We start from the raw sequence: 62,838 nt of genomic DNA, 5'->3' as shown, positions 1-62,838 counted from the left end.
CCAAGTAGCAGCAATACAAGAGGTATTATTTAATGTTTAGGTAAGAACTTCATTGAGTTGTTATATTTGTGAGGAATAATGCACTAAAACGTAATATATTTGTTTTAGCTTACTATGTATAGGGATGCTATAGGATCCTTCGGAACTAGACTTGCCAGAAATTCTCGAACTATGATGGATCCAGGTTATCCCCTCGCTAATATTTTGTTTATTCATATATTTAATCTTATGAATTGTTCTTGCCCTTACAATGCTTTTTACATTTTAATCCAGCTGAATGGTAGGAGATATATGGTACTGATGCACCTCACCTAAAGAGGATAGCAATCAAGGTGCTCTCCCAGACATGTTCTGCTACTGGCTGTGAGCGCAACTGGAGTACGTTCCAATGGTTGCACACTACTAGGAGGAATCGACTCGCTTCTGAGAAGCTTCATAAACTAGTCTATGTTCATTATAATTTAAACCTTAGAGAGCGACAAATAAGAAGGAAGCTTGAAGACTATAGGCCGATAGACTTAGACACAATATTTGTCACAGACACAGCAGACCGATGGGTAGTAGAAGAGGAGGAGCCAGTGTTGCACAAGAGAGCGTTCCTTGAGGCTATCGGTGATGAAGATATTGAAGAAAGTGATGAGCGGCATGAAAGAGGAAGCAGCCAGCCAATGTATCCACAATATGTCGGTGATATTGCACCTAATGAGGGAGAGTGGGAAGGGGGTCTAAGAGAAAATGAGAGAGATGATGATTCTGAGGCCACCCTATCCCAGCCATATTATTCACATATCGAGTCCCAACAGCAACATTGTAGGGATGAGCACGACAGTGCAGGTGAGCATGAAGGATGGAAAAGCTTCGAGGATTTTGGATTGGGAACACAACAAAACACTAACACTCAGGGATTTGAAAATAGTCAGACGCCCGCTAATATCGATGATTTGTTTTTAGATCGAATCAATGAATTGTCAAACGAATTCAATCAATGGCACCAGCGTGACCAAGAAGAACAACAACGTCGTCCATCATTTTATTTTTAGATCGTATGTTACTAATTTTATGCTTTATTGTAGTCCATGTATGTTGATATACTTATTCCATGATAATTCTATGTTTTTCTTTTTGTGTGATGTAAATTAAATGTTGAATGGCGGTTCATGCAGGGGAAGAACATATCAATATTCGCATATTCATTCAAAAACATGAAAATTCTTAATGGAGTACCCTCATTTTTTATTGAATTCCTAAAAAACAATATTTATAATGAATTTTAATAATTTTTTCGGATTTTTTTGAAGCTTTATTCTGACCGATTCACCCGATTCCGATCCGGATCGCCGATCCGGATCGCCGATTCGCCGATCCAGATCGGTTTTTGGAAAGCCCGATCCGGGTCACCGATCCGATTTTTAAACCATTGGTCTCAACGAATATATGACTCTTGATAGAGTATAATGGCAAATCGAGATTCATGTAGCTGACTCCAAATAATTGAAAAAAGACTTGGATAATGATAATGATTTAACCATTTTAGTAATATTTTCTTGATTTCTACGTTTGAAATGATAATAGAAAATGACAAATTTACAGCCACAGGCTCACATGATCTCTCCCATCGTGTACGAAAACTCTCCCTCTCTCTAGATTCCTACATCTCTCTCTCTCTTGGAGCACCAGCTCATTAAGTATGCACTTTACAAATGGGCTTTTACTTGAGGTTAAGAGAAACTAAGGTGACTAATGCCTTAACTGCATAGTATTGTTTAAATTATCTCAATGGTTCTAGTGAGAGAAAAAGGGGTGATGCATTCCTAAGACAATACAAGGTTAGGTGGAATGTTTTGTCACTTGCCTAAGAGTTGATACATAAATACAATGATGTTGTAAGATGATGAAGCCCAAAGATTTTCAATGTCAAAGAATAGGTTCTTTTGGCCCTCTTGTCTTCAAAGCCTCTCTATTTTTATATTTTATATCAGTCCTGGAAGGTCATGTTATTGTCAAATACATGAGTTGGAGGGGAATCTAAATAATTTAGGGCAAAGTTGAGGATGTACCAAATAATAAAATTAAATTCTTCCTGTTGGAACTGAACAACACATAAACCTCTCTTCCAAAATATTATTGTGCTATTACAACAATAGGAAAATTGTTTGGCTGCAGCCCTATCAAAATAAGTAAAGCTTCACCTCATAACTCATAAAAAATGGCAATTCAAGCATTGGAAAAACTTTGCATCGATTATCTTAGCTTAAAATATTATAATTGTGAAAAAAAAAAAAAATTCAAACTCTAAAAATAGTGTATATTGTAAAAAATTATCTAGACCGTCCATTTCGCCATAAAATAAGTGTTGAAAAATCTGCAAGATCTATAGTTTTATACCATTTTTTGAGTTTCGAATTTTGTTGTCAGTATTGGAAATTGATTTTAAAACCATCATAGAGGTCTCCGTTGTGCTTTCAAGACAAGGATTTGAAGTGAGGTTTTATTTTGTTTTCATAAAGCCTAGGCCTTATAGAAATTTCATCCATTACAATAATATCCTGAAATTGTTTATATTGGAAGAGATAAGAGCTAACATAAAAATGGCTTGCTTTAAAATTTAGAGGTACATTACGGAACCGTCATGTTTCAGATAAGGGGAACTTATTAAAAAGCAGTCGAGTGATGAACTATTTAATATATCATTCATTTATTTTAATTTAGTTTAAAAAATCCCATCAAAAGAGACACAATTACGAGTTCAAATAGTTGACATTTTAGCTATGGTTTGATAAGTATGTGAAATATTAAATAGTTGATAGTTCAGGTGGAGTATGATAAATTTCCCCAAAGATAATTGACACTCCAATTTGGATATCTCTGGAGACTAAAAAATAAAAGAAAATTTATCAAACTAACTTCAAGAGATGCACCAATTAACACTACATGCACCTTTCTTTCTTTCTTTTTTTTTCTTTAATCGTAGTGTCAGAAAGTCTTCAAAGGTCTAGAATGAGTTAGTGATTGGTGGAGCAGTTCTTAATTTTTCATCTCCATCAAAACCATAGCACATTTTAGAAACCTACCTATGCCCATATGAGATATTGATTTTTTTATATTTTACTATCTCACCGTAAGCACTTTATGTGATATTAATAGCAAATCTAATATTTAGACCATTCGATTGCTGTGATATAGGTAACTTGAACACTAATATCTCACTAAGACCCCTTATGAGATACTTGTAATTTTGAAGAACAATATCTTAAGATATTGCATTTTCAAAAGACATTCATATTTAGAAGATATTGATGTTTCCGACCGCTAATATCCTACTCTAAACACCCGGTGAAACGTTAGAAATTTTAGACACCAATATCTCACCAAATAAGTCACCTTCCCCACACTAGTAACACTTATACCATATGTGAATAGGAAATTGGTGGATGCAGGAAAGCAGTAGCAACCCCACACCTTAGTCATTACGTTGTGGCTTTCTTACACATTGACACCACCCCTCCCCCAAAAAAAAAAAATGGTGGGTGTATGAAAATTTGGGGATTGAAATCCGCCATTTTGGGTGAAAAAAAGAAGATTGAAATCCACCCAAAAATCTCCAAAAATAGGGCTTTGATTTTCAAGTACCTTTTTACCTTTTTTTTCTCAAAGCTCGTGGCTCACAGCACAGAACCGGAAGGTTTGATGCCCCAAGCCCCTCTCCTAAAACTAAAAGTGTCTCGAGCTATAGTTGATGCCAAATGATTTTATGCTCGCAAAGGAGCAAATTATCCATTACTCCCTTGTGCAAAAACCGAGCTAGGAGTGCGAGTACCTTTGGGATTCCAAATCTTAGGATGCACCCCCTACTGCTGCCTCGATGAGTAGAGACTAACTCAAATGAATAAATAAATAAGCAAAGAAAAGAAAGATCAAATACAAAATATGTGAGCTTGAAAAAAATTAATGCATCAAAATTGAACGAACACCATACGCAATGAAAACTAAAGATCTATGTTTTAAAGAGTTCAAAATTCTCTGTTCAAATGGATCCCAAATTTTCAAATCCAAAAAATCTTTCCAAGCACGGTTTTTTTACCTGAGGGAGCAAATAAACAGTTAGCTCCCAGAGGAACATTGTATATGTGCTAATAAATGATACCTGCGGAATACAAATAATATGCTAAATGTCATATCTATCATACATACTCAACAATGAACAGTTATGATGAGCTGTCAGAAAAACCAGGGAGGTGAATAATACACAAATAGTAACAGAGAACCCAAAGGAAACTCTCTTTGACAAAAAGGAAAAGAAAAAACAAAGAGAGTAAATAGCAGGTCTCTTCACCCACCAGTTTTCTCTATCTCTACTACCTGCCTTGATAAATTACAATAATCTTAGAACCAGGCATATTCCTCTATCAATAGAGAGCAATCAATAAGCTGGACCTTTGGCACACATACCCATAATATGGATGGACCATTCCCTCTCTTCCATCATTTCATAAGCCTATGGCATAAGCCAATCAAATATCAACATTTTTAAACTTACAATGATGTGCATACATGCATGTATGTATGCATGCATATAATAAGCATGTTATATGAATATGTGCATGCATGCTATGATAACATGGACGGACTATCCCCCCTCATCATTTCATAAGCCAAGCAAGATCAACATCTTAAAATTACAAGGGAAATTTATGTACAGAATGGGTTTTTTTTACCGTTATAACGGTATGACCCCACAAAAACCAGTTTTTACTTGGAAGGACGGATTCATAATATTTTTTTTCTTTTTTACCAAACTTGCCCCCGGTTATTTATCCCCTCAAAAACTTCTCTTCTTTCTGTCTCCTCTCTTATGTCTCTCGGTCATTTCTCTCTTTGGTTCAATCTTGCTCTGTTTCTCTTATCTCGGGCCTCTCTCTCAAAGCCTTACTCCCATTACCTGCAAATCTCTCTCTCTTGTAGATTTGAGATATTTTGGAGAAACAAATTTGAATTATTTTTGGGGAAAAGTTGTACGAAGCTATTGCTTCTGCTGAGTCTTTAGCATAAAGGAATTCCACATTTTTGCAGTCACAGGTCCTGCTTTAATGAAAACTTTTTGTGGATCCCATTTGGCATTACATTGAAGGTGCAAGGATTTGCACCATTTTTCTGCGAAGAAATAACTAAAAGTTTAGTGCTGATAAATAAAAGGATTTTCAAGGATTTGCGTCAGAGTACAAAGGATTTGCAAGGTGCAAGGATTTGCATCTCTCTCTCTCATCGAGGGTGCAGGGATTTGCATCACTCTCTCTCATCGAGGGTGCAAGGATTTGCATCAGAGTACAAAACACAGGCAAGTTTCGGAGAGAGAACAGACAAATAAAAGTTTGAGAGAGAGAGAGATAGGTTGCGGAAAGGTGTTGGTGGCTTTAGTGCTGATCAGCTTCCATTGTATCATCGAGCACATGTTCCAATTGTTGCGAAGATTTTTATTGTTTTTTCCCCAAAAAATTTCCAAATCCTTTTCCCCAAAAATTCCAAATCTATAAGAGAGAGAGCGAGGTCTGGAGGTAATGGGAGTAGAGCTTTGAGAGAGAGAGAGAGACAGGCCCAGGATAAGCGAAAGCGAAATTGAACCACGAAGAGAGAGAGGACCCAGAGCAGGAGAGACAGAAGAGAGAAGGGGTCCGATGTTTGAAACATCGGACCGAGCGCAAATTTGGCACAAAAAAGAAAAAAACTCGTAGATCCGTCCTTCCAGATAATAATGGGCTATTTTTGGGCCATAGCATTATAACAGTAAAAAAACCCGGTCCGTGTGTAAATTTCCCAAAAAACAATGACATGTAAGTATGCATGTATGTATATAATGAATGTGCATGTAGCATGCGTGCCTGCATGCATGCTAATAAGACAAAGCTATGAAGGGCTAAGGAATCGTACATGGCACACGTCCAAAAGAGATGGCTTGAATCAACCACCAATGAAACCCATCCAGTGAAGAATAATGGCTAAGATGAGTATGCAGAGCGCGAGGATCAATCCTGGTCTTCCTAAGAGCCAGTTCTTCGTTGTCTTCGCACAGTCAGTTGCTTTTTGTAGTTTCTCTGCCCAGCGCATCTGTAGCATCCCAGGTTTTGTACGGATCAAATACACCATTCTAATGCAAAGCAATGCCATGTTGAATGATGAGGATCTCTCAATGAATCCACACCACTCTCTAGAGAGAGAAAGTGAGAGACCCCATCTCAGTGAGAGACCCCATCTCTCCAGAGAAAGAGACGCAAACAGGAATGACTACATATTTCTCAATAGAAGAAATCAAATACATCCACCAAACTCAAGAACGATCAACAAATTTAAAATATGCCAAGGAAAAATACAAAAAAAGGAGACTGCATACCATTTTGTCCAAATCCTCAGGAGAAAGTGATGACATTGCTTGTTGAGCTTTCAATGCATCCTCTCTTGAGATCTTGAACCCAAACTGCTCACCCATACTTGTCATCATTTCTGGGCTCATGTTCTTAACCATAGAACCAAACATCTGCCACTCATGTTCATCAAGGGCATTACTAAAATAAGAGAGAGCACCATTGAAGCATAATGAAGGAAAAGACCGAGAAAAAGCTAACCAGACTAAAAGAAACAAGTCAATTCTCAGACCCACAAGAAAATCGGCCATTTGGTTACTTCTTTATTTATGAGTGGCACAAATTAACTCAGTTTCTTTCTTCTTAACGTCAGTTTCTTTTATCATAGAAATGGGGAACAAAGGCTACATTTTTCCATAGAAATGGGGAACAAAGGTTAAATTTTGTAATCCCATTGAATGAATCAGCAATCTATCCATGCAAACCTGACAAAATCTAAAACAAAAGAGAAAAGGGACAAGTGCCAGAAATGATGTGAAATATTTCAAACTCACTGTTTGGTACAAGAGCCACCCATAAAAACAGTTCCCCGATGATGTCATCTTAACATCAACATGTTATTCCATAAAAGGATGGAGGAAGAACTCAAAGCAGTTGAGATGAGATCATCATATTCACACATTTGTAGGGTCTTCCTTCTATTATAGGTAACACTTTATATAATCATAATTGACTTGTTAAAAACCAGTTAGTTACATGAGATGCATGAAAACCATTCAAAAAAAAGAAAAGTAAGGAAAAAAAGAAAAAAAGGCCCGAGGGGGGGGGAGGTGGGGGGTAGGGTGGGGAGAGGATCGTCTACTATGAAACCATTTTTTTTTTTTGTACAAGGAGGTCTTGATCACTTTTAGCTATTAGATGTGTAATCTAATAGATGAAAGTGTGTCACAACATTCAAGAAATTTTCGTTTTCGATTTTGTGCAGAGACAATTACATGTCGTCAACCAACGGATTTCAAACCTAATGGTCAATGATTGTGACCTATTTGTATCAAAAGTAAATGGTCTCATTGTATACATTTCTAAAAAGTTAATACAAGAACTTTAAAGTATAAAAAAGCAAACATGACAAACAATAAATGTAATAAAATTAATATCCATAAAATGCAAATTATTGAGGAAGAAAAGTTTGCTTCAGCGATAACATGAGGAAGGCATTCTTATTGAGAAAAGTATGTGAACCAACATACCTGCCTCATGGCTGGATCTTTCATCTGATTTCTTATTTGCTCTTGCATGTCCCCAGTTGTACTAGGAACACTCACTGAAGATGTACTTGCTCTTGAAGTTTGAGAGAAGTCACGAGTGGTACTTTCTCCCCCTTCATGCTTCTCAATCTCAGAAGGAACTGAACCTGTACTTGTTCTCTGCCCATTCATGTTCATTGTATTCTCAAACAGTGTGTTCTTTCCATTCAAAGAAGAAGCAACTTCAATCATCTTTTGAAGCTCCTCAGGTGACATTCTTTTAACCATATCACTCATTGTCTTGATCATTACAGGTGAAATCCCACTACCACTCAAAGTAGCAAGGGTTTCAGGATCAGCATTCGAAATCATGTGGTGGAAAGTCCTGAAAGAACACAATGGGTTAATACAGCAAAAGTAATTTTTTTCTGTAAGGCAAGAACATTTTTATTTGAATCTTCCTCCCATGAATTTTTGGTCATATGCACAAATAAAAGAGTTTAAGCCCAAGCGTCATATGCTTTGACTAATAATATACCAGAAAAATAAGATCGAACAACAAACTCTCTTTTCTCTTTCTCATCAAAATTAAAAAAGAATATTCTCTTAAAAATCACATTCTCTTAAAAATAGTAAAATCAGATTCAATACATGCAGTTTTATACCTGCAAAATTGTCTTAATCATGTTATAATATGCAAGTAAGAATGCATAACATAGTGTTCACTTTATATTGCCAATTTTTTATAGACCCATAGAAAAACATCTCTATGCAAAAAAGAAAAAGAAAAAAGAAAAAATCTGAGCACCATACTCATCGTGTTTAAAAAGTATCAAACCTGTGTTGCTAGAAAATCTTGAGATCAATGCACCAAGACAACCAGCATAGGCTCACTCGGGTAAATTTGTATTATGCATTTCACTCCTACAAATTTATATGGAAAAGTATACAATGAAACCATTTATCTTTGGTACAAGGTTGATGTAAAAAAATAAAACCAGAAAAAAATAAAAATAACAAGTTGAGAGAATATACCCTCTCTCAAGGTCTGCAAGGGAATTCACCCCAAGTTTGAGAGAATATACCCTCTCTCAAAGTCTGCACGGGAATCCACCCCAAAAATCTCTTCACGAGACCAAATTTTATTAAATCATCCACCTCTTTTACATTGAAGGGAAACCTCCCTTTAAATAGACTAAAAAATAAGATAAATATTAATAAGAAAAACTCTCTCTACACTTTTCCTATTTCATCTCTTCTTCCCTATTTTCTCTCTCTTCCCTTAACCTCACGTACCATCCCCTTTTATCCAAAGCTATGCTTCCCATGTTTTTATCTAAAACATTCCTCATAAAACTCCCTTTAGATTTAACTAACCCCCCTAATTTAACCTTATCTATTTACCTATACAAGATAAACACAATATAAGCTATTACCCACCCTAATTACCCCTAATTATCCCTGTGCACATCTGAAGAGATAAACAAAAGAATAATAAAAAATTAAAATAACCATAATATTATTTGCATCATTCTCCTCGGATTGGGAGAAGCTCGACCTCGAGCTCAAAAGTTGGTGATGAAGTCCCATCATGAGCCTCGATACTTTTTCTTCAAGACTGATGCCTACAACTGTGTTCCAAGAGTAATTGTTGAATATGAGTTTGGGCTGATTATTCCTAACCAAGAATGAGTCCAGCTCCAAAAAAACACCAAGTTGAACCAATGAACACGTTTGACCATGAAATTTTGGGAGATCAATTTTAATGTCAAAATCTCGTGGTCGTTCTATAAGACGTGGTGGATCTGGCTTCTCTATAGAAGCCGGCAGATCTAGCTTGCAAACTTCTTCTTCACAAGGAAGATTGTTCTCCAACCACTGCATCTCATATTTCTTCTCACGTATTTCAGTTCGAACATCTTCTAAGACTTTAGAAAACTTTTCTATAGCTCGTTCCCAACGATCCCAAGCTTGTTCCCAACGAGACCAAATTTCATTAACTCATCTACCTTCTTTACAATGAAGGGAAACCTCCCTTTAAATAGACTAAAATATAAGATAAACATTAACAAGAAAACTCTCTACACTTTTCCTATTTTATCTCTTCTTCGCTATTTTCTCTCTCTTAACCTAGTTTCTTGATCATCCATATCTTCTTTCTTTACCCATCACGTACCAAAAAAGATAAGATTTTCCACATTTTTTCCAAAATCATGCTTCCCATGTTTTTATCTAAACATTAACATTAACATTAACAAGAAAAACTCTCTCTACACTTTTCCTATTTTATCTCTACTTCCCTATTTTCTCTCTCTTCCCTTAACCTCACGTACGATCTCCTTTTATCCAAAGCTATGCTTCCCACGTTTTTATCTCCCCTTAGATTTAACTAACTCCCCTAATTTAACCTTATCTATTTACCTTCCTAAACTAACCTAACTGATACAAGATAAACACAATATAAACTCTTACCCACCCTAATTATCCCTGTGCACATCTGAAGAGGTAAACAAAAGAATAATAAAAAATTAAAATAACCCTAATATTATTTGCATCAAAGGTGGTCACAATTAATCTTAACCATTGGATGTAAAATTAGATGACTCCATTTATTTCATTGACCAAGCTCAAAGTTCAAAAGAAATTTTCTCAAACTTTGTGATACACCCAAGCTATCAGATTTCACATCGGATGGTTGTAAGTAATAGTGACATTTTTGTTTCAAAGGTAAATGGTCTCATTGTATACAATCTCAATTTATATTTGTACTTCTCTCAACCAAGAAAAGTGAAAATGTAACCACCGAAAGTACTTGAAGTCATACTTCAGCCTCATTTACTTTTATCATTAAAGAAAATGTTGTAAATGAGTTTAATTTGCTGTCTTCAAAAATTTATATTTGTAAATTTCTATATTTAGAAAATTTATGATTTTTCTTCTACAAAATTATATTTGTAATTCTCTCAACCAAGAAAATTATAATTTAAAAACAGAAAGTACTTTGACATAGATTTGAGTTCAAAAAAAGATGAAACCAATGTTAAGTATGAAGATGAGTTTCATATATGACAGGTTTAAATTAGAAAAATTGAAGGTCAGAAACATCTTTGCAAGGTAACACTCTACCCTCTGATTTAAGAATCTTTAACTCCCGGGTGTGAATGCATACATACATATAGAAAGAAAGTACATGTACTGATTTCATATTACAAAAAGTAAAATAAAAGATCATGAAAAAGACTAGGTATAGAATGACAATATTTTAAAATCAGACAAGGTTGAACACAAACCTCATGGCTTCTGGGTTGCCTTGCAAATTTTTCAAACACTCAGCCTCAGCATCTGTTCCTTGAATGCCAGAGCCTTTTCTGGAAGATCTGCATTGATCTTGACTTTCCCCAAGATCTTCACATTCTATCACAGGGTATCCCGCAAATGAAGAACCTTCTTTGTAATTTGATGGCAGTGGCTCACTCTCTTCCTCTGTTATTTCTTCAATGACCAACCCTGTATATAGCAGACACAGCTCAGATATATTCCAAAGGAGAGGAGCATGAGATATTAGAAGTTCTTTCTTAGTTAATGCCGTGAATCTCAAAATAAACTTCTATAGTGTTTACAAACCTTCTGACATTTGGAATTCTCCACATTCTTTTCCCAGTTGTTCTTTCACTGCTCTGCAGAATTTAATAATCACAATTTCAAGCACATTATAAGAACTTAACAAGTTTTGAGTTTTTTTTTTCTTTTTTGCTATGAAATAAATACCTCAGAACTTCTGCAATCGTTTCATCAGCAGGAGAAATAGTATTGGCCTTACTCAAGTCTTTAACAGCTGCCTGTCAGAAATATTAAGTTTTTTAAGCTACGGTAGATGAGAAGGCATCACACATGTAAAGGGTTTCATGGTATACAATTGTTTCAACCAATGGTTTAAAAAACGGATTGGTGCCATTAATCGGGCACCTGAAAAACCCATCTGGATCAGTAAATCGGCGATTCAGATCGGAAATTGGCCGAATCAGTCGGATTCAGTATTAAAAAAATCCAAAAAAATTATTAAAATTCATTATAGATATTGTTTTTTAGGAATCCAATAAAAAATGGGGGTACTCCATCAAGAACTTTCATTTTTTTTTTTGCATCAATATGCGAATATGGAGATTTTCTTTCCCTGTATAAATTACTGTTAACCATTAAATTTACATCACACAAAAGGTGAATCATAGAATTATCATGGATGAAGCATAAATCTCTAAAAATAGTGTTATTTTAGTTTCTAAACATAATTAGGAGTGATGCATTATGTATTTTCATTACTTTGTAAAAATAGGTGAATACTGATACATTTTTTTGTTTGGAAGTCTGTATAATTATTAATTATAATATTATAAAAAATAATAATTTTCCATATAAAATAAAATTAGAATCATATTAAAGTATTAAATATTTATTAATTCCCTTTGCTCATCCAAAGTTATCACAACCAAACCAACTATAATATTATATTATGAAATTGAAATTGTTGGTTTATATTTTATAATTATTTTACTATACAAATAAGAATCAATTTAAAATGTATAAGAAAAATAATACATTATATAATTTATAATGTAAATAAAGTAATAAATAAATACAAGATTTGGTTATCAATGTATAATTATTAATTATAATATTATAGTAAGGGTGTGGTTTGTATAGAGCCTAAGCTCTAAACAATTAAATTAGAGCCTACCTTCAAATAGTGTTGAGAAATGTGGTTTCAATATTGGAAATCTTTGTAATAGCCTCAAAATATATTTTTATATTTATTTATAAAATTTAAAGCTTCAAAAATAGTGTAAAATGACAGATCTGAAAATCTTAAAGATTGACGGCCCAAAAATGCATTACAAAATATGCTATTTTCAAAAATTGAAATCCATGTTTTTCTCATGTCCATGCATCTTGATGTCGAGATGATCGATTTGAAGATATTTGGGCATCAAAACAATCTCTTCTAATGAAATTTTGATGTAGGCTCAAATTTGATTGTTTAGAGCCTCGGCCCTATATAAACTTTTCCCTATAGTAAAAATGATTAAAAATTATTAGAAAATGCTTCCATATCATATGATTAAAAATAAAAATAAAACCCCCAATAAATTCTCATATTATGATATTAAAAAATTCAAAAAAAATTTATCCAAAAAAATAAAAATAAAGATATCAAATTCAAAAAATAAAAAAAATGCCTATCGCCACAATAGTCACAAAAAAATAAAAATAAAAATAGATATGGCAATTAAATGTACCGAATAAACCATTTTACTAATAAATAGCAAAAAACTTTTATATAGCAGTTTTTTAATTTGGAACTCTAATTAATTCATTTAATTAAAAAAAATATGTTGATGAGGCTCATTGAATACAATACGCTAATTTGGAAACATGATATGCTAAGATTTATAAATTAATTGACACGCTCATTAATATTATTAAATTAATTGACATGCTCATTAATTCATTTTTATAATATGATTAAAAAAAATCCCCTTATAAATTTTAATATTATGACACTAAAAAAAAATTCAAAAAATAATTTTACCCTGAAAATTGGAAAATAAAAATATTAAAATTCAAAAAATAAAAAAAATTAGCATGTTCATTCCCCTAAGTTGCCCCACTCCATTTATTGTTGTAAAAAAAGAAAACAAATTGAAAAAATGGCATAGGGTAGATAAACAAGCTAGAGAGAGAAAACTATTTTGTAGCATATGTGGTTATGGACACCATCAAAATGAGCCGTGTATTAAATGCACACTCCGTGTTTACACTTGAAATTCACTTGAAATTCTTGACAACTTTGGCAAACCTCCAATTTAATTCAAATCGAGGGGTAAATTTGATATTCTGAGGCCCAGTTTAAGCAGCATGATTCAATAATTCTCCCAGCCATTCAAATTGAAGTTGTCCCACATCTAGCAATGAGAAGATAAAATGGCCATATAGAAGCCAAGAGCTTTAGAGCATAACTAATTCGATGTTGACTTCGGGGGAGGCCCACTGTAATGTTGTGTGACGTGTGCAGAGGGGGTTACCAATGGTGTGTGATGTGTGCACAAAGGGTAAAATTGCGACAAGGGTGATGGGAACAAATGACAGTACAGTTTTTATTATAAATTAATGCTGAAAATGACAGTACAGTTTTTTTTATAAATTAATGCTGAAAAATCCGGTTCTTACAGATCCCGATATATTTCGAGATCCGGATCACTCAAGACGATTCCCAATCCGGATCAAATGATTCCGATCCGGATCGGCAACTTTTCAAACACTAGTTTCAACACTTAGGTTCTTAAACGTACTAAACATATATAGGGCATGAAATACAATTGCAATATATTGCAGGAGTAATTTTAGCCATTTGCCAAAGGCAATGGTTGAAATACCATATAAAACCAAGGTTGACATTCAACCATCGGAAGGCACATTTATCACATCCTTACATATAGCGTGTCATTCCTTACAACCCCTCCCTAAGAGTCACCCGCAACAGAGGACAAGGGAATCTCACATTATCAAATCCTAAAAAGCTGATCACTTAAAAAAATTCACCTCATGGTATGAGAATTCTAAAAATAGCATGCATGGAAAATTAATAACATAAGCTCTACCAAACTTGCAAAAGTTGCCAAACAAGAAACCTTAAAAAACATTACTCACTTGTAATTTTCCTAATTCTCTATATGCTTGACCACGGCGGTAAAGGGCCTTGACATTCCCAGCATCATATGCCAAAACCTGCAATGGCAAGGATTAGCAACTGTCTAGATGCAGTCAAGGAAAGTAATCACTATATAAATCCATTCATAACCACATGAGGATAAAAATAAAAAGTGTCACACCTCAGAACCTTCTTTGATGCAATCTTCATACTGACTGGATCTTAAGTAACACGACATTAAATTCAGTGAACATGCCATTCGGAGAGTTCTTGCTTTGGAGAAAGGTACATCTTTCAAGTTGGTCTTTGCCTAAAAAAAAGAAAGCCAGCCAAAATTAAAACACATTATTCTGAAGATGATGACTTCTTCAAGAATCACGAATTTCAAAACTAGAAGTTTCTGGACAGACAAGCAAATACTTCTGTGCAGCTTCTTTGTACAGCCCTTGGGCATGAAGATCATTTCCCTGCCAAGATGACGAAGATATGTAAATATACAATAGATATCAGACCTCAGACTAAGAGTAAATGGAAAGAAAAGGTATATAACTAAGCACAAACGACTACTGGCATGAGATATACAGGACATATGAGTACCAAGCATAAATAGATATCAAACCTCGGACAAATAGTAAAAGCAGATTGGAATGAAATGTATATAACTAAGCAAAAATGACTACTGGCATGACATATATAGGACATATGAGTACCAAGCATAACTTATACACACAACAGTAACCACTTTCAATGTTCGGAATTAACAAGAAAAAGTCTTTCATAAGTTACGGATATTTCAAAATCAAGGGTTGGCACTAACTTCTACGGAAGCCAGGGCCATTGGGGTTTGGTGGTTTAGTTACAGACAAACTTGGCATGCCACTCAAGATCATCGAGATCTGGTTGCCATTTGTGATTCCACAGATGAAAGCTGAGGCACTGTTAAGAAACAGGCATTTTGGCTTTCTTCCATATACTAATAGGTCCCCCCATCGTGGAAAATTATTGAAATGTCAATAGGCGAGCCAGAGATGATAAAGTTGCCACTCACAAAAATCATCCAATGTCCATAAACATTACTTGAAAACTACAGCCATCTCAGACAATTATCATAAGATAAAACTGCAAAAGCAATATGTGCAAAATTTAGTTACATGTGGAAAGACTTCCAGAGGAAACTTCAAAATGCAAAACAACATCATAATCCAATGTATCAACTAAACAATCACCGAACAACTCAAACTTGGGATTTGTCATGTACATTTTAGGATCCCAATACTTGGATAGTTTCTACAATTCAATCTATCCATGACAAAACACAGGAACAGTAAAAACAGCTCCAACCATGTAAACGATCGAACCATTTGGGACAAGAAACTTGAATAAAATGCATAGCACTGTCATTTCACGGATGAAAAAAATACATAAAATTTTGATAAACATATGACTTTCATCCACAAATACAAAATCAGATGCCGACCTGCTTCTTTAGCATCTCAGCTCCATTTAATTCATAAGAAATTTTTGCATCTGCATGAGCACGCATGGCTTCAATTTCTTCTGGTGTAGCCTTTGCAATTTTCTCTCCTATGTCCATCATATCTTCTGTCCTTGTGTCTTTTAGCTGCTCTGCAGCACTTCTTAGATCTTCAGGCCTCATATTCTTCATACTCTCTGAGGCTAAACGCATTAACTCCGGATTGGCCATCATCTATACATGATACAAGCATGTGCACGCAACCAAAAAAACCAAATCAAACCATATTCATCTGTTTAATTATAATAATGATGAAAAAAACTGTGAAGATAAAGGCCACACAATTGGGACAAAACCCAAAAAAATATGATTGTCACAAGTCATGCAAAAATCTCCACGACCAAATTGAAGAACTCTCAACCGACCTCTATAATAGATAGCTACCAAATCGTATTCATAACGATATAGGAAAGAAGAAGACAAAGCCACAGACACTTGTAATGAGTACTATAAAATATGATCTCAATTAAATAAAAGAATGTATTCCGAAATTGACAAATGCATTTGACATGTCACATAAAGAATTCCCTTTCATCATCATTATCATCGAATCATCGAATCCTTTTCCCAACTAACAAAGAATTCCCTTTATAAGCATCAAATCTATGAATTTAAAATAGTTCATGCTTTCTACCATTATGGGTAGTTGTGTACCCCTCGCACCAATTTTCCATGATGGGTATCCATAAGATAAAGGCTCATGCAAATATTCGGGATATTTGGAGGGAACATAATTGAAGTGTTTTCATGGGCTGTTATAAGAGGAAACCGTGCAGCTGGAGATGGCATTAAGGTGAACATCATTCATTATCTAAGAAAATTTGGTAGATGAGTTAAAATGCTTTTGAATAAAGGACCTGATAAGAGAACACTAAAGCTAACTATATAGTTTATAGCAATGTTTTTAAAAGACTTGGACTTGGGACTCCCCAAGTACGAGTCGTCCATACAGATTCAGCCGAGTCTGTACCGAGATAATATTAACAAAAATAAGAAACAGCAGAGTTTGCCTGGGTCCTTGTGGACTTGAAACCCTAGCAAGTTGCTCGGGCAAGTCCAAGTCAACTCGCCCGAGTTTTAAAACATTGGTTTATAGAGATTCAGTTTGTTATCCTGCTTCTCGAAGTAAAAAAAAGTTTACATGATAAGAGTAAATTTTTTTTTCTCAAGACATTTAAACTTGAAAATCAAAATTCAATTTTTATAAAAAACATAGCCTTTCCATGGGATGATGGGAGAAATAGAAGTTTTGATTGATCTTTGCAAGTAATGGATATTCAAGTTTAATATCTAAAATATTTAGAAACATGTGAAACTAGAGGATATATTGACTTGGTGAGAGAAATATATAAGGCAGTGCTAACTAGCGGAGAGATATTTTAGTGACAATAGGCCTACATCAAGGGTCAGCATTGAGTCCATATCTCTTAGTTTTGGTTACCAACTAGTTAGCTACGCATCTATAGGATGAGCTACTGTGGTCTATCATCTTTGCAGATGACGTAGTTTTGATCGATGAGACTAGAGACGACCTTGACTCAAAGTTAGAACTTTAGAGCGATACTCAAGAATCAAAATAATTCAAAATTACCCGGACTAAGACAGAATATATGGAATGCAAGTTTAGTAATAGAAGTAGAAACGAGGAATTAGTTAAGATTGATGGCCAAGAAGCACCTTAAAGATATTATTTTCGATATCTTGGGTCGATAATCTACTGAGAAAGATATCACATGTAGAATTAGAGCTGGGTGGACAAAGTGGAGATATATCTTCAGAATCTTATGTGATCGTCGCATACAAGTGAAACTGAAGGGGAAGCTCTATAGGATGGCTGTAAGACCAATCATACTTTATGGGATAGAATGTTGAGCCATCAAGAAACAACATATTCATAGAATGAGCTTCGCTGAGATGAGGATGTTGAGATGGGTAAGTGACAAGACAAGAAAAGATACAATTCGAGATGAATACATCAAATCGAACTTAGGGACGACTCCAATGGGCAATAAAATGAGAGAAAGCAGACTTAGGTAGGCTAGCCATGTGCAACGTCGACCTAGACCAACATCAATTACGAGGGCCGATTTGGATGAAGTGGAAGGCCCAAAAGGTCATTGATGGAAGTAGTTAGAAGAGATTCGTGACGTTTGGTTTGACTGATAATACAACAATTAATAAAGCGAAATGGCAGAATAGGAACTGTGTAGCCGATCCCAAATAGTTGGGATAAGGCTCAAATAATAGCATTTGTGTGGGGGTCCATTCCCTTATCCATGCATCCATTATGTCTCTCATTTCTTTGCCTCCCCTTCTCTCTTTCTTCACCTTCTTCCTCTTGTCTATTCCCCCTCCCACCCTCACCTCCACCCACACCTATTTTCTCTCTTCTCCCTTCCTCTCTTTCAATCATCTCCTCTATCCCTGCCTTTACTTTCCTAATTTTCCTCCCATTTTTCTCTCTCTACGTATTCCCCCTCCCTCTTCTCTTTCTCCCCCTCTCCTCTTTTCTTCTCAATACATCATCTCGGTTCAACGACTTGCTAATTCAATGGATAGCCATTCTCGTAGACCAGTTGAGCCCTTCCGTCACACTTGATGTGCTCAAGTCATAAGCATCTGTGTTTATCTCTCTATCCCCACTCTCTTTTCCTAATTTTCCTCCCATAATTCTTTCTCTACGTATTCTCCCCCCCCCCCCCCCCTCTTCTCTTTTCTCCATCTCTCCTCTATTCTTCTCGGTACATCACCTCGGTTCAACGAGTTGCTACTTAAGTGGATAGCTGTTCTCAACGATCAGTTGAGCCCTTCTATCACACTCATGCTCAAATCTGAAGCTTCCGTACAGCTCTCCCAACAGAAATCTCATATTTCATCTCTTTTTTGCGCCATGATTTTTTCCCTTTTTTTTGAGTACCTATGTTGGGTCCTCTATTATGTATACTCTCCCTTAATCTTAGTTTCTTTCTTCTCACGTGTTTATCTCTCTATCCCCACTCTCTTTTCTTTGCTTTACCTGCCCCACTCTCTTTTCTTTGCTCTACCTGCCCATATCAGTAATTGATGTTGTCTAATCACCCAACACGTGGGATGCCGTCCTTAGGTTTTCACATATTGTAATTTATACTATAAATACAAAGTTAACATATTTCTCAGAAAAAATAATAATGAGGATGATGATAATGATGTTCAGAATCATGCTATGCTAATATAATTAATTCTGAAATTTAATAGTTCTTTTTGTGATGGGTAGATCAAAGATTACTCCCCAAATATCTCTTAATATGGTTGCCCAAATAATCCACACTTGATTTGAGATTCCAAGGCATATCAAGTGAAATTACTGACAACCATCTACCATATCATGCATTGTTCATGAGAAATACCAGTTCATTCTTATCATTCTAATCATTCATATTTAAAAATAAAAATATAACGAAGAATAATCGGCTCAATCAGAGGGCAAAACATGAACTGCAGATTCTCTAATCACAGAACATGAAACAAAATCGGCCAAATATGAAAGCATAAATGAGAATAAGATCAATCCTCCAATTTTCACTAAAACCCAAGAATAAAGCATGAGAAAGTTGATATAAGTACGCAAAAATTCATCTGATACAGCAATTCCTAGATGTTATAGATGGAAAATCTTCAGATGTGTTCCTAGAAATTCTTCAAAACTACCAGAATATATCAGATTTGTCCAAAGTCGCATAAATTAGTAAGGCATTTTCAGAGTTGAATATCAAAGACGCCAAATTGAGGTCATAATCAGTTTGATCCAAACCTAAAACCTCAACAATGGAATCAATCAAGCCTGAAATGTGAACAATAAAAACCTAAAAAAGCATCAATAAACGAAAAACGCAAGTATACAAACCAGAAGGTGAAAAAAAATAATAGTTAAGAGAGAGATTATAGAACAAGGAGGGACAGTTTACTTGTTGCTGAAGCTTGGCAAGTTCATCAGGGGATATTCTGCTCATTTGTTCTTGAGCTAACCTAAGGAGTTCAGGATCCATCATCCCGTTATACATCCTCCCTTGTCAATGTATCCACGCTTTAACCCTTCTGCAACTGCGATGTTACACCCTAGAAGCTACGATTTTCTCAATTCTATTTTTGCAGAGAGAGATTCTTGCTTAGTTTACCATCTGAGGCAGATAAAAAAACCAGAGCGTTCGAGAGAGATAGGAAAAACGCCCAAATATGCCGTTTTTGTTGTGGGGGTCTTATGGGTCGACACAGATTCGCATTACGGGAAAAGAGAGAACGTATTTATCAATGTTCGAAGGACCGGTTAGCATGCGGCACAAGCCCGCACTTGTAGAAATACGGGCCACTTAATAAATATATTTTGAGATAGATTTTTGCGTTTAATTTTTAAAGATACGTAACCTCTAAATCATGAATATGAATATGAATAAATACATAAATTTTAAAAAGTGTAAATAATAATTTTATTAAAAAATATTTGAACCATTAGTTTCAATTGTTTTTAAAAGGACTACATATTTACGATGGATGCTTTAAAAATCAGCCAATGATCATAAGTAAAAAAACTTAATTTTGAGCTTCCTAATACTTAGATATCACCTACAAAAAAATCAGACGGTATCTATTCAATCTTAATGCATTATTTTATTCAAGCCCATAGAGATGCTATTTAGAAATTGTTTTTATGAGTATAGCATGTGGGTTGAAGAAGTTACATTTCAAAAATTTAGGATCTTAAAAATATTCTTAGATTGAGGTTTGCTTCAGGGAGTAACTAGACAATACGTTCCTGAGGAGCATGAAAGCGTACAAAACTATGCAGTGTTACAGAGCGGGACCCGGCAAGTCTATCATTCGAAATCGTGGGCTCAAATATGGACCATAAGATGCATACAACGAGTTGGATCTTCCATTTGAATTGAAACCCACCAGGGTCAGTATCACATGGATAAATTCGGGTCTATTCGGCACCCCAACATGGCTAGGCATATACATATTTAATAGATATTATTATATAATAAAAGGTGTGGTTTCTATAAGATTGCAACCTTAAACAATCTAATTAAGGTGCACCTTAAAATTTTATCATAAAATGTAATTTTGTTATAAAAAATTCTTAGTATTATCTTAAAATCTATTTTCGTACCTAGTTAGAAAATTTAAAATTTCAAAAATGGTTAAAATCAAGTAGATCTATAAATAAATGAAAATCTTGAAAATGGATAGTCTAGATAATGTGTTGCACAATGCACTATTTCGGGACTCAAATTTTTATTTTTTTTCATGTTCATATATCTCGATATCGAAATGATAAGTTAGAGTGTCTTTTCACATTAGAACAACATTTCCAATAGATTTTTGAGCTGCATCCGTGATTCTATATTTTAAAGTTGCAACTTTATATAAACTTTTCGTTGTAGTAAATATGTATTTTATAACAAAATATAATTTTTTATATGTTGGCGCATAGCGGATCTAAATCGGGATCAATCCATCTCGACTCAACCCATTTATCGCCCATAAGAAACTTCTATGCAAGAGAAATGTCTAACTAGGTCTTGTTTGGTTGCTTGGAAAAACTTCTATGCAACAGAAGTATGTCTAATTAGGTCTTGTTTGGTTGCTTGGAATACAACATGGTCGAACATATACAAAGTTAAAGGCAGTCCAGATGGTACTCGTTTGGCTTTATAGATGGAGGGTGACATGCGAAAATAATAGCGCGGGTAAAACATGTAAGATGAAGATGAAGATGAAGATGAAGATGAAGATGATGAAGATGAAGATGAAGATGAAGATGATGATGATGATGAAGATGATGATGATGATGATGATGATGATGATGATGATGAAGAAGATGATGATGAAGATGATGATGATGATGATGATGATGATGTGCGATGATGATGATGATGATGATGATGATGTGCGATGCACAAAGATATCACAAAGTAGAATAAACGGTGGTGCATATTTTTTGAATTAGGGAAATATCGTTGTATTTTTTATTTTTTATTTTCACATTTTAATAGATTTAAGAATTTCAAATATATTCTTAACCATGATTAACTTTACTTATTTTTAACTATTTCTTTAGCCCTAACAAATATAAAAAAAACATGCTCATTATAAACTCTTCATCTCTTTATGTGATATATTCTCCTCAAATTTATCTATTTCTCTCTCTTCCTTGATATTCTCCCATAACTATTCTCTCTTTTTGTATTTTTCCCCACTTTTTCTCTCTAGGTCTATCGCTTTTGCTCTCTCCACCCAGTGTTTCTTGAAACCCCTCTCTCTCATTCTACATACAGTTAATCATCCATGTGAATAATATCTGACCAATTAATAGAAAAAATCTACAGAAATCAAACAAATATATATATATAAATAAACCATAGAGAGAGAGAGAGTGGAAAAATAGGGAGAGAAAGAGAGGGTTTAGAAAAAGTCATGGAGAGAGAGATTTAGAGAAAAATCACATGAAAAAGAAAAAAAAGATGGTGTCTTTATTATATTTATTTGGAAAAAATAAAATATATTTTAAAGGGATAAAGTTAGTTTAGGGGGTTAGAAGATACAAGACTTATAATTTTTATGACCCAATGTATGTTTTGAACCCTTGGGTCTAATGAGATATAAAACTTGAAAATTGGGAATATAGAGATATTTTCCCTTTATTTTTTTCTATCTTTTTAACATCTTTGTGTGGTAGACCGTTATCAAGACTAGACCAAAACGGTACATACTGGTTCCTTGGCCAATTTAATCCTACATAAAAATCGAGTTTGGTAACTAAATTTGTCAAATCAACATTTGATTAATAGAACAAACGATCATTTAAATGAAATTGGCAAACTTTTTAATATATTGACATTTTAAAATCATTGCATTTTTTTTTTAAAGCTAGTCAAACCAATTTGACTGTGTGGTGGACGAGCTTTGACTGGATCAAACCTCCTACTAATTCAATGGCCAATTCCAATTTTGAAGACACTTATATGGAATACTTATTACTTTTTAACCATTAATAAAATGCCACTAATTTATTATAAAAATATATATCTTACACTTCTTAATGATAAAAAATGTCCTTATTAAAAAAAATCATTTTACAAACAAGAGGGGCAATGAGTGTCCAAAAATATTTAGTACACTAAAAACGTACTCATATGCATGAGGCCCCTAACATAAGACTGCATGTTTTTCAAAAGCCCAAAGTGTCAGACCACCCCCATTTTGTGTCGGACCGCATATCCAAAGTGTCGGACCACCCATATTTTGTGTCGGACTGCATGTTTTTCGAAAGCCCAAAGTGTCAGACCGCCCCCATTTTGTATCGAACTGCATGCTTTTCAGAAGCCCAAAGTGTCAGACCGCCCCCATTTTGTGTCGGACCATACGCTTAAAGTGTCGGACCACGCCTATTTTGTGTTGGACCGCCCTTGTTTTGTGCCAAACCGCATACTTTCCAAAAGCAAAGTACCTACCACCCCATTTTGGGCTAGATCGCATGCTTTTCAGAGTATATTTTAATTTTCATTTAACTTTTTTAATGATTCGGAGGTATTTGCTAGGAAAGTTAATTTTGGAGTAAAAAGCGAAAAAAAAAAAATGATTGGGGCTAAATTGAATAGGAAATCTATCCTTGGTTATTTGTAATTCTCTTTAATATTTTTCACATTTTTTTATATTAGGTAGACGGTTGGTATCAGAACGCATGGACCACATTGGTCATTAAGAAAAGTGAAAGGAACCGAAAGATATTTATAGAATATTCATTTTAGTAGTCACTTGCTGAAGCGTGTGTATTAAGAGAGCTCCACATGTAATGCAAGTATAAAGGAGCATTTATACCTAACTTTTGAACGAATTAACAACAAAACTTTTTTCGACTATTCCAAATCACGGAAATATTTTTAGGATATTTGAAAATTAAATGAAAAGATATGAGTGAAATGTTAAGTATTTTACTTAAAAGGGATATTCTAAACTCACAACCCTTCAAATTACAAAAGTTCAAGATAGAGGGAGTTGTAAAGGATGGATTTATTAATTCTATTGTCTATTTTTAAAAAATTTATTTTTGTGGGATAAATTTGTAAATAATACTAAATGGTATTTTGTCATCTTCATGAGAGGTAAAATTGAAATTTTAACTAAAAGACAAAGACACTCTATAAATAAATATATAGGACACGAACTTCCAAAATGTTATTGTACTTTTGTAAGAATTCAAATTTGTCATTGCTTAATGGTAAAGTTACCTATTTAAATAAATTTTTAATAAAAAAATAATGATTGTTTTGATAAATACACCCATCACAACCTCTTCTAACTTGAACCTTTGTATTTTAAAGGGTTGTTAGCTCTAAACAAACCCTTATCTAAAATGTTAAATAGTTGATCTAAATTGGTAAATAGTTGATCTCATATGTGTATTTAAATAAATTTCTTAAGTATAAATTTTACTTTCGTGAACCGGAAATATGCACATACCTTGAAAAGGAAATGTAATTTTCAAGAATTTTTTCATTTTTTTCTCTCATATGAAGAATAAGCCCTTCGACTTTTGAAGTTGTTTTTGTTTATGGTTAGCCACATGGATTTTAGAAATTATTCCCATTCTAGAAACACTTTTTAGCAATAATTTAAAAAATAGATCGGTGACTCGGATTGTGTAACCCAAAAACCGGTTCAAATCGATGAATTGGTGGTATGGATTATTGTTCTGTTGTGGAAAAAAACAATAAACTGACGAAAAAAACATGAAAAAATAGTGAACCTGCCAAAAACTAGTTCAGGATCAGTAAATCAGCAATTCAGATTGTGAGGAACCGCGGTTTCCCTTTTAGATATGCCCATTTTTCTTATATGTCTGCAAAACCGAAACATGATGATCGATTCCCATGTCCGACCAGATGATTCTTTGCCAACGTGGTGTTTTTAAAAACATTGCTTTTTAAAACATTCTTTTTCAACTATTTTAAAATCCTTGGATCATAGTCTAGCGAAATGCTTTGCTTACCAATAATCTTATGTATTCTACAAATACACATGCTTTTGCAAACTGTTCTCCAACTTTTGTCATCCAAAAAACCAAGTTGTTATATCAAGATACCTTATATCTCCTCAAATCTTGCCCTTTTGTTTTATTTTATTTTATCTTTTTAATATTCAACTTGAGACCATGTGAAAATTCAATTCTAGACATCACATTCTGATACCTGCCACCTTGAACGCCTCTTAGAGCTCATTTTGTCTCTCCCAGTCATCCCTCCCTCACATGGTTAAAAGTGGTTACAAGTAACGAAAAACATATGACTCTTGAGAGTATTACTCTCGATAAAACAGAATAATAAATCATGATTTGTGTAATCGACTTTAAAATTTATTGAAAGTATGACTTTTATAGTTTTATTGAGAGCACGACTCTTGATAAAACAGAATAATAAATCATGATTTGTGTAATCGACTCCAAAAATTTGAAAAACAACCATAATAATGATAATGAGTCATCCCTCCCTCCAATCTCCCGAGCTAATATTGATGTTTCTCTCTCATAAAACTAGGAATCTTAAGCCAATATGCCAAAACTCTCTCATGGGCTCTCCTCCCAAGGTTCTCTCTAGCCGGATCATTATAGAATGCCACTTGTCATGCCTTTAGTTGTGGCTTAGTATATAGCTGGATTTATTTATCTATTGTGACAAATATAAGAATAATATGTCATATATCAAAATAAAAATATAAAAATTTCTACCGCTATACTACCCAAAAAAAAAGGCTTTACAAGTTAAAGTGCAAAGTTATTGAGAATGACCTCCTATCAAACACAAAATCAAGGTTCAGATCTAGTGATCGTTAAAGGCTAACTCATCTACGGCTCTATTGGCTTCTCTATAGCAGTGTCGAATTCATATGCCATTGACATCCAATATATGCCTTCATCATCATCATCATCATCCAAACCATAAATCTTTACTAAAAAGGGTTATATCCATGTCGTATTTGCCCCATTTCAGCAATTTCACTGTATCAAGGGAATCTCCTTTGACAATTTTACCCCCTACCAAATCTTGCACCAATCTGTATATGTAGCTGGATTTAGTGCCCACTTTGCCCCGATTTCTCCATCTTGCTCTCTTCCATCAACTAATCCTCGTGCATGTGATGTTTTTCCACCCGCTCTCTCTCTCTCACACATGCACACATATACACATGATGACTGTTCCTGACCATGAATTGTTTCTTAAGCAAGATCGTCAAGAAATGGGCATAAGACTGGCAATAAATACAGAAACGTAATGCCGTGAAAGGCTTAAACCAATAAAAGAAAGAAACCACTTTTTCAGCCTCAACTTCATTGTCATTCCCTCTCGCCGAAGCAATTACTTAGAAAATCAGTAGTCCCCTCCATTACAACTAAAACCATAGCAATGTATCTATCTGGAAAGAGAGTTAAAAGAAAAGATGTGCACATAAGATGCAACATATCCGTATATCTAAGGTGTCCTTGAGAAAAGAAAGAGAAAACTACCTAACATTTAACCAGTGTTATCCCGATACTCCATTCCACTTCAGGGTTGGTGTTGCGCATCGATATTGTGACACATGTCAACATCTCTGACGACACTGGGGCTTATAAAAAATAGTCAAATGGCCCATGGTGTAGTCCAAATTCATCCCATCTTGGCCTACCGTCATGTGCTCTACCACCTCCCCAACCACTTCACACGTGTTATGGAAACAGAAATTATATCAGAATATAATTTTATCTGTAACTATCATACGCATGTGTCTGGCTTTATCAGCTTTTTAGGCCAATGTATTCATAACTTTGACACATTACACAACAATAGTATCGGTGTCCATGTAATACTGCATTAGAACAAGCAATACTAAACACAAAAACTAGTGGAGAATTGAATGCTCTTGCATGCACACACACATACATAAAACCTCAATGCCTACATAAATATATTTGAAACTCCTAACCTGTATGTCAATAGAGAACAACAGCCAACTGATATTGTGCGTATCTGCATGCGAGTGTACAGGGGCCCATGCATGTATATCGCGAAAACATGATCTCTGCAGATGCTTGCTTTCTTAGTTTGAAGAGAGCCATTCAAATATGATAAAGATGGCAGCATGGTCGTTCCAATACCTAATGGGACCTTCTAGAGATCTTCTACGACTCCCTTACTTTTAGCATCCAAGCCGTCCAACAAGGTTTAGGAAAGCCCAACTCTCACCCACTCCCTCCCAGGTTGGTGTGTGTGCGAGTGAGTCCGTGTTGTACTTATAGGAAAACCAAGCCGAAGTTTCATCCTTCAAGAACTAGCTTTGCAAGTGGTGGTAAGACTGTCAGAATTTGAAAATCAGCACCACCGTAAAAAGAAAATAATTTCTTTACCAATACATTGGCATTTGGAAGTAGCCCAAGGAAGCATTAAAGCATATAAACAGTAAGCTCACAGACTTATACTGCCACATAAATCCGATGGAGCTAGAGGGGTTTGTTGGACCTCAAAATTTGCGTACATCCTCAGCTAATAAAAGAAATAAATAAATAAATGAGCACAAAAATAATGGTCCAATTTGAGTCCACATTCTTCAGTGATGCAAAGTGTCCATTTGATGGATGGTGAATCTGGTATTTAAGAACTACTTTTTTGAAAAAAACACAATTATTTATTCAATTAAAGATGCCATTTCAGCCCAAAAAGGTCCTTCTAGTAATGTGTTTTTGACCAATGTGCTGTAGCATAAGCCTGTTGACTCACAGAAGTTATTCCCTTTAACACATTGTTCTCGTTGCACAACATAGGAAGACCTAATTTACATGATATGGGTTTCAATGAAATAACATATGAGATATGATAGACAGTCTAATTTTAATAATTCATTGTTTGGCAAGTATGATTCTCCAGCTAGTAAAGCATTCTACAGAGCAAGTGGTACTGAAAACCAAAGCTGGGGATTGAGTCATTTGGCTGCTGTGCAAAGCAAGTAACTGAAGCTATTTGCAAAGCCCTTTAAAGTATGGCCATTTGAATCTATGTTCTGCGCGTGCAAGAATCGCATTTGATATGCACTCAAAATCTCCATGTGTTAGGGGTGGGAATGGAAAGCATAACATGGTGACTAGGGTGGTGGGGGTGGTACCACCAGGACCCCAGCCCCCTGCCTATTCCTGTTGGGTTTATGTGGCCTTTAAAAGTCTTATGAGTGTATAATGAAAAACATTTATTATAGTGGAACATAAACTCAGTGGGAGTGTGGTCCCTCGAGGACCATACTAAGCAAATGATATTTGCTGATACCGAACTGTGCTTGACGATCTAAGACAGTCGATTGAAAAACCCAAGATACCTGGGCATAAAGAATTAACTGAATAGGGTTTTGGATTAGCCCTTGATGAGGTCGGAGCTTATGCCTAGATGAGTGAGCCGAGGGGCTGTGTGACCCTTGTGTGTGATGGTAGGCCTATTGAGACGGGGGCCAAAACTTCATCCATGTTCCATCACACGGCATGCATATCAATAGATCGTTCGAAAAAGTCAGATATCCACCTTTGGGTGAAGCAGTATGCATGTGCAAGAGATACCCCTATACACCATAGAGCTGTAGTCGCATCAGGTCGTGGTGACCTGTAATCCACAAACTGGGATTGCAACCCCTTGGCTTATCGGCCAGACTTTCGTGACCCGTTAATAAATCCCTGCTTGGACTGTGAGTCATGGGAAATACTGGGTTGGTTTGATAAAGCAAACGTAGTCTGTAGTCCACAGTTGAAGATGGAGTACCCCGTGATCGTTGATAGAATTCTTAAACCATATGGATCCACTTCCCATTATATTAATTTAATTGTGTTCATTTTATTATTAAATTATTTTAGATTTATTATTTGAATTTTTATTAGTCATTTGATATTTTATTTCTTATTTTTGGACTTATAAAAATGAAGTTATTAATTTACAAAGTTATAATGTTTTAAAATTCATTTTGTTTAATTTTAAAATATTTATTAAAAAATACATGGGGGGCCCATATTGCAAATGGGCCCACCATGTGGGTATTAGGTGGGGCCCCACATACCATACATGGGTGGCATGCCCCACCCTTGGATACCTTCTCTTGTTGCTTTGTGTTCAAGTTTATTAAATATGGTAACTATATCTTGTAGCATATGGTCGATTATTGATTAGGAAATATTGACCATATCTTATCTTGATTATTGAAGGAATATCTTGATTTGAAATTATTGAAATACTCTTATGGAAAATATGAGATGGAATATGCAATTTATGGTATGCACTATTTCTTTAATGGATTTAATTTATTTAAATATATTAATGGAAAAATGGTTTAAAGAAATGGGGATAATGGTTCATGCACCTTCCATAATGTTGATGGCCCATCTATGGAATGGATGGTTCAGATCTCTCACCCCACAAGTCACCTTGATCAACAGCCCATATTCAATCTCAAGAAAGAGACACACTATGGGAAACCCTAGACCTAAATTTCACTATAAATAGGGTTGCTCTCCCCCATCTCTACACACCTCTCTCTCTCATAAACAATCTCTCTCTCCTCCCTAGGGACGACGCCCCTCTCTCTCCTCTCAGGCTTTCTCTCTCTAACCTTCTCTCTCATCTCTAGACCTAAGAAGAAACTAGGGTAAGAAATCAGAGGAATGCCTAGAGTTATTTTTTGGGGGTTAGGGTTTTGTAGAGATATAAGCGTGGTCACCTAGTTTGGCCAAAATTAGCTTTCCCGGTTCAAGATTGAAGCTAGACCACTGATCCCGCGCTATTGGATGTGGTGACTCGGTGTGGGGTGTAATAAGCCCAATTGAGGTAATCTCCGGCATCTTCTCTTTTACTTTCTTGCTCTTTTATTTTATATTCTCAAGCATAATATTAGGTTGAATAAATGGCATCAAGTGGTTGAGTTTTATTTTATTGTTGTTTTATTTTAAAATATTTATTGATTGTAATAAGACCATCTGTAAGTGATCTTTTTGTCAAAATAAAAAAAGGGGTGATTATTATCATCAAAAAAAAAAAAGTGTATTTCGTGGCAAAATATCACATAGGTCTTTCTTTCAATTCCATGCAACTATTAGTATTCTCAAACTGAACAACCTCCTATAATGCAAATTCCCAAGAAAAATGTTAACTTGGTAACAGTTTTCAAAGGAAATACCAGAGCTCAATTTGAGATGGAATAATTATTTGGTGTTGGGATACTAACCACTTCCAAGCGCCTGCCTTTTATTATTTTGCATGTATAAGCAAAAAAATATTTCATAGGGTCAAGGAACCGAAACCTCAATTTGGCAAGTCAAATATCTCTCAGGAGAAAGCGCCCTCAAGTCTATCATGATGCATTAATACAAACAAGGATGATTATCCTAAATGAAGTGGACCATTCCAAATCTAACAAAACTTGAATTTCTTTTATTTGATAATTCACAACAAAATAAATAAAATTTATAATACTAAAATACAGATACATCAACATAAATGCTCTACTTGACCCAAAACCAAAAAAAGACTGTCTTGAAGTACATAAAATTATGTAGGTTCTAAAATGAAAATGTTGTTTGGGTACTATGGCATTTCCACTGTTTGGCTACACGTAATCGTAAGGAAATGGAAAGAGATTACATGAGATTTCCCCAAAAAAATCAAGAGATAAGGAAATGGAAAGAGATTACACGAGATTTCCCCAAAATCAAGAAATCCGCCATAGGTGAAAAATCTATTAAAAGAGTGACTGGTAATTTAGGGAAATCTTTCGCATGTGTTTTTGCCTACCCTATCTCTGATTAAAAAAATCTTATGAGCCCTCCCTCTTCATAATACCTAGGTGATCCCTCCCTTTTTAAGCTCGTCCCTTTTATCTATCTGAAGGCATCAGCTATCATATCAAAACAAAAATAAAAAAAATAAAAATCAGTAATCAATGATAAAATTACACAACACAATCATAATAAAAAATTTCACACAACATAATCCTCATAAGATATTACTAAAATCTCAATTGAAATAACTTACCTCTTTAGTCTTCTCCAATATCTCAAAATTTTATACTGTAATTACCAAACCTTCTAGTTTACTAATCAAACTTCTTCCCATTTTTTAACTCGTACCCTACAGATTTTGAATTTAGTATCATATAGAGAGACATTTGAAAGACTTCTATATAAAATAAATAAAAATAAGGCATATCATAATAAAATCATGTTATTCCAATCATATTGTTCCAATGAATTATCATGTTGAAACCAATGTCATGTTAGAAAACATGTGATTGCATATAAGTGCCAAAAGGCACTTAAAATAAGTAGGAAATAGTGTCATGACTGTAAAATGGTACAAGTTATTATTAGAAATCTTTTTCGAATGGTGATAATGTTGTTATTAGAAATCTTTTTGGAATGGTGTGATGATGATTTTAATTCAATATTTTAGTGGAATTTTGTGACAAAAAAGAAGGAAATGATAATTCTGCATTTTAGTAGAATTTTGTGACAAAAAAGAAAGAAATGATAGTTTATAGGCACGTGCCGGTAATATGTTGGTAATACATTTCCTATATTTCTTCTAAACATAGACCAACAATAACAATGTATTTCCCATGTTGCATCTAAATACTACCCAAATAGTAACAATCCATTTACAGGTAATGTATTACGCAGTAATGTATTACGCCAGTAATATATTTAGACAATATATTTTCAGGTATCCAAACGGCCCTTAAATGTAAAACTTGAACTCAATTGTTGGATCATTCTAATATGCTGCAACCATAATTTGCACAAGAGTAGTCCATAGGCAAAGGTCATTCTCTGAAGCAAGAGTAGGGAGCCTAGCAGTGACACTGTGACATTAACCCAAGATTGAGTGTTGAGGTGGCCTATTTGATTGTAGAGGTTATATATAAATAGTATTTTAAATCATGGAAAATTGTTTCATGCGGGCTAGATCATATTTCTATATATGCGGTCTAGAAAGTGTAAGGCATCCATATTAAAGATGGATGCAATTAAGGGTTGCATCTAAAAACAATGGAAACTAATGGTCCAAATATTTTCTTACTAAAATTATTATTTTTAGCTTTTAAAATTTATTCATTTTTTCATATTCATGATCTCCATGTTAGATATTACATGTCCTTAAAAATTAATTCTTAAAATCCATCTCAAAAATAGATTTATTAAGAAGCCCGCATTTCTACATATGCAAGCTTGGCCGCATAGAAACCGGGTCCTTAAATCATTTCACAAAAATCAATTGTCTAATGCATGTCCATCCATATAATTTCCATTCCAAAATATGCATTCCAATTTATCCTAATTTCCATATCCATGACAAAAAGAAACCACCATTTGAAGCATGTCATCAAGAATTAGAAAACTCAACTTGCAAAAATTTCATAAAAGTGAATCAACATACTGCATGACAACCTTTAGATATTTACTTCAGCATTCACATGCCATCCCTCAGTCAACATGCATATTTTTTGCTACAAAATATATTCTGGCCCAAGGTTCTAAAAAGCAAAGTATGGTTGTCTTTCCATAACAATTCAAAAAACCTTGATAGAAAAAAAAAATAAAATGAAAAGAGTGAAGAACCAAGCACATACAAGACAACTGCAAATTGTGAGAATTCATTTTCTATTACAACTCACAGATTTGTATTAACATCAGTTGTGGACTTCTGCCCTTAAATACATGTGTTCCTAGAACCCTGACTAATGATTCATGAATACTTCAAAATGGGTGTCATATACATGTCAGATAATTTACAAACACATGAAAGATCACCAAAAACTTGATGTTTTAGCCATGTCCATAACCATATTCATGAATTATAGACCTCAACATCACCTCAAAAAATACCTACAAAATGTTTACTTTCTAACAAAATACAAGTTGAAATTTAGAGTTTGGGTCTACCAATTAATTATTGCTCCTTTGACTTCCTCCTCCATGCTGGAACTGGGAAAGTAAGACCAGCTTTCACTGCCACCTCCAAGATATCGGCACCTCCAAGACTAGTATCAGGTTGCACAGATCCCTCATTCATAAAAAAGTCCATAAATTTTTGAGAGGAAACCTTATCACCATTAGTACCAACCACTTTCTTAGGAAACTCTGAAGCCACTTGTGGTGACTTTCCTTTGGCTCTTGATGCGACATCTTTGACATTCCTTGGAAAATCTTCCTTCTGGAAGACACCTTTATCATCCTCTATACCATTACTCAGGTCATCTTTCTTTTTGTTCATGGTATCAGAAACCCCTATATCCCTAGGACTATCTTGTGGGGAAAACTCATTGCCTCTGTATCTCTTTAAGCATCTGCCCCAACTTGTTGCCTCTAATCCCCCTTTAAACCACAGTGGAAGCTTTCTTTTGGTGTTCGATGGCACATCTTCACAAATATGTGCAGCATTACTAGAACCAACTTTAGACCTGGTGTCAACAAGCTCTTGCTCACCAGGACTAAGCGATGTGGATACATTTTCTATAGAACAGTTGCTGCGGGAACTTTTGGATCTATTCTGGGAGGAACTTGGGTTTCCACAACTAGGAACTGAAGATATATCATTGTTAGCACCTTCACCAGATGAAAGTTGAGGTATGGAATGGGAAAACCTTAAATTTCCATGGCTAGGCTTTTCGCAACAATCTATGTGAGCACCTTTTTTAGGTCTTGATATGGGTGGCTTTCGAATGCGAGGCCTAAGCTTTTCATGTTGATCTTTTGCAATATACTTACCAGAAAAACCTTCGGATCTGGACTGTGAATACCCTAAATCCAAATGGGTATCCAACAAATTCATATCTAGAGTGGCATCCGTACCAGACATAGTCCCGCAACTAGATGCTAAGGATGAACCCTTGGTGTGAACACATTCACTTCGTAGACCCCCAGATGTGAGCATAGAAAGAAGAAACTCTCCATCACCAGGAAAATGCATCTCGAGCCCCGAAACCAATTTTGCAGGTTTCAATTGAACATGTGTCATTGATGATTTACTGGCCATTTCTTTGACATTACCAGGTATGTCTTTCTCAGCAGTAGCCCTAACCTCACTTTCAGTATTAAACCTTACCCCACGAACTTTTGGTTGTCCATGACTAGTTTTTGACATTGATCCACTAGGAACATCTTTACGATTCAAATATTTAATCAATTCACATGGTGCAGGCTCTCCAACTCTGTCACTTAGATTTGAGCTCTTGTCAACAATTTTATGAGTAAGACCTCCAGAAAAACTTGAAATTACATCATGCTTTAGCTTGGAAATGGCATTTCTTGCTAAGTTTTCAAGTTGTTCTTCATTAGCGGAATCCAAGTCATTCAATTCATCCGAGAAATCCATGTAGATTGTTCTCAAGACCTCCCTAGCAAGAGCAAGCTTCACTGGTGAAATTTTACCAAAATCAATATCACTGCAACTTTGTGGAGCCTTACCTTTTCAATTTCGTAAGGTATTTGCAGGATCTTCCTGAATTCGATCCATGATGCTTTTCACCTATGAATTCTGGTCACCGTTGCCTCTCTGATACTCGTCCCTCGTGTTCTGAGATCAAAACACCGTCTTCTTCATATGAATTTTCAGAGATTTCCAATACAGAGCACATGAATATTGCCGTTGGAATCTCCTAAAAATGGCCAGCTTCAGGTGTATCAGAGTCGTGAGGAAAAAAAAACCCCAAGCATTATTCCATGGATTTGATTAGGGGAAGCCATTGAAGCTAATCTGAACATACAGATATCACTGTAAAATTGGTCGATTTCAACCAATTTTTAGGGTTTTCAGCAATCCGCCAGATCAAGAGCACTTGCAGTAATGGCGGGAGAGGTTTTAGGGCTCGAACTTGGGTTTGAACTTTGAAATGCTGTGAATTTGGATCGAAAGCTTCTTTAATAATTTTAAAGCGCCGATGTACGCCCCTGTTTCTCAAAACTTGGTTTCAGTGCTCCCGCGGGAGTGAGTCTTTAGACTTGTAGGCAAAAACTCAAAATCTTAATAGCACGTTTGGTTGGTGCATAAAAATTTCCTTAGAAAAAAGGAAAGCTTTCTATGTTTATGTTACAAACTTACAACATATAAGTTCTATCCTTCCAATTGTTTATTTGTTTATTTTTTAATTAAAGGCTAAGATTCTATACTCTCAATTGTTTATTTTTTAATTGAGGGCTAAGATTACCAGATTTATATACTATTTTATTTTTTATTTTTTTTATAAACTGTTTTGACATCAAATTTTAGACGTTCATCCTTCTATTAAACTCATATTAACCAAAAATATAAAAAAAATATTTTCAATGAAATAAAATAGCCAAAATACCCTTAAAAGTTTCAATGGATATTTGGTCATTATTTTTTATCGAAAAATTATTATTAATATTTTTTTATAGGTGTGCCCCAATGAGAAGATGGCACGTACCAAATTTTATATTCATAAAATTTATATTAAAAAATTAAAAATAAAATACTTTAAGACGTCGGATCTAAGATCAAACAGTGAGTGGCTCTCTTGATAAAAAAAATGAATCGCTGGATGGTAGGGGGAGGATAGAACTTCTATATTGTAGGGAGAACATAAAAACCTTTCCTAACTTTGACGAGTACTGTAACTGCGCGCTTCTTGATCTAATGCAGATCTGAATCTTATATGTAATTTTAGATTCATATTAGAATCTAAAGATTAAAGTCAGATTGGATCCGTATTTAGATTCAAATTCTATGTATATTATTTGGATTCGGATCCCATGTATATTATTTGGATCTGGATCTGAATTTAGTGGATCCGGACCCGATTCGAAAAATTCTCTCCTAACCGAAATTATACACAGACTTACCATACAATACAAGGCACAATATCCTATCTTTCCCAATTTATTATTACAATATACACTTCTACATTAACCGGATATACAATATATACATTCCTTTCATAGTCCCCTCAAACTCAATATGCTATGAAAGAGAATAGTTGGAGTTTGAATACTAAGTTGCTGAAAATGAGCAGATGAATCTTCAAATGTATACTCATACTGCTTGATCAACAAGCATAGAAAAGTAGTAGCAAATCAACCGTCCTCAAGAATATATAGCTTTCAGGAACTCTTGAAAATATCAAATAGATCAAAGACTCGTAACACAATTTGGCATAGAGACAGATCAAATAGTCAAAACACGTCTAGGCAGATAGACAAATCACTGAGTTGAAGCATGACTCGGCAAAGATGATATATCAGGTAGTCAAAACACGATTCAACAGAGAGGTGAAACACGACTCGACGTAAATTGCACTGACTAGATGAGCAACATACTCATCTTGAAAGTTGACGGCAATGCTTAGGAATGAATATAACTAAAATGAACCTCGCTTTGATATTATGTAAAGAGTCACATGTTTCTCTGAAGAGACTCAGTGCCCATTAATTGATATGAATATACAAACTTATACTTTATATACAAATTATTGATGACACTAATATAAACTAAATCATAAACACATAAACTATACACAAACGTACCAGAAAATATAGGACACAATATCATACCCTTATCATATTTACTTATTGCAATATATACCTTCTATATTAACCGGATATACAATATATACTTTCCTTTCATACACTTGAACCTCAACTATTAATGTAGGTTTCTATTCCCATTGACGCATTGAAAACCGCTAATTATTTATAAAATGGATATGGGTCCACTCATCTACCAAAAAAGAAATATATTAAATCCATACCTACAACATATAAAGGGTGTGGTTTCTATAAAGTCGCAACCTTAAACAATCCAATTAAAGCGCACCTCCATGTTATGATGTAATTTTGTTGTAAACAATTATTAGGATTATATGAAAATCTATTTTTATATCTAATTATAAAATCTAAATTCCAAAAATAGTTAAATATTATAACTAATAATATATAATTATATTAATTTAACTATTATATTATATTTTTATTTTTATATTAAATGCAAAATATTATATAATATATATTGTATTGTAAATATCAATTATATAAATAAAATATATTATAGACTATATAGTGAAATATACATTATATAAATATATTTTATTATATATTATATATATATAAATAAATAAAATAAAATATATAATATATCATTTGTGTACAAATATTATGCATTGTATTATAATTTAATAATTTAATATATATTATTTAATGTTTATATAATATAGCATAATATAAAATAATATATTATTTATATAAATTGTTATTTATGTATTATATATTAAATATTACTGAAATACAATTTATATTTTAAATATATTATTTAATATATATAAATAAAACAACATGTAGTATTTATTATATTGTAATAGTGAATAGTAGGTCCGTGTGTGAAAATAAAAGCATGGGGAATGTTTTCCCACCTCAAGAGGTGAGGTTTTGTTTTACCATAAATTAGACTATTTCATGGTAGAACTTTTTCCCATGGATTTTTTTGCATATGCATTATGCAACAAAAAAAACGTATGGAACATAATTTACACGTGCAAATGTTTTATGAAAAAACATTTACGCATGAACCAAACATACCCTTAGGGCAAGTTTGATTTGTGCGTAAATATTTTATTTCGAACTACGCGGCAGCAGTGTTCGCAATATCATTCGGTTCAACTCGGAACCTGTTGGTTAGATTAGAACAGGGCATTGGCCAGTTCTGGTTTTAGCTGGCGTTGGTGATTCGGTAAGGTATTTTAAAAAATTCAAAACACTATATAAAATTTTAAAAATAAGGGATTTGTTCATAATGCTTTTTAGAATATTTTTTTATCATTTTGGAAAAGATTCGAAAGTGTGTTGGCCATAAATACTTATTTTGAGAAAAAGGGCTAAGTTGGGGTGGTAGCATCTCCATATCCTAGACACACGATGTGGTTTTCATTCCCATTAAAACTATCTCACTAATATCTTAAAAAAACTAACTCCTAACTATTTGTCAAAATGGGTAGGCATGTCTTGCCTATTGAATTACCTAAAAAATAGGGAAAAACTTACTTTTTACATTTTTTTTTATCGTTGTTTTGAATTTTTTTTTAAATATACTTGGGCACAAATGGTTTTTTTAAATTTATTTTTTACTAATTTTAATGTGTTTTGCTTAATCATATTTTAAATATATTTTTTATATTATTTTTTATTATTTTTAAATTATTTTTGACCATCTTAGACTTGCGCGTTAGGCCGGTTGCCTCGGCCGGATTCGATTTTTCGAACACTACCCCGCAGTTTCAAGTTTCCAACACGAAACCGGTCTTGTTTCCCCACCAATAAAAAACACCATGGCCATCAAACCAGTTTTATTTTATTTTATTTATATTTATATATTTTTATTTTTTAACATTGCATGTTTTTCGACACCGTGCCATTATCGTTCCATTGTTTTTTGTCCCATACTACAAGGAATCATGCTAAGTAGAGTTCTCCATTCTCTCAAACAAACAAAACACACCTAGTATATATTCTTTTCCCTCATTTCCAATTCTACTGTCCCAGCACAAACCATGATTCTCTCCTCTTCAAACCTGACTTCCCCAAATTTCAAGCAAAACCCAGTTTCAGAATGCCGATTCTGGTTGGAAAACCCTACTTTTAGGCGCTTAATTCCCCTCGGGTACAGAGGTTTCAGGCACAAAACTGTAAATCCAGTGCTTTCAGTGGCCAACAAGCAAAATCCACTCTCTGAATTTTCCATTTTCGGCTCCCAAACCAGAGGTTCGAGTCCCAGGAATGGGAATCTACATTTTGGGGTTTATGAGCGTGGGTGTTTGATGAATTGTAAAGCTGTAGTTGCAGAGAAAGAAGTAGCGAAAAATGGGTTTTGGGGGGTTGAAAGGGAAGGTTATGACGCCATAGTTATAGGTTCAGGTATGGGTGGTCTGGTTGCTGCCACTCAGTTGGCTGTTAAAGGAGCTAGGGTTTTGGTTTTGGAGAAATATGTGATCCCTGGTGGGAGCTGTGGTTATTACGAGAGAGCTGGTTATACATTCGATGTTGGTTCTTCAGTAATGTTTGGGTTCAGTGACAAGGTTGGTTTTCATTTATAATTTGTTGACTTTTGATTCTGCCTTTAATTTGGTTCGTTTTATTTAGGGAAAGTATGGAACGAGACCATTTACCATTTGGTACAAGGTGTTAACATTGTGATATTGGGTGGCTGCAATTATTTCATTGACCAGGCTCAAACTTCAATTTGGGCTAAAATTAATGATTTTATTGTTGACCAGGCTCAAACTTCAATTTGGGCTAAAATTAATGATTTTACTGATTTCTAGCGCATGGTATTTTTCCAGTAATGCGTCCATTGTTAGTTTTGATGGTTGCTATTGTTGTTGTTACTGATTACACGTCCTTGGTTGATGCTCAAAAGGAAAAGGGGAAAAATGAGGGCTCATTATTCTATTATGACATCTGAGAACCAGAAAATATATTCGGTTCTGACTTCTGAGATCGGTTCTTTCAGTTTTTATAAGCATGGCATTCCTTTGCTTGAATGTTTTAAGATAATGGGGTCTCAACAGTTTGAGGTCTTTAGATTGGTTAATCTAGGGTTTTTTTTCAGAGCAATGACCTTCTCTTGTATAATTAGGATGGGTTTGCCAGTCCATTACCTGATGTCAATATACAAACTAAGAAGAAAATTATGTTGAATATTTTTCCCCTCCAAAAACATAACTGCTACTCTAAATAAACTAAAAGAAAATTCTGATAGTCTTTTCTTATGCAAAAATAAATTGCATCAAATAAATGTTTTCTTAATGTTCTTCTTGATATGATGTTGGGCAGGGGAACCTAAACTTGGTGACCCAAGCCTTGGCAGCTGTGGGGAAAGAGATGGAGTTAATACCGGATCCATCCACTGTTCATTTCCATTTACCAGACAATCTCTCCATTCGCGTGCACAGAGAGTACGGCGACTTCATTACCGAACTCACAGGGAGTTTCCCTCATGAAAAAGAAGGGATCTATAAATTTTACAGTGAGTGTTGGAAGGTCTGTTTTGGTGTCCATTTGAATCAGTTTTTAATCTTTAGTTTCAAGGAAACTTTGCAAATTTATAATATCAATTCCAATACCTTGCACACATGCTTGCAGATCTTTAATGCTTTGAATGCATTGGAGCTGAAATCACTCGAGGAGCCAATTTACCTTTTCGGTCAATTTTTTCGGAAGCCATTAGAATGCTTAACTCTTGGTAACAATTGACAATTGGATTTTTTTAATGAACTTCCGTTGCTTGATCTGTTGGTTATCTTTCTGTTCCTCCCTTCTATGGCTCTTTGTGTTGCTTCCACTGGCTTGTCCGAAGTTGGGTCAAGTCCATTGACAATCTAGATTTTCTTATGAGACTATGCTATGGTTATGTTTTATTGATTCTTGAGGATTGTGATCTCTCATCTTTATTTTATGCATCGATTTTAAGTTGTTATTTTCTTTGGCAGCTTATTATCTGCCTCAGAATGCTGGGGACATTGCTCGAAAACACATAAAAGATCCCCGTTTACTGTCTTTCATTGATGCAGAGGTATGGGTCATGGCTCTATACATGAAATGTTACTTGAATGTAAAGATCTCTTTAGTAATGCAAGTTCAATTTTTGTCAGACTGGAAGGATATAAGAGACATTTCCATGATTTGGGTGCAGTGTTTTATTGTCAGCACGGTGAATGCCCTTCAGACCCCAATGATTAATGCAAGCATGGTAAGGACTAGAGCTCACGTGAAAATTTCTTCAGTAGTTTGGTGTATTTTGCAATGAGTCATGCACAGAAAGATTTAAAGAGAAGGCCAAAAAAGGCATATTATGTCCAATGTTTTTTGGGTAATGGGGAAGACAGGCTCCTATCCATTTTTTCAAGTAGATTAAGAGATAGCTTATTTTTGAAGGTATTAGTGCGGTGGTGTTAGTGGTGGGAATGGAAACCACAATGTGGTGACTAGGATGTGGATGTGGGGTGCTACCACGACAACCCCAGCCCCTTTCCCAAAGCATATGTCATGCGCTTAAAATAAGGCAAAATGTTTGGGATGTTATGTCATGTCAATATTACTATTTACATGTAATATTATTATTGCGTCATCTGTAAACAAAAAAAATTTAAGTATGGAATATGTCATGTTAATATTCATAGCTTCATTTTGTTTGGAAACAGGTTTTGTGTGACCGACATTTTGGTGGAATCAATTACCCAGTTGGTGGTGTAGGGGGGATAGCAAAATCTTTGGCAGAAGGCCTTGTTAACAATGGTGGGGAAATTCTGTACAAGGCCAATGTGACTAGCATTATACTTGATAATGGAAAGGCTGTAGGTTTTATATCCATAGTTCTGCTATCCATGTATTTACTTCTCATTTTCCTTTTCTTTATGAACTTGTAAAAATATTTAGATATTCTTTACAGCTTCAAAAAAAAAATAGATATTTCTCTCACTCTGTATTTTAGTTCTATGATAATTTGACTTTTGAAAATTTTCAGGTAGGGGTGAGGCTTTCAGATGGAAGAGAGTTTTTTGCCAAAAAGATAATATCAAATGCAACCAGATGGGATACTTTCGGTAATAATCCCAGTGTTCTACAATGTCACCCTTACAAAGTGAAAAAAATCTTATAATATGTATACTTCTACATTTATGATGCATACATGCTTATGAGGGAAAAGAAATGTGTGCATGACCATGATATTCGGCAAATGATTATAAGACTCTTCCATAGTGTTTTTTATTTTTGTATGCGCTTCTTCCTCAGATGTGCTTCACGAAGTATCAAACTATTTTTTTCTTTTCTTGGAAACTTTACAAGACTCTAATCCAATTATTCCGAGTTTTTTTCAATTCTTTTCATAAATGATTTTTGAAGGAAATCCCAAACTGTATGCTTTACTTATAACATTTTCTGTGTATAAATTCTTGGATTCACAAGGGCTCTAATTACTGCAGGAAAGCTTTTAAAAGGTAAGGTTCTTCCAAAAGAAGAGGAGAACTTCCAGAAACTCTACGTAAAGGCACCTTCATTTCTCTCTATTCACATGGGAGTCAGAGAGGAGGTTTTGCCACCAGATACAGATTGCCATCATTTCATTTTAGAGGTACAATAATTATATGTGTTTGTATATGGGTTTTTATTCTTATAACAAATGAAGAAACACACAGCTATTTATGTCTATTTGTTCTTAACTTCTGATTTATTAACTATAAGAGACTGAGTGATTTCTACTGTTTTAAACTTGAACAGGATGACTGGACCAAGCTGGAGGAGCCATATGGAAGTATCTTTTTGAGTATTCCGACTGTTCTTGATCCATCATTGGCTCCAAAAGGGTGCCATATTCTTCACATCTTTACCACGTCTTGCATAGAGGACTGGGAGGTGATTACCATGTCCAACCATTATTTTTTAACTTAAGAAGTGACGCAGTTCTTGGCATTTTATTGTTGAGAAGAATATCAAAGCATGCAAGTAAATAAGCAAACATACATAAAACTCTGCACGAAGTAGTTGGAGAAGGAAATCAACATAAGAAGCATCAGAAGCTTCAAAATTTTCTTCCTCAGAAGAAATCAATAACAAGAATAAATAATCAAAGTATATTCTCAACTCCCCAATAGCAATTCTCTCTCCCTGAACATATAGAAGAAAGGAATCTGTGCACCGATATCAGCCATAAAAGGTCCAAGCCATAACAAATGAGAAGCTATACAACTGAGCTCCAATATAATTACTCTGATGGAGCTGGCTCTTCTAGGTACTTGAATATTTAGGGCAGGGGAAGCAGTGGACAGAGTCTATCTTAAACCAACCTCTCATCCACCGCCTTGGGGGTGGCCACAGATATACTGACCCGTAAAAGTTTATGGCTGGCAAGGGATCTTTTTTTGAATTAATGTTTAAATAACATTGAACACTAAAAACCCTAAGGCTATGTTTGATAACAAGGAAACCAGGGAAAACATCTGCTATTCACAGTTAGTGTAGCCTTCCTTTGTTTGATGGAGGGATAACTAAGAAAAGTGGAGCTCCACTTTTCTCTCCCCCCACGGCCTTCGTTCTTTGAGAAAATGGCAGCCCGCACCATGTAATTAATTTTAATTTTAAAATAAACTTTTGGTTGAGAAAATAAAAGCTAGATGCTATAATAACAAATTTACCATGAGATTTCCATTTTTCTGCATGAGCCTCTTGGGTAGACCCGCTTTGAGCCTCTAGGGCTTAACGACGCTAAGTCTTCCCCACCCTAGAGAGTAGTATGTGGCATGTGATGGTTGCTTTTTGTGATGACATTATTCGATATCATACTTTGACATGGTTATTTGAGTTGAAAATATAAGTTCTTAAAAAAAGGGCCCATCCAAAGAAAGAGGAGAGAGAGAGAGAGAGAGAGAGAGAGATTTATTGGAATAATAATTTATGATTGAATCTTCTATTTTGTGAGTAATGACATGGATGGTTTATAACCAAAAAAATCTTTGCCTAAGATAAATTTTAACTTCTAATTAATGAGTCACATGGTGAATGGTTAAACAGCAATTTCCAACTAAGTTACTATGCAAGGTAAATTGCTATTACTAGATTGCCCAGACAAGTTACCAAACAAGGGTTGCCAGTTTCCAGTTCATTGTCTTTCCTTTTTCCCCATTTTTGATGACACCCAGCTTCTCAGAAATTCCTAGGGAAATTCCTAGGGAAAGTACGTTCCAAGTTATCTGAAATGGCTTAAAAGTTCCAACGAAATCTTAGCCATTCCCTCTAATATCTTCCATTGATTCATATCATAGTCCTGCTATATAAAAACACCTTAAAAAAACTAAATCAAATACGAATAGAAATCCAAAGAAAATTTGTAACTTCCCACAGTAACTTATAGAATGTCTCAAAAGTAAACCCCTTGATATATAAAAAAGTCTCTTACTTCCCATAGTTCTAGGATCCATCTTTGGTCCTTGCTGTGTTTGCATCAATAAGATTGTTCTTTTGTTAAAGTATGCTTAACAAGGTTATGCTCAATAGGTCAAACCCATCTCTCAATTGTAAGGCAATTGTTGCAAACTTGAGGTTATGGGTTCCTAACCAACTTATCAGAGGATATGAATTGTTCGCTTTCAAGTTTATTGCATTGCCGTCAATTACTTTTAGTGAATCTTCTATTTTTCTTCTTGTTGGATCAGGGGCTCCCAGTAAAGGAATATGAAGCCAAAAAGGAGGCTGTAGCAGACAAGATTATCTCTAGACTGGAAAACAAACTATTCCCAGGCTTGAAGCAATCAATAACATTTAAAGAGGTATTGTAAATTGAAAGGGAACTGTTTATAGTAGCTTATGCAATAGTTGAGTGGCTACATAACTTGGACACACGTGTCCATGTTTTTTTGCACCTGTCGACACACCAAGGACACTATACATGTGTTTGATATTTCAGAAATTTAGGCACTTTTATGTAACATTCTTCTTAAAAACTCACTATAAAAGTACTCAATCCACCTAAAATTCCACCCCCCCTCTTCCTTAAATGCAGTATCTATTGTATGTTTATGCCACATAATTGAGATGGTTTAGAGGGTTTCCATACTTATTTCATTCTGTATTTGTTGTACTGGGTAGTCAATAGATTCAATACAGTCAGCAATTTCTCCTTTATAGGTGTTTCTGTTTCAGTAGAACTACATTCTTTGGCATTTGTCTTGTGTTGGGGCTTGTTTGGATAGCCTGATTCTTGGAAAACTATCAGGTGTGCGACTGTCTTGATCCTTCTGATCATCTGTCGAAGTGCCTATTCTTTCACTGCATCAGCCATCAAAAAGATGAGACAGAGGGAAACTTGTTTCTTGGATGAGAGAGAGAGAGAGAGAGAGAGAGAGAGAGGGAAAATTAGAAAGAATGGAATTTGTATTGTGATTCTTCAAGTTTAATATGTTGGCAGTTGGGTTCTATGGTTTTTATGATCATGGCAGGTGGGGACACCTAAGACACACAGGCGGTTTCTTGCTCGTGATGATGGCACATATGGACCAATGCCCCGTAAAATACCCAAGGGGCTCTTGGGGATGCCATTTAACACAACAGTAAGAGCTGTATATTTACTTTAGTTCTTTTTGTTTTGTTATTATGCATGTTTATTCTGTTAGTATATAGTATCGGGTTCATACTTAGATTTATTTAGCTAGCTAGATAGAGAGATGAATGTGACATTATACATATGCATTAACATATATATATATATATATATATATATATATAGGGAAATGATGATGTAGGCCCACTAGCCTATAGCTACATATGAACCCAATGGCTCAGATTGAATCTGGGCCGATCCAATGAACACAATTTGTATTTTGTATTTAAATTTTAATTTTTTTGTCTACAAATCCAAATCACATGAAATTTTGGATGTGTGTTCTTTAAAAATAGAAGAATCCAATAAAAAAATAAAAATAAAATTTCATGTAAAATAAATTGATCAAAACACCCTCAAAACTTTTTAGGGGTATTTTGGTAAATTTATATTTTACAAATTATTTTTTTTAATATTTTTATTAAGTGAGTCTTGACGAGAAGAATAGATGCCAAAAATTTCAAGTGATTTGGATTTGAAGAAAAAAAATTATAATTAAAATACAAAATACAATCGTGATAATTGGATCGGCTTAGATTCAATCTGGGCTGTTGGTTCATATGTAGCCTAGTGGGCTTACGTCATCATTTCTTCATTTTATGGTGCACCTAAAAAATCCATCATAAAAGGTTGTTTTGATGTTGGAAAATCCTCTAATTTATCATCTCGACATCGAGATGTATGAATATGAACAGAAAAACATATTTCGAGTCCGAAAAATAGAGTATCTTGCAATACATTATCTGGACCGTCCACTTTCAAGATTATCATGTGTTTATAGATCTATTTGATTTGAACCATTTTTAGAGTTTAAAGTTTTATAATTAGAGATGAAAATAGAATCTCAAGTCGTCCTAATAATTTTTTATACCAAAATTATATTTAAGAGAGAGAGAGAGAGAGAGAGAGAGAGAGAGAGAGAATAGTCACAAACTCAAAATGTGCTGCAGGCAATCGATGGGCTTTACTGTGTTGGCGATAGCTGCTTTCCTGGACAAGGGGTCATAGCAGTAGCATTTTCTGGCATCATGTGTGCGCATCGAGTGGCTTCAGATATTGGTAAGTGGCATTTGGCTTCATAGCGACTAATTTGCTTTCGTATCACTTATGCCCTGTCTGCTCATGTTTGTTTTGCATGGGAACTTTAGTTTATTCTGTGTTATTTGTCAGGACTTGAGAAGAAGTCTCTGGTGCTGGACGCTGCCTTGCTGCGATTGCTTGGCTGGTTAAGATCAATAGCCTGAATTTCAACAAGCATTTTTGTAAGATCCTGAAAGTTACAAGCTTGCGGAGAAGAAGCCGCAGCTGTAGTTGGTTTGATAGATAGATAGAGAGAGAGAGATGAATGATGAAGTGGGCTCTTGGTATCACTGATCAAGTGAGTTGCAGGCGCGCCATGGCTAGAGATGGCTTGCAGTTTGTGGATAGATTTATCACAATGTGATTTCATGAAGCTTTTCAAAGGGGTTCTGTGCCGTCGTAGGTGTTATTGCTGTACAGTGTTATGAGGTCTTCTCTTCTTCAATTTAATTTATAGTAGTGATATAGTTCCACCAATTTCTCATGAGTTTGCAGTAATGTTTTTCGCTAGGATATTTGTCGGGTCTTGGTCCAAAACCTGTATTCGGGTCCTGGTCGCGGTCCGGGTCCAGTCGGATCCAACCCGAATAATATGGGTATATGTGGGTATTTGGAATTTCCAGTTATTATGTAAAGCAGTAAGGAATGTTAGTATATGTAATATGTGGGTATTCATGAATGTTGTACAATACTGTAAATGTTGTCAATAATATAGGCATATGATGGTAAAAAAATGGGCTACAAAAAAAGGAAAAAAAAAGAAGAAGCTCATAATGATAGAGTAGAAATAAACCCGACTAGATCCGGGACCTGATGGGTCTCCCGACCTCGGGTCCTAGTATGGGTCCAAATTTTGGTCCTGAAAGGTCGGGTCTTAGTCCAAAAGCTGGACCCGAATACTATTAGGATTTGGTTCCAGCCGGACCCGACCTGCCGCCACCCCTACCTTAGAGAGAGAGAGAGAGAGAGAGAGAGATGCTCAACATGGAAACTTAAATGCTCGCATTTATCCCTGGTATGAGAGAGATGCTCATTATGGGATCTGATATACTTAAAAAAATGGGAGAGAGAGAGATGCTTAACATGGGATCTGATATTCTTAAAAAAAAAAGAAAAAAAAATCAGTATACATGCATTGTATCCCTGAGATTTTCTTCCACCTACAAACAATGGTGGATGCCGACCCTGGATCCTTTTTTATTATCATATTCATCACACAAACAGAAAACCCATCCATTGGATTTTCAACAGAAGTCATATTTGTCTACGAAACACTGACATTAATTTACATGTGAGACCATCACAGAACATGTAAACCTGTTGAGGGATCTTTCTTATAATCCCCTCACAATGTCTCTCTAGCTGAAAACTCAAAACTCAAAAGCCTTTTGCATGTTGAACTCTCTAGCTGAAATTCAAAGCCTTTTGCATGTGAAGTTGAACAGCAATTTTCTGGATCAGTGATTCTTTCAACTTTGAAAGCTCTCACTCTCTCTCTAAGCCCGCAGTTTCATCCGTCGTAGAGAGATGTACGCCAAAAGGCGATAGCCGAATACCATGATAATCATCGCCCATGCTTCCTTCATTCCATTATCTAGAGCCACCCCATTGACTGATCTAAAAATGTGGTTGTACTGGACCTTGAGCAGCAGCCTGTATGTGTGATAGTTGAATGAAATATATCGAATCCACGATATGAACACCGGAACCCCCTGCAACATATAAAGTCCAATGTGCTCAGTATTGCATAATTAAAAAAAATCTGACTCAAGCTCGGACTCGTCCAAGTGACTCGAACCGCCATATGCTATACCTGAACGAAGAAGCCGCCTGCCAGCATGAAAGTCATGACAGTTACAGAGGCCAAGGTCGTTGCCTTCTTTATGTCCATTAAACTTGCACCAATCGCCTGTCCCATACCCTGAAGATGGGGATGGATATCATATAATGTGTGAGATTCAAAACTTATATGGCATATAGAAATCAACAAAATCCTCCTTTCTACTTTCTCACTCTTCAACGCTTTTATGCAGGATTTTAACCTTTAAGTTCATCTCAATCCGAAATATGAACCAAGGGAAACATTAACACTTCGAAAAGGGTTCAGCTCTAGACTACTTTGTGTCCCTCCATTAGCAGTAGGGGTATAAAAGGGTTCGGTCATCCCGGATCTGACAGCCCCCAAGTTAGAACCGGACATGGACCTTGACCCGGATCCTTGAAATGATGGATTGGGTCGGGTCATGGTCAAATACACACACACACAAATATTGGGTCGAATGGGGTTGTCGACCCCATCTTAGACTCCGAACCTAGCCCCGCCAGGTCCACCAAGAGGCTCCAAGCCCGGACCAGATTAAAAAACCCCAATTATCACCCCTACAAAAAATGCATATGAATAGGGATGGCAACGGGTCGGGTCTAGCTACAACCCGGATCCGGACTTGAATTGTATTTGGATCAAGGTTTTGCACCCGGACCCGATCTTTCAAGTCCAAAATTTAGACTCATATCCAGACTCGAGGTTGGTCTACCCATTGAGTCACAGGTTTGGTTGGGTCCATGACTTCAATGCCACCCTATAACTATACGCTTCTTTTTTTCTTTTGGAAAAAGTTTATATAAGGATGCTACCTTATAATGTAGAACTACAGATGCCCCTCAGAAAACTATCGGTAAAGAGAGTTTTAATGTTGAAAAATTTGATTGATCATCTCGACATCGAGATGTATGACTATGAAAAATAAAAAGATTTTAAGTCTCAGAAATAGTGCATTTTAGAACATATTATATATGCCGTCCATTTTCAAGATTTTCATATGTTTATTGATCTACTTGATTTTAACCAATTTTTAAATTTAGAATTTTACAATTAGATATAAAATAGATTTTGAGATAATCCTAATACCATTTTACATCAAAATTATATACCATGATAAAATTTGAAGGGAACCGTACCTCTACACCTATGGAGGCGTCCGTATGCCACTTGCACCTTTTTCTTTTTGCCTTTTTTTTCTTTTTACCTTCATATACCCATATGATTGGCAATATTTACAGTATTGCACAACATTTATGAATACCCACATTCCTTACTGTTTAATGTAATAATTGGCAATTCCTAAGAAACAAACGTATTAGCAACATTTATGAATACCCGTATTATTTGGGTTGGGTCAGGCTGGACCCCAACTTGAATAGTATTCGGCTCTAGATTATGGACCCGGACCTGTTTCAGGTCCAAAATTTGGACCCATACCCGCATCCGAGGTCAGATCTATCCATCGGGTCTTGGGTCTAGTAGGGTCCATTATGTGCCATAGTTGCTCAACCATGAAAAGCAAAGAGAGAGAAAGAACGAGATACCTGAGCAGCAACAATGCTCAAAAACACAGAGAGCATGCTTAGGAAGAAGGCAGTGGCACTGAGCTTCAAGCCAGCCATGAAGTAGACAATGAGCAAGAAAACAATGGGGAGGAAAAGGTCAAGTGGAAGGTCACTTATGTTCCTTGCCATGAAATAGGCACTCAGCCTATACATATCCACTGCCCTCTCCTTTGCTAGCATAGCCCTCTCTTGTGGGAATGTGAAGATGGCAGTGAACACAGGGAAGAAGCCCCAAAAGACAGCAATGAAGAATAGAAGGCCAGCCTGCAAATTATGATTTTCTTGTTATCATAACACATGCACTAATAAAAAATGGCCACAGTTTCCACGAGTCCTAGGACTCATACGTAGAAATGAGTCCCCTCTTAAAAATCTATTATTGAGATGGATTTTAGGCCTAATCTTTAAGGAATATATAATCTAGATTAATAATTTGTAAAACAATAAATTTTTAAAACTAAAAATAATAATGTCATGAAGAAAACATTTAGCCCATTGATTTTGTTTATGTTTTGGAGGGACATTCATTTGTATCTATCTTTAAGATGGATCTTTTATGTCCCCGTGAGACTCAAATGTAGTAATATATAATTTTTTAGTACAATTATAAAATGCTTCGTAGTGTGCTATATATATATATATATATACATATAGCGAGAGAGAGAGCGAGAGCGTGCACCTGGTCTTGGAGGCCTTTTGGGGTAGAAATGTCAGAGCGCCACCAAAGCAAGCCAAGGATGATGGCAGTGGAAAGGACCTGAGTGATCCTCATCCAACTGAGATATTCATGTCTTCTCTCTTTTAAACCCCTCTTGAAGAGGATAGAGAATTGCTGCCACCAACTTGCACCCCACTCTCTCTTTTGCTTCAACACCTTGCTCTTCGCCTCCTCCTCCAATACCCCAACCTTACACGACTTCTTCTTCTCTTTGTCTGCGGCTCTGCTTTCGTACGCCTCCGCTAGATACTGTTTACTACAAATATTAGCTTTGAGAGATATAGATTACATGTTAATTACTTATAAAATTAGCTCCAAATATTAGCTTTGAGAGATATAGATTACATATTAATTACTTATAAAATTAGCTTTTAGAGAGAGAGAGATTTTTATCCATGGGTACAGATCTTACCCATCCACATGGAATAGACAATCATACACAAACACACATTTGTGTTAGGAAAAAGTTTATACACAGCCAAGGCTCTAAACAATCAAATTAGAGCCCACCTCAAAAATTTCACTAGAGGAGGTTGTTTTGATGCCCAAATATCCTCAAATTGATCATCTCGACATCAAGATGCATGGACATGAGAAAAAAATAGATTTTTGGAAATAGTGCATCTTGTAACACATTTTTTGACCGTTAATTTTCAAGATTTTCAAGTTTTCATAAATTGGAAGGCTTGGGGTGTATTACAAAGTTTAATATTTTATTTTTTTTAACTTTGAGTTTAGTAAATGAGACACTCAAAACTACCCAATTTGAAATTTGGTAGACAAAAGTGACTGTGACTTCCTTGTATATATTTTTCCGTTACATTAGCCATGGCAAAAAAAAATTATATCCTTTTGTGAAAGTATATTATCCATTTACTTCGGGTGGTAAAATACTAGTCCAGTGTAGTTTTAGGATTCAAATTTTGTAAATGCAATCTTCCAGCAACTAACTTAAGATTAAGCTCGTCCAATTTTTGGATGGTCAAATTTAGGTGTTTAAAGACTCACAATTCAATAGTTTATTTTAAAAAAAAACCCTCATATCGCAATTTTAAAGTAGATCCCAAAAATTTCAGATAGAAAACATTCCTAGCTTTTTGGCCTTAAGAACAGATGTATATCGTGCTCTCACTGGAGTACTCTATACATGCTCTCATGAGGGATCACTAAACATCTCACACCCCAACCCAGACAGAAATGCACACATACACATTCACACACAACAGTATACACCTCACACCCTCAACCCATACTCTACGCACACAAATGCAACACATTTATCCATGAAACATGACACATACACATACACATACAAGAGAGTGAGAAAACGAGATACTAAGATAGCCGATTTTTTCGAGTTTTAAGAGAAAGAGAGGGAGAGGGACTCACATCTAGCACATCTGATGGTGTTGGTTTCCCATTTCGCGTCTCGGTCTCCGGGCTTTCGGTCTGCACTTTGTCCTCCAAATCCGACGGGATCGATACATCATTGATGTTTCCATTAGCGAGGTCGATGAGGAATTCAGCAGGGTTCATGGCAATCAGTGGAGAGCATCCAATGGAAGAGAAGTAGAGCATGGTCTCTGAGGCCTTTCCAAAGTAAAGCAAACTTCCCTTTCCCAAAAGAATGAGCTTATCAAACTTGTGGAATAGCCTACTGGATGGCTGATGAATCGTAGTCACCACTGTTTTCCCAGCCTAATCACACACACACACAAGTGACCACTTTTGCTTCGGTGACATCCAAAAGAGAGGCTTCTATCTCACCTATTTTCATGAGAGAGAGACAAATGTGCGAAAAATCAAACCAGCTTCAGAAACCAGCCAAGGGCTGTTCCGAGTAACCAGTAAATCGACCGGTTCAACTGGCCTAGTTAGGCAAAATCCCAGTGTGGTCAAAAAGTGTTAAAAAATATAACAAATACAAAAAAAAGTGAAAATTAAAGCATACTTAGATAAAGAATGTCCAACCGAAGTTGAAAGTAGTAAAACAAGTGGTTTTTCTAAAATCTATTTATACTCAGAGGCATTTTTTAAATTTTTCAAAAAATAAAAAAAATTTAAAAATAAGTATTTATAGCCAAAACACTTTTCAATACGGGCCCAAATGATAAAAAAAACATTCAAAAGCACATTCCAAACAAATTTTTTATTTTTTTGAAATTTATATATATATATATATATATTTTTAAAAAAACCCCATCGGATCACCAAAACCGACAAAAACCAGAACATGCCAAAACCCGGTTCCGAGTTGAACCGGCTGGTTCTAAGCTGAAACCGGCTGAGCTTGGTAACACTGAAAGAGTTCATGAGAGAAAGAGAGAGATTATACCTCAGCTATGTTGTTCAACATTTGGACAATTCTGAGGGCTGTGGTGGAGTCCAAGCCGGAGGTAGGTTCATCAAGGAAGAGCAATGAAGGGTTTATAAGGATTTCATTCCCAATGCAAACTCTCTTTCTTTCACCCCCTGAAACTCCTCGGATGAATGACCCACCAATCACAGTGTCTTGGCACCTATGCCCAATTTGTATCATGCACAGTATGAAAGAAAATACGAAAAGATAAAGGCAAAAGTTTATATAAAGTAACAACTTTAGAAGCCTCAAAATGCTAAATAGAAAAGATTGTTTCGAAATTAGAAACCTCATCATCTCGACCTCAAACTGTATAGGTATAAAAAATAATAATAAAAATTGCGCAGCAAAAATATTGCATCATGGAATAAGTTATTTGGGCCGTTTATTTTCAAAATTTTCAAATATTCATAGATCCATTCTATCTGTACTGTTTTCATAATATTAAATTTCATAATTAAGACTGAACATGGATTTTCAAGCCATTTTAAAGTTTCCAAAACCGAAACTACATCTTACGACAAAAGCTTTAAGGGTGTGCCTTGTATACTATGAGGTGGGCACCTTATACAAACTTTAGCCAAAGATGAAATATAAATTTAAGTATTTGTAATAGGAGAGTATACTATGAGACTATTTTAATTCTCTAAAAAGAAGTAACAATCGCTTTAAGCTATTAGATGTGAAATTAGGCTGCTGGAAGCATACCATTGACTGAGGGAAAGGGGTTGGAGTTGTGGTGGTAGCACCCCATACGTTAGTACCACGTTGTGGTTTCCATTCCTACTAATACTTTTACAAAATCTAACTCTTAAGCTATTTGAAAAAATAAAACGGGTCGGGCCTGTCTTTCCCCACCGAATTACCCCCCAAAAAAAAAAGTGTACCATTAGCTGCGCTCTAAAATAAATTTGATCAAATTTTGGCACAAAAATGACAAATCCCAACAATTTTTAGATACTTGGGTTGCTTGTGACCCTTGTATACAAAAGATAATTTTCTTCTTGTATTAAATCTCATTTGTAAATGGACAACTTGTCAATGAATTGCATCATTTTCTTGGAAATAAACTATAAATGAGTCATAATTTGGTAATTTGGAGAGCATTGTGGAGCCTAATTACTTCTATTTTGGAAACTAAGCAACCAAATAGTTACAACTTCATAAACCCAAATGTGGAAGCTTAGTGACAAGTACAGCTATTTATCATAAGTTTAATATATCATTCGATTATTATGTTTTTTCTTATGGAATGTATCAAAATATTATTATGTTTTTTCTTATGGAATGTATCAAAATATTTTTATGTTTTTTCTCATGGAATAAGCGTAAATCCCCTATAGAAAATTTTTACTTAGGAAAAATTCTTTAAAATCTGGTGCCATATTTAGATATGAGTAATTTAGACCTACTATTTAAGTAAGTTCGAAATTTCTTCCAAAATTTAAACTTGAGATGATAAATTCTCAAGCTATTTTTTAGGCAATGGTTGATTACTTTTTAAAATTCAAAATTTTTAGCTACCTCTAGTGTTCATTCAAATCTTCAAATATGATGGCACTTTGTACTACTTTTTATGGGACTCATGCATGATTAATTAAAGGAAAAAGTTTATATAAGATTGTTACCTTACCTCTATTGCTATGGATGCACGCCAAAAATCCATTGGAAAAGGTAGTTTTAATGTTGAAAAACCCTTTGATTGATCATCTCGACATCGAGATGTATGACCATGAAAAATAAAAAGATTTTAAGTCTAAAAAATAGTGCATTTTACAACATATTATCTACACAGTCTATTTTCAAGATATTCATATGTTTATAGATCTACTTGATTTTACCATTTTTAAAATTTAAAATTTTATAATTAGATATAAAAATAAATTTTGAGATAATCCTAATAACATTTTACATCAAAATTATATACCATGATAAAATTTGAAGGTGCACCTTACCTCTACGGATGCATCCGTATGCCAACTGCATCCTTAATTAAAAATGTTACCTTTAGCTAAATGGTGAAAGGCTCTCTTATTATTGTACAAGTTATTTATTTATTTATTGAGATAATATAATGGAGGCCCATATTGCCACGACATATGCATGTCATCATGGTAATATCAAAAATATTATCAGCCCTTTGCTTCAGTGATGAAATTCCATAAATTGAAGTAAAAAATAATAAATTAGTAATAGTTGCTAAGGTTAGAATCTACATGCACGTTTGGTTCGCTTGAAAATATTTTTTAGAAAATATTTTGATGTGAAAAATTATCTCATATCATTAGTTGTGAGAATATTTTCACACGTGGTGTGAAAGATGCATAGGACTGATTGATGTGAAAATTTTCTTATAACTAACCACATGAAAAAATGAGGAAATTCTTTCACGTAAAAATACTTTTTAGAAAAATATTTCCACGCAAAACAAACGTGAGAAGAGGCATCGGGGTATAGGGTGCCAATATGGTACTTGGAGTTGCATTCTCACCCAGTCCCCGGTTAAGATTAAAAACAAGTAAAATATCATAATTAGAACTTATAAGAAGAGTGTCTTAACGTGCACCTTTGTAACAGACCTTTATAACAATCAACGTGTTCAATAAACGTTATTACGAAAGTCGTAATACCTTTCAAGGCCGAGCTCGTGGATAACGTCCAATGCTCTTTCCTCCTTTTGTTGCTTCGTCAAGGTTTTAGGCAGGCGAAGTAGGGCCGCATACGTTAACGTTTCTTTCACCGTTAAATGGGGGAATAAAACGTCGTCTTGAGTAACGAAACCAATCCTGCCCTCATAACAACAACTAATTATTATGACAAATTTTCATTCAAAATTTATTTAAAAAGTTTTTAATTTTTTATTAAAATACACAATTTTCTTATTTAACAAAGAAAAAATATAGCATCATGTGGAAGATTGAGTACACAAGTACCGTTCCAACAGTCCACAAGTACCCTTCCAACAGTTCAGATTAGTTGATTTTATTTTTTTACAAAGTTTATTTCACATAAAAATTAGGGTTAATATTGATTTGGGGTCAAATTTTTTTGACACAATTTATTTTACATAAAAATTAGTTGTAGATTCATCTTATTTCATTGTGGGGCGCACTCAATAAATAAAAAATAATTCAAATAAAAAAAACAAGTCTAATACTACTGAAACATTCTAGGGTCTTTTTTATTTTTACTAGGTGCTCCTGCCCTTGTTAGATGCAAGGACGCCCTGAAATTTGAAAAAAAGTAAAAAATAGAAAAAAGCAAATTAATTGGTGGCCCTCGAATAGATTCTCTTTGCTTAAGCTAAAGTCTTTCAAATCCTCATATGTTTCACCTGGTTTTTCAAAACCTAGCTCTTTCGGATAATTTCCGATAATTGCTTGGGACTTACCTCGTATGGTAAGGGTCCCAACTTGATTATCCCTAAAGCATGCCGTTTATATATATATATATATATATATATATATATATATATATATATATATATATATATATAGGAAGAAGTTAAGATTAGCCCACTAGTTTAGATTGAACTTGGGTCGATCTGACGATCATGGATGTCCGATAGTATTTGAAATTTTTTTTTTCTACAAATTCAAATCACTTGAAATTTTAGGCGTGTGTTTATAAAAAATATGTGAATACCTCGAAAAATATAAAAAAAATACTTTACCTGAAATAAATTGACCAAAATACCCTCAAAAAATTTTGAAGGTATTTTATTCATTTTGTTTTTCACGAATAATTTTTTTTATATTTTTATTAGGTACGCCTTGATGAGAAAAACACTCTTCTAAAATTTCAAGTGATTTGGATTTCCAAAAAGAAAAAAAAATTCAAGCACTACCTGACATTCGTGATCGTCAGATCGGCCTAGATTCAATTTGGGCCGTTGGACTCATATGTTCATATGAACTAGTGGGCTAATCCAAATTTTTTTCTATACATATATATATATATATATATATATATATATATATATAAAACTTATGTAATGTTTTATTATGTCCCTTCTAAATCCCCACTAACCTCTATTTTAATTTTAATTTAATTTTATTTATTTTTTAATATTTTATGGATCAATAATTTTGATTGATTCAAACTTGAACTGAATCATCAATGCAACGATCCGACATAGATAGTTGGATGAGTAATCTGCACTATAGATTTGAGTTTCAAAATATTTGGTTTCTACATATGTGTATTAATTTCGAAACTTCATTTTAAACTCAATGAATACACCGTTGCAATATTTAAATCCCTGTAAAACTATCTCTTTGATATCTGCAATTTGGAAAATATATTGAAGATATTTTTATGTTTCAAAATTACAGAATAATATGAATTTTTATTTATTTTATTTCTAAAAACTCACCCGAAGACTTCTCTCGATCATTCAAAAAGCAAAAACATTCTCTTTTTCGAAATATAAAATAAAGAGCCCTCCAAAGTACAATAATAAATAGAAAAATATATAAAGAGACTATTTACTTTTGATACAAAGAGCTCCCAATCGTTTTATCCATCAAATTTCAAATCAAGTATTTGTAAGAGTATAACCGAAGTTAAACTTTTTTCTTTATCGAACTTCACGACATAACTCAATTCATTCAATTCAATATCCAATGACTGAGAGTAATTGTGACTTCTTCACATAAGATAATAGTCTCATAATATACCATCCCTATAAGACGATATCGGCGTTGTCTGATACAGTGCCGGGGAATGACATTGATGAAAAGTTTTCCATGACTTATTTGAAATTTGGATTGAGACAAGTAGTGGTGGTGGCCGACATTGACCTGTGTTAGCGGAGACTTATATACGTGGGTCGTTTTAGATCGACACCAACCTTTGAAAAGCTTTGAGTTCCAAAGTCCAAGGGATACTTGGAGAGTGGAAATCATAGTTGGAAATTTCACATGCAAAAATCAATTAAGTAGTCCTAAATTTGGAAAATAAGGAGTAAACTTGGCCCAAAGGGGTTTTCAAGTTAACACCGTTTAAGATTAGATAGAACCAACATGTTCAATCAGCCAGATTTTTTATCAATGCCTTGGCTAGCTTAGTTTGAGCAAAAGCCTAATTTGATTGAAAATTAGTAAAAATCATTGTATGATTTTTTTGGTTAGTTAGATTTGTTGGGTTTGACTAAACAATAATGGTTATTTTTTTGAGTCCATATAATATTTTTCAACTATTGTTTATATGCTTTATTTATTTTTAAAAATACTGACTTAATTTGTTCAACTAAAAGTTCTGACTGGTCCAGATCCTTCATTTGGTTTAGTGTTTGTTATCATTCTAGAAACATTCTTTCTCAATATTGTTTTATTTCTATTTCTAATTTATTAATGATTAGGGGAAAAAATTTATTTAAGATATTACCAAAGGGTACGGTTTGTATAGAGCTTTAAACAATCAAATTAGAGCTTACCTTCAAAAGTATCGAGAAATGTGGTTTTAATATTGAAAATATTTGTAATAGCCGTAAAATATTTTTTCATCTTTATTTATAAAGTTTAAAGCTTAAAAAATAGTTTAGATCGACAAATCTATGAAAGCTTGAAACTCTTGAAAATTGACAGTCCAAAAATGTATTACAAAATACACTATTTTCACAATTTGAAATCCATTTTTTTCTCATGTCCATGCATCTTGATGTCGAGATGTCAATTTGAGGATATTTGAAAATCAAAACAACTATTTTTAGTAAAATATTTGAAGTAGGCTCTCATTTGATTGTTTAGAGCCTCGGCTCGATATAAACTTTTCCCATTACCAAAAGCCATTGATTTCCACCCTCCCTAACTCAATATGCCCAACGGTTTAACTTATGGTAGTTTTCATTATTATTTTGCTTAAATCTCTTAATGACGTTTCTCAAATCCTTTTCCAATAAAAAAGAAAAAGGAAAAATCCCAAAAGTATAAATTCATGAATATTCACACAAATTTACTACCTAAATAACTCTATTGAACATTAATACATACAATAAAACAAGTATAAGCCAAAAGACATAGCCTTTGGTCACCGTTGAAGTCTAGTTGGTAAGGACACTTGGCTCTTGCCCGAGCGACCCGGGTTCAAGTCCCGGCAAATTTTTTGACCTTTTGTTTTGAGCTCATCTTTCCTCTCTTCCCCGACTTTTGTTTATTATCCCTTTGCCCCTCAATTGAATTAATCATGTCGAGCTTATCATTCGCCTTGTAAATACAATAATATATTTAAAAAACTTTCAATGGTTTCTTTCTTGTTTTTTTTTTTTTGGAAAACAAGTTATATATGGCCGCGGCCCTCCTAAAAAAGTAGGGCCGCACCTTCAGAATTAGCAGGGATGCATTATCATTGTGCCCAAAAAAAGCCCTCAAATTGATCATCTTAACTTCCACTAACTGGATTTAAAAGACAAAAGTTTTCAGTCTTAAAAATAATGCTGTTGCAATACACTATTTAGACAGTCCATGTTCAATTGTTCGTAAGTTGTCAAAGCTGCGCTATTTTAAAGCCTCAATTTACATAATTAGGGTTAGAAATAGATTTTGAAGCCATCATTGCAATTGGAGCTTCCAACGCAGCATTTTCCAGTGGTACTCAGAGGCGCGACCCTACTTTTTTCACAAGGCCACACTCGCATGAACTACACAATTTTTCTATAATTTGCAAAACAAATTAAATTGTTTTCAATTTAATTAAATTTTCTTCTCCAGTGTTTTTTTTAAAAAAACATGGAAAAGGGGACTTGAAATTGAAAAGCTGAAAAGAAAGTCAAAAAAAAAATGCTCCAAATTTTTTGAAGTGGAAGTGTAGGATATGTTACCTTCTTTTGAATGTTTTAGAGTAAGGATGTTCATTGTATGTGATGGTTCCTCCTCCTAGTGTTGTGTTCTTTACTCTCCCACTTAAGACATTAAGTAGGGTTGTCTTCCCACTACCTGAAGGTCCCATTAGTGCCAATACTTCCCCTGGATCCACACACCCACTAATCCCATTCAATATCTCTTTCTCCATTGATGCCCTCCTTCCTTTCAATACTACCTTGTATCTTACATCTGAAAACTGCAGCCCAGAAGAGAGAGAAGGAAAAAAAGAGGGAGAAGAAAATGAGAGTGAACAAAAAGGAAAAAAATATGAAAAATAAAGGACAAGAACACATTAAGATGACACTGAACCCAACTCTTTTATGTTCCAATTCAAACTCATACATGGAATATAGAGAAGAAAGAAAAGGGGGGACTTCTCATCAAAGATGGAAAAGAGAAAATCTACCCATTTTTGGTTTGCTGAGAAATAACCTGAAAATTAAATGAAAGAAAATGTTGCCCCGCTACTTTTCTCTTTATTGGTTTGTCTTTATTGCACTATTACTTCTTCTTTTTTAAGCTCCAAGACATTAGATGATAATACCATAGTAAGATGTTCATTTACACATATAAATTAAAATGCATTTGTGCCATTTTCTTTCAGTTATATTTTTCTTTGGAAAGCCTTGAACTAAGGCGAAAATGAACAATATTTTTGCCTATAGGCTCGCCACCATCTGATTTTTTTGGATGGTGGGAAAAACTCGACCATCAGTATGTCCGTTGCAGTATCGCCATAGACATAGTAGGTTTGTGGCAGATTAAACCCGCAATTAACCTATTATGCCTCATTGTGGGGGCAAAAAACCTATTCACTTTGCCTATAGGCTTTAGAAATTTTTTATTTATTTATTTATCTTTTGTACTTTTTTATCTTTCTATTGTACCTTGAGAAAAATAGGCAGAGTTGGCTCCATCAAAGCTGGCTTACGCTTCCCCATTTCGACGTCGCCCTCCAACTTCATCGTCTCTCCATATTGCACTAATAATGTACAAAATTTTAGAAATTCATAAAAAAAACCTAAAATTTAATTAAAAAAATAAAATAAATAGTTGATAAATATTTAATGGGAAAAGTTTATATATGGTTGCAACCATAAAATGTAGAATCACATACACACCTCAAAAATCTATCAGGAAATGTTGTTTTAATGTTGAATAAACCCTCTAATCGATCATCACGATATTGAGAATTATGAATATGAAAAAAAAAAAAAAAAAGGTTTTTGAGTCCTGAAAATAGTGTATCTTGCAACACATTATCTAGACAGTCTATTTTCAATATTTTCATATATTTATAGGTCTACTTGATTTTAAACATTTTTAAAATTTATAATTTTCTAATTAGGTATGAAAATAGATTTTAAGATAATATTAAGAATTTTTTATAACAAAATTACATGTTATGATAAAATTTTAAGGTGTGCCTTAATTGGATTGTTTAAGGTTGCATCATTGTAGAAACTGCATCCATATTTAATATGGACAGCTCCATTTTTGCCCTTTTTAGGTGGGTGAGGTGCCATCTTAATCCGGGACCACGGTGTTCCACCATAATTACTGAGCCAAGAGGATGAAATATAAAAATTACAAAAAAAAATTACATAAAAATATGCAGAGTATATCAAAAAAATGAAAAGAATTAGGATAAAGAAATAATTTATGTTCTTTCCGGTTAATTCAATCGGATGTCAGGCCCCTACCAATATTTGAATTAGTGAGTAGTATCAGGCCCCTACCAGTATTTGAATTAGTGAGTAGTATTTGGAACGAAAAGTGAAAATGAAAGCCACAATGTGCAACTCGTGTGTTACTACCACAACCTCGGCCCTTTCCCAAAATAAAAATTAAATTTGTTTCTCTTACAATTACTGTCGACTTCGTTGAGGAGGCCGGCCCTTTCCCAAAATAAAAATTAAATTGGTTTCTCTTACAATTATTGTCGACTTCGTTGAGGAGGCCACCGAGATCGGCCATGTCGTCGGGCGGCATGGCAAAGCCAGCGAGAGAGAACGAGAAGCCGAGGCTCGCGCTCGAAGCTCGACTCAGAGCAGTCGAAGACTCTTCAATGAGCCCCCCACCAATTTGGGAAGTGAATTCGTCGGTGTCGAGCTTCAGCTGCACACTGCGAGACTTGCGTATGTGCGAACGTCGGCTTGGTGATGCAGTCATTTTACGGCCAAAGCTCGACTTCCGGCTCCCTGCATTGTTGTCTTTGTCCTGCTCAGTGGACGATGATTTGCTGATGGATTTACGGTCCAGCACCTGTAGCTGCTCCGACCGGGTTCGAGTGAGCCCGGAGTTGTTGGCTTCCATTCTGGTAAACATAGTGAGAGAGAGAGAGGAATTATGTATAGGACCACTTTGTTAAGGAAATTCATGAGAGAGAGAGAGACAGAGAGGTGTTTTTTTGTGTGTTTAGGACCACTTTGTTAGTTGGGCAAAGAAGAGATGGAAATTAGAGTTAAAGCTCCTAGAGACACAGTTTTCCAGGACCACTATCTGGTTTTCTTTTCTTCATCAATAAAAAGAGGAAGATGAGAGAGAGAGAGAGAGAGAGAGAGAGAGAGGCCTTGTTTTGGGCTTGGACACTAACTTCTTCTTTTGTGCCAAACTAATTATATCAAACTTGAGAGAATAATGAATTAATGGGATTACAACACAAATGAAACAAAAAATTTCAGTGGAAATCTTGATAATAAACCTTGGGTAATAATGCCAAGAAAGAGACCCCTTCTTAATTTAGAATCGAAGTATTAATAAACAACGAAGACCATATTTTAATCAGTAGAAAAATATGAGGACTCATTGACTGAAATTTCAAAGGAGGTTCATTAAGTGAGTAACGAACTTAACAATAAATAAATAGGATACAGGAGAGAGAGACTTACCCTTCAAAAAAAAAAAAACCGATATAACACACACATACATAGCCTAGAGTCAGAGAGACTCATCTTCAACACATGTTCCAGCGTCCTCACCTTACTGCCTCCTCCCCTCCAAACAAAATCGATCCAACAAATACACAGAGAGAGAGAGAGAGAGAGAGAGAGAGAGAGAGAGAGAGAGTTACCTTTGAACTTTGAGAATGGATATGGTGAAAAAAAATTTGCAGGGTCTAGGTGGCTAACTGCACTGAACCAGTGGGCTTGAATTTCAGAGTGATCCCGCCTCCTTGCCTCCTTTTATGATGAGGGCCTGGGAAGATTACTAAAATGCCCTCTCCTCAGGGGCTGGATGGCGACAGCCCCTTTTTTCCTTAAATTGGGCTTCTGTCTTTTGATGGTTCTCCATGGAATATCTCTTCTACCCTTGATTTCTTCATTTGTGTGATTGTGTCTTCCCCAATAAAATCGTGCTTTCCAATTTCAATAATATCTTCTAAATAATTAT

The 62,838-nt window shown here is 34.8% G+C and overlaps 4 protein-coding genes across 12 annotated transcripts; 1 reads left to right on the top strand and 3 right to left on the bottom strand.

The window, feature by feature from the left end:
• Window positions 1-4,163: 4,163 nt before the first annotated feature.
• On the bottom strand, window positions 4,164-20,098 carry TPR7 (Tetratricopeptide repeat (TPR)-like superfamily protein). The gene is made up of 12 exons (XM_006826347.4): window positions 19,788-20,098; window positions 15,787-16,017; window positions 14,720-14,776; window positions 14,491-14,619; window positions 14,309-14,386; window positions 11,372-11,442; window positions 11,228-11,280; window positions 10,894-11,110; window positions 7,607-7,988; window positions 6,386-6,529; window positions 5,926-6,102; window positions 4,164-4,495 (listed from the first exon to the last, which is right to left on the bottom strand). Exons 1-11 carry the CDS (start codon window positions 19,881-19,883, stop codon window positions 5,956-5,958), a joined length of 1,605 nt encoding a protein of 534 aa, XP_006826410.2. The 5' UTR covers window positions 19,884-20,098; the 3' UTR covers window positions 4,164-4,495; window positions 5,926-5,955.
• Window positions 20,099-25,559: 5,461 nt separating this feature from the next.
• LOC110006950 (hypothetical protein) lies at window positions 25,560-34,777 on the bottom strand. Of its 4 annotated transcripts, none has more exons than XM_088862080.1 (2): window positions 32,822-34,777; window positions 25,560-26,573 (listed from the first exon to the last, which is right to left on the bottom strand). In XM_088862080.1, the coding sequence occupies exon 1, from the start codon at window positions 34,251-34,253 to the stop codon at window positions 32,829-32,831; it is 1,425 nt and encodes a 474-aa protein (XP_088718206.1). In that variant the 5' UTR covers window positions 34,254-34,777; the 3' UTR covers window positions 25,560-26,573; window positions 32,822-32,828. The 4 variants fall into 4 exon arrangements, with proteins under 4 accessions (XP_088718206.1, XP_088718204.1, XP_088718205.1 ...); XM_088862078.1 differs by lacking the exon at window positions 25,560-26,573 and adding an exon at window positions 26,647-27,210; XM_088862079.1 differs by lacking the exon at window positions 25,560-26,573 and adding an exon at window positions 30,267-31,010.
• A 3,281-nt stretch (window positions 34,778-38,058) lies between these two features.
• Window positions 38,059-46,816, top strand: CRTISO (carotenoid isomerase). Of its 5 annotated transcripts, none has more exons than XR_016052115.1 (13): window positions 38,059-38,961; window positions 39,719-39,925; window positions 40,028-40,127; window positions 40,375-40,457; window positions 40,578-40,634; window positions 41,086-41,242; window positions 41,413-41,487; window positions 41,869-42,017; window positions 42,164-42,298; window positions 44,095-44,208; window positions 44,655-44,988; window positions 45,989-46,097; window positions 46,209-46,816. XR_016052115.1 is itself a non-coding variant. In XM_088862074.1 (13 exons), the coding sequence occupies exons 1-13, from the start codon at window positions 38,437-38,439 to the stop codon at window positions 46,280-46,282; spliced, it is 1,896 nt and encodes a 631-aa protein (XP_088718200.1). In that variant the 5' UTR covers window positions 38,059-38,436; the 3' UTR covers window positions 46,283-46,816. The 5 variants fall into 5 exon arrangements, 4 of the variants coding, with proteins under 4 accessions (XP_088718200.1, XP_088718201.1, XP_088718202.1 ...); XM_088862074.1 differs by having other exon boundaries at window positions 44,878-44,988; XM_088862075.1 differs by lacking the exon at window positions 44,095-44,208 and having other exon boundaries at window positions 44,878-44,988.
• A 451-nt stretch (window positions 46,817-47,267) lies between these two features.
• Window positions 47,268-62,627, bottom strand: ABCG22 (ABC-2 type transporter family protein). Of its 2 annotated transcripts, none has more exons than XM_088862072.1 (11): window positions 62,519-62,627; window positions 61,380-61,762; window positions 60,333-60,427; window positions 59,403-59,641; window positions 55,213-55,368; window positions 52,559-52,742; window positions 51,613-51,921; window positions 50,185-50,472; window positions 49,485-49,769; window positions 47,932-48,039; window positions 47,268-47,830 (listed from the first exon to the last, which is right to left on the bottom strand). In XM_088862072.1, the coding sequence occupies exons 2-11, from the start codon at window positions 61,759-61,761 to the stop codon at window positions 47,615-47,617; spliced, it is 2,262 nt and encodes a 753-aa protein (XP_088718198.1). In that variant the 5' UTR covers window position 61,762; window positions 62,519-62,627; the 3' UTR covers window positions 47,268-47,614. The 2 variants fall into 2 exon arrangements, with proteins under 2 accessions (XP_088718198.1, XP_088718199.1); XM_088862073.1 differs by lacking the exon at window positions 62,519-62,627 and adding an exon at window positions 62,337-62,453.
• Between the last annotated feature and the right edge of the window lie 211 nt (window positions 62,628-62,838).

This window comes from Amborella trichopoda, chromosome 3 (genome assembly GCF_054954075.1).
Source record: "Amborella trichopoda isolate Santa Cruz 75 chromosome 3, AtrichopodaSantaCruz75HAP2 v2.0, whole genome shotgun sequence".
In the NCBI taxonomy this organism is placed as follows: Eukaryota; Viridiplantae; Streptophyta; class Magnoliopsida; order Amborellales; family Amborellaceae; genus Amborella; species Amborella trichopoda.
This window is presented reverse-complemented; position numbering and strand designations above follow the sequence as displayed.

Coding starts and splice junctions, on each gene's coding strand:
- TPR7 (XM_006826347.4), bottom strand. CDS start 19,883: ATGTATAACGGGATGATGGATCCTGAACTCCTTAGGTTAGCTCAAGAA. Junction 14,777..15,786: donor CTGAGATGCTAAAGAAGCAG/GTCGGCATCTGA, acceptor TCATCTTGGCAG/GGAAATGATCTTCATGCCCA. Junction 14,387..14,490: donor GCATCAAAGAAGGTTCTGAG/GTGTGACACTTT, acceptor TTGCCATTGCAG/GTTTTGGCATATGATGCTGG.
- LOC110006950 (XM_088862080.1), bottom strand. CDS start 34,253: ATGGATTTCTCGGATGAATTGAATGACTTGGATTCCGCTAATGAAGAA.
- CRTISO (XM_088862074.1), top strand. CDS start 38,437: ATGATTCTCTCCTCTTCAAACCTGACTTCCCCAAATTTCAAGCAAAAC. Junction 40,128..40,374: donor ATTAGAATGCTTAACTCTTG/GTAACAATTGAC, acceptor TTTCTTTGGCAG/CTTATTATCTGCCTCAGAAT. Junction 42,299..44,094: donor CTTGCATAGAGGACTGGGAG/GTGATTACCATG, acceptor TTGTTGGATCAG/GGGCTCCCAGTAAAGGAATA.
- ABCG22 (XM_088862072.1), bottom strand. CDS start 61,761: ATGGAAGCCAACAACTCCGGGCTCACTCGAACCCGGTCGGAGCAGCTA. Junction 52,743..55,212: donor CACGAGCTCGGCCTTGAAAG/GTATTACGACTT, acceptor AATTGGGCATAG/GTGCCAAGACACTGTGATTG. Junction 50,473..51,612: donor CACCATCAGATGTGCTAGAT/GTGAGTCCCTCT, acceptor TGTAGTAAACAG/TATCTAGCGGAGGCGTACGA.